The 59,886-nt window shown below is 49.2% G+C and overlaps 2 protein-coding genes across 2 annotated transcripts in view; both read right to left on the bottom strand.

The window, feature by feature from the left end:
- mxra5a (matrix-remodelling associated 5a) overlaps nucleotides 1-4,477 on the bottom strand; it is a gene marked incomplete at both ends in the record, with an annotated part of 11,605 nt that extends 7,128 nt beyond the window's left edge. The window contains 4 exons of the mRNA XM_084454088.1: nucleotides 1-702; nucleotides 2,230-2,620; nucleotides 3,789-3,918; nucleotides 4,293-4,477. The exon at nucleotides 1-702 is cut by the window's left edge and continues 3,429 nt beyond it. Of these exons, the coding sequence (XP_084310214.1) occupies nucleotides 1-702; nucleotides 2,230-2,620; nucleotides 3,789-3,918; nucleotides 4,293-4,477 (1,408 nt within the window). The remainder of the gene's footprint in view (nucleotides 703-2,229; nucleotides 2,621-3,788; nucleotides 3,919-4,292) is intronic.
- A 17,275-nt stretch (nucleotides 4,478-21,752) lies between these two features.
- On the bottom strand, nucleotides 21,753-36,884 carry prkx (protein kinase X-linked). The gene is made up of 8 exons (XM_084453373.1): nucleotides 36,515-36,884; nucleotides 32,299-32,467; nucleotides 31,520-31,783; nucleotides 29,569-29,688; nucleotides 26,082-26,177; nucleotides 24,573-24,630; nucleotides 23,341-23,418; nucleotides 21,753-23,201 (listed from the first exon to the last, which is right to left on the bottom strand). Exons 1-8 carry the CDS (start codon nucleotides 36,657-36,659, stop codon nucleotides 23,076-23,078), a joined length of 1,056 nt encoding a protein of 351 aa, XP_084309499.1. The 5' UTR covers nucleotides 36,660-36,884; the 3' UTR covers nucleotides 21,753-23,075.
- Nucleotides 36,885-59,886: the final 23,002 nt, after the last annotated feature.

Genomic DNA, 59,886 nt, shown 5'->3' with positions numbered 1-59,886 from the left:
CGACCAAGACCCACGGCCTCGCCTCCCGCCGCACTACCTCCGCCTCCACCGTCTGCGCCAGGCGCGTGCTGAGGACCAGCTTCACGCTCTTCCCCGTGGACTGCGGCCGGTTGAGCCGGAGGTCGACGTTGCTCTGCATCAGCCAGGCCGGCCTCGCTGCCACGGCGGCCCTCACCCCGGTGTAGTACAGCGCGTCCCGCTCCGCGTCCTGCCGGTACCGGTAGCTCGCCGCCGGCTCCTTGGTCAGCATCAGCTCCCTCTGCAGGTGGGCGGGGACGTCGCTGTAGTAGGCGATTAACCGCCACAGGCGCTCGTAGTTGTCCCGGTCGATGGGGCAGTCGAGGTCCACCGAGAGGCTGAGGTTGGCGGACAGCTGCAGCGGGTTGTCCTGGCGCCAGCTCACCCTGGCCGTCTCCCGGGGCTCGCCCACCGCGCACTCCAGGTCCACCTTGTTGCCGTGCTCGTCCGACAGGCCCAGGGACACGTTCCCGAACGGCTCCCTGAACTCCTCCGGGGTCATGACCTCGCTCTCGGTGTCCTCGGCGGCGGCGGCGGGTCGCTGGGCGGAGACGATGACGGGGCGGCTGCAGGCGAGGCCGTCCAGACCCAGCACCTCCTTCCCCTGCAGGTGGCGAGGGGCGGAGCATGCCGGACACAGCTGGCCCCCGGCGTACGACCGGTCCTTCTTACACTTCAACACGCCTGGGACAAAACAGAGAGGAGGAGGAACGTTATGATCACGCCAGAAACAGCCTGATCACACCAGAAACAGCCTGACCACGCCAGAAACAGCCTGATCACACCAGAAACAGCCTGATCACGCCAGAAACAGCCTGACCACGCCAGAAACAGCCTGATCACACCAGAAACAGCCTGATCACGCCAGAAACAGCCTGATCACGCCAGAAACAGCCTGATCACGCCAGAAACAGCCTGATCACGCCAGAAACAGCCTGATCACGCCAGAAACAGCCTGATCACGCCAGAAACAGCCTGATCACACCAGAAACAGCCTGATCACACCAGAAACAGCCTGATCACGCCAGAAACAGCCTGATCACAGCCTGATCACGCCAGAAACAGCCTGATCACGCCAGAAACAGCCTGATCACGCCAGAAACAGCCTGATCATGCCAGAAACAGCCTGATCACACCAGAAACAGCCTGACCACGCCAGAAACAGCCTGACCACTCCAGAAACAGCCTGATCACGCCAAAAACAAACAGTCTGATCACACCAGAAACAGCCTGATCACACCAGAAACAGCCTGATCACGCCAGAAACAGCCTGATCACGCCAGAAACAGCCTGATCACGCCAGAAACAGCCTGATCACACCAGAAACAGCCTGATCACACCAGAAACAGCCTGATCACGCCAGAAACAGCCTGATCACACCAGAAACAGCCTGATCACGCCAGAAACAGCCTGATCACAGCCTGATCACGCCAGAAACAGCCTGATCACGCCAGAAACAGCCTGATCACGCCAGAAACAGCCTGATCATGCCAGAAACAGCCTGATCACACCAGAAACAGCCTGATCACGCCAGAAACAGCCCGATCACACCAGAAACAGCCTGATCACACCAGAAACAGCCTGATCACACCAGAAACAGCCTGATCACACCAGAAACAGTCTGATCACGCCAGAAACAACCTGATCACACCAGAAACAAACAGCCTGATCACGCCAGAAACAGCCTGATCACACCAGAAACAGCCTGATCACGCCAGAAACAGCCTGATCACACCAGAAACAGTCTGATCACGCCAGAAACAGCCTGATCACACCAGAAACAAACAGCCTGATCACACCAGAAACAAACAGTCTGATCACACCAGAAACAAACAGCCTGATCACGCCAGAAACAAACAGCCTGATCATGCCAGAAACAGTCTGATCACGCCAGAAACAGCCTGACCACGCCAGAAACAGCCTGATCACGCCAGAAACAGCCTGATCACGCCACAAACAGTCTGATCACGCCAGAAGCATACAGCCTGAGATGACCGGAGTACTTTGCACCTGCCGTCCACAGAGATACCAAGCAGCCAAATGTAATATTACATTTCTTCATGAACAGAGGATGAACAATACACAGAGCAATTACTGTAATCATCCTAATAGCCGCGGAGCCATATTATTTAATACCTCAGATGCCGTCTCGGGGGGGACGCTAAAGTGTTTTAAATCCCAGTCTTAGTGTAAGTAGTATAAATGCATAACCTGGTGAGTTCTTGTCCCAGTCCAGGAACCACGTCATCCTGCAGTCGCACGTCCAGGGGTTCCCCTGCAGGTACAGGCTCTCCAGCTGGGGCATCCCTCCCAGCATGCCACGGGGCAGCGACGTCAGCCCGTTGTCAGACAGGTACAGGTGCCTGAGCGTGGACACGTGGAAGTGGCCCATCACGGAGAAGGTGGTGAAGGTGGCGGGGTGGAGCTGCTGCAGGCGGTTGCCCTCCAGCTGGAGGAGGCGCAGGGAGGTCAGGCCCTGGAAGGCGTCCGGGTGGATGACCTCCAGGCGGTTGTGGTCCAGGTGGAGTCTGGCCAGAGCCCAGAGGCCGTGCAGGCTGTCTCTGTTGATCTCTTTCAGCTTGTTATAGCTCATCTTCAGCATCTGGGGACGGAGGGGAGTCTGAATATGAACACAGATATTTCCAGGCTCTCTACAACATGGTGACTGATGAGATAAGATGGATACTTTATTGAAATATACTTTATGGAAATTGAGCGTCTTAGCGTTGGAATTACAGCAAGGTTGGACAAGAGAGTAGTAGCATAAAAAAGAGGAGGAACAGGGACTATTCAGGTGCATCTCAGAAAATTTGAATATTGTGGAAAACTCATTATTTTCCGTAATTTAATACAAAAAGTGAAACTATAGATTGATTACACATGTAGTGATGTATTTCAAGGCTGATTGCCTCCATGTTGCTCCACGTTGATGCAGTAATTTGTGCAAAAGGAGCCCCGACCAAGTATTGAGTGTATAAATGAACATGCTGAACATATTGTACAAAACAAAAAAGGCTTGAAATATTTCACTGTGTAATGGATCTAGAATATATGAAAGTTTCACTGTTTGAATTAAATTACGGAAAATAATGGACTTTTTCACAATATTCTAATTTTCAAGGCGATGCCAAGTGAGGATGAGTAGCTGTGGGGGTTGGTGAGCGGGAGGATGAGGGGCTGTGGGGGTTGGTGAGCGGGAGGATGAGGGGCTGTGGGGGTTGGTGAGTGGGAGGATGAGGAGGATGAGGGATTGTGGGGGTTGGTGAGTGGGAGGATGAGGAGGATGAGGGATTGTGGGGGTTGGTGAGTGGGAGGATGAGGAGGATGAGTAGTTGTGGGGGTTGGTGAGAGGGAGGATGAGGAGGATGAGGGGCTGTGGGGGTTGGTGAGTGGGAGGATGAGGAGGATGAGGGATTGTGGGGGTTGGTGAGTGGGAGGATGAGGAGGATGAGTAGTTGTGGGGGTTGGTGAGAGGGAGGATGAGGAGGATGTGGGGGTTGGTGAGTGGGAGGATGAGGAGGATGAGGGGGTTGGTGAGTGGGAGGATGAGTAGTTGTGGGGGTGGGTGAGTGGGAGGATGAGTAGTTGTGGGGGTGGGTGAGCGGGAGGATGAGTAGTTGTGGGGGTTGGTGAGAGGGAGGATGAGTAGTTGTGTTTATGGGGGTTGGTGAGAGGGAGGATGAGGAGGATGAGTAGTTGTGGGGGTGGATGAGCGGGAGGATGAGTAGTTGTGTTTATGGGGGTGGATGAGCAGCGTGCCCCCAGCGCACCTGTAGAGAGCCCAGGTCCCGGAAGGCCCTGCTGGGGAGGCTGTGGATGTCGTTCCCATGCAGCATCAGCAGCTCCAGCCTGAGCAGCCCAGCCAGGGAGCTCTCTGGGATCTGGTTGATGCTGTTGAACCTGCGAACAACAAGCCGTTAATCCCATCACCTCCATCGAGGAGTCGGTCAAACAACAGTGATTCCATCCGATTAGAATTGACTTTGTTTGGAGGTGGGGGGGGGGGGGGGGGGGGGTTTACTAGTGTGGGCTGTAGACCTTCAAACTAGGCGAGGACCTTTCACAGGCGGATAACCTGCTTAGAGAGGGATGCCCCATGCCATTGCAACCCATCTGTTCCGGCCTGCCTAGGGTGGATTAGAACCCGGGTTCGGGAGGCGGAGGCGCTGACGGTTGCGCCAATATGGCCGTCCCTCCTGTGAGCGGTGAGTTTCACCAGCTACTCCACATGTTTTTTTTGCACTCGGCTGCGGCGTCGGCGGCGCCCGTCTTACCCCAGGTTGATGCGCTCCACCTGCCGGTGCACGCCGGCCGGCACGGAGAGGAGCGAGCGGAAGGTGCAGTGCAGCTCGGTGGGCTGGGGGCAGGAGCAGGGCCGTGGGCAGGGCAGCGGGGCAACAGGCGGGGGCAGCACCACCAGCCCCACCAGGACGAGGAGGAGGAGGGCGGGGAGCGCCATCTTCGGCTGGGGGCGGGGCCTGTGGTGCCACAGACTCTCTGCTCCTCTGATCACAGTGACTGGGACAGAGGGGTCAGGATTACACACTCACTAGTTCAAACCACCGTCCAGGAGCCGCCCTGTGAGTCGGATCAAACAGGCTCACATAAGGCAGAGGTGCAGCAGTGAATGCCAGATGAACTAAATCAGTTCAGCTGTCTAATCTATCAGGACCCAGCAGGTTACCTGAGGACCTATAACATTCTTCACTCATTTCCTGTAGAAAACTTAGGAAACAAATGTTGCATGGAGACCCCATTTCCTGTTAGCTAGACTGTGATATAATCTACAGTAGGCCTAGTTTAATTGAATAAGGCACAGGCTGCTATATAATTCTAAAACCGCAAAACTAAATTGAATATACATATTTTAAACGTTACCATTTAGTGCATTGGTTGGTTATTAAAATAGTTCAACGCGCATTTATCCCGCGTCTACGATATGTCCGCGTGTTTTATCCTTTAATGAATGAACCCGTTACGCACGCATGAACTAATTAGGTAGTGCGCTCGGCTGCAGCCTACCCTACTGTTCTTACATCTTACCCTACTGTTCTTACATCTTACCCTACTGTTCTGAGATCTTACCTCAAAATCCTGAAGGCTTTTCTTCTGACCGAGACTCTCTGTGTCCCATTCCAACATGGCTCTGCGGTGCCCAGGGGTGCAGACGGGCTAGAGGCGCATTCTCTCCAAAGTTCAACTAAACCAGTAGAATGTCCGAAACCGGGGAAAAGAGGATAAAAGTTCCTAAGTATTAAAAAAAAATCCAAACGGCAGTGTTATTATTCCAATAAAAACGGGATAATTGTGCATATGGTGATAATTGTGCTTCTACATCTGGGCAGGAAAAAACATATTCCCCAAAACGACGCCGTGATGCGCTCCCGACCGACAGCACCGAGTGACGGGCTACACAGACCAGCACTGAGGGAGGAGGAGGCGAGGAGGGAGAGGAGGCGAGGAGGGAGAGGAGACGAGGAGGGAGAGGACTCGAGGAGGGAGAGGAGGCGAGGAGGGAGAGGAGGCGAGGAGGGAGAGGAGTCGGCGAGGAGGGGCAACAGAAGTTGCTGAGGTGAGAAACTTCAGTGCAAGCTTCAATATACACGCTTATAGTTCTTTTCCATCGCGCTATTCAGTATTTACACTTCATTTCAGCGCACTGTATCACGTTTTCAGTGAAATCCAGTCATTTTATTAAAAAAAAGTTATGATTGAAGCACATTTACATGTAATAGTTTGCTATTTAGGTCATAAACAAAACAGCAAATTGCCAGATGGATCTTGTCCAGCTGATGTAACATTCATGGACTGACAAAGCAAGCTACTATTAGGTGCAGAGTTGCGTGAGGGAGAGAGGGCAGCCGTAGGTAAAGGTTATGTTGGTTTTAAAGCCCTGTCATTTACACACACGCACACTGTCAGCAGAGGCTGCACGCATTCCAGTCATTGAAGTTAGTCAGCTTGGGCCCTGGTGTAAACTGCCGCTGCTCTTGATGTCGGAGCTCTCTAGGAACCTCCTCCACCTTCGTCCGGCAGGTCAGGCCAGAGGCCTCGGGACCAGGGGGGCTCACGCACGCCAGCTGTGAGGAAGTCCAGTCGGGCGAGTTGAGAGGTGACGGCGGGTCAAAGAGCCGAGAGGCCTGCGTCTGGGTTCTGATTGGTCGACACAGAGGTCACATCCATCACCGTGTCACTTCAACGCCAGTAGCACACCTGCACCAAAACCTCACAGAGGTGAGGCCAGGAGAGAACCAGGCTACAATATACTGCATTATTTATACAGTAGTACAGTATGGTGCAGTACCAAGAACCATGAATCAACTGTTCCTACTCCAGTAATAACTCACAGCCAGCCTAATTCAGTGCTAGATGCAGTTTTGTCAGGACAGCTTACACAGATGACAAAACAAATCTTGGAAAGTGATCAATTGCCATGAGAACTGTCTGAAAATACTGTTGCCAAGTGTTAAATATCACAGTGAGTTATGGCTATGAACTAGCATTGCCATTTTGTGAATTACAGAACTGTTTTGCCTTGATCACCATCCAGTATTAGTTTTGGCCTTTATAGTGCAAGTGGATAGATTAAAAACATAAGTCAGGTGTGACGTGTAATCCAATGATAGGGCACATAGGAAAGGGTGAGAGAGGGCTCTCTATCTACAGACATCAGCTGGAGAGGTCCTGGCTTGTGTTATTACAAAATTATTTGTTTTTGTTTTAGTGATTGAAGGATGTAATCATTGTTTTGTAATGAAATCATGTTTTTGTAATAGTGTTTTCTGCATTTAATCTTATAATAAGATTGTTCCTTGAGCTCTCTGTCTCTGTTGATGAGAACTTCAACCACTGGCATCTTAAATGTAAACAAAACAAAGTGAGAGCGAAAATCTATAAACTTCTAAGTAAAGTTTTAGAGAAGGCAATTATAAAGCAACATTTAATTTTGGTGGGTGGAAATCTATATCTTTGACAAGAAAAAAACCCCAGCAAACACATTAATCTAGTGTCTCTGCCTCGCTCAGACAACCCTGTGTGCAGAGCTGCCTGATGAAACCAGGCTCACTTCCTTCCACCTAAATGAATAGAAATGGATTCTGGTGATACAGTACAGTCCAAACCGATCTTCTCTCTTCACCTCTGTCTACATATCAGCTCAGCCAGCTGGTGAGGAAGGCCAGCTCTGTTGTGGGGCAACAACTGGACAGTCTGGAGTCTATGGTGGAGAGGAGGATGAGGGACAAACTGAATCCTGTCCATCCTGGACAACCCCTCTCATCCCCTCTATGATGAGCTGAAGAGGGGAGATGGGAGCACCTTCAGCCACAGGCTCCTCCCACCCACAGGCTCCTCCCACCCAGCTGCACTACGGAGCGGTTCAGACGTTCCTTTGTCTCAGCGGACTTCATAACAGCACCCCCTCCTTCCTTTTTATCAGACTTAGACCCCCCAGTTTTTATACTTTTATAGACAATAAGACTATTTATAGCTTTGTATCATGTATCATTTGTCGTGTGTCATATATATGGTATGTTTATGGTATCTATCTATCTATCTATCTATCTATCTATCTATCTATCTATCTATCTATCTATCTATCTATCTATCTATCTATCTATCTATCTATCTATCTATCTATCTATCTATCTATCTATCTATCACAGAGATGATGGTTGAAAAACTCAACCCCCATGAAAAAGAGGGGATTGTTTCCTTACCAGCAGTACTGTGCAAACACACCAGGGGTCACCTGCCGGTCCCCGTCGGGGTGTAGGGGTCACCTGAGGGGTCCGTCGGGGTGTAGGGGTCACCTGGGGGGTCCGTCGGGGTGTAGGGGTCACCTGGGGGGTCGTCGGGATGTAGGGGTCACCTACCGGGCCCCGTCGGGGTGTAGGGGTCACCTACCGGGCCCCAGACGTAAAGCATAACTGTGTGTTAATGTGCTCTGAATATACTCCTCACGGCGTCTGGATGTGTTCTGGGTACCGACGGACTTGAACGGAGCAGAACCGTGAGGAATCCTCCCAGCGCGGCTGGATGAGCACAACCCACTGAGACAGGGAATGAAGCAGGCGCACTGTGCCCGACCAGGCACCATGACGCCCCAGAAAATAAACCAGGCCGCAGCCAAGCGTCCCTCTACCGAGACACGGGGCCCTCGTATGTGGCCGCCTTTCTGTAGCTGCGCTGTACACTCCATACTCAGGGAAGCTCGGTGGGCTCGCCTTCTGGGTGCATGGAAAAGGCCTGATAAGTACCGTTGCAGCAGAAGTGCAATTCTGGACTGTATCTGAGTATTACATAAATACCAGGGGAGAGGGGAAATGCTTGGAAAGCTCGCTGAAATCCTGAACATCTGCTCATACCTTTTGTTCCAATGCAAAGACGTCGACAAGGAAAGAGAGGAAACAGATCTGTGGGCTAACTGTCTTTTTTCTCTCTCAAAGTAATATAATGCAAGGTGAAACAAGGTCCCCGCTGATTTAAAGACATTCTTCAGATACAGGTACCTGACTCAACCCGTCATCGGGGTACAGGAGGAAGGAAAAAGAAGTTTGCAGGATGATTGATGAATTTTTCCCGGGATACATCCAGATCGGCAGAGAGGTAGAAACCTTGGTTAACCTGCCGTGTCGTGCCCAGCAGACAAGACAAGCCATCCAATCGAAACTGCTGAGCAGACTGTATTGCTTATAGGAGTAGTAAAGGGAAAATGCATGTTGAGCCCTATTTTAAGGTTACTTATGATCATATACAATGGTTCAGATAAAAACGTTGACAAAACTAGCACTTTTGAGAAAGTCTGATAATTGCTCTACCACCATTTAGGTCATACAATGGATGTGGGTGGGCACTGTGAAAAATCATTCAAAAAACATGTTAAACTCTCATTTTCAATAACCTTAAAACGGGGCTAAACATGCATTTTCCCTTTACTACTCCTTTAATGGAAAATTGATGGCGACCTCTTCACCTTTCCTGACGTTCACCTGGCTAACTGGTCTTACCTCACCCAGCAGCACTGCAGAACAGATCTGACCCCCCCCCCCCCCATGACACCTTCCTGTCTGGAGGTTGTGACCCCATGTAGGGAACTGAACCCTGGCAAACTGTTTTCAGGTGTATTTGGGTTTGAGGCGTGTCAGTCAAGATTTAGACAGACTGGGAGGTTTGTGTAACCTGCCAGTTGTAAAAACCTGACAGCATAATTCATCTTAAAGCCTATCCTTGGAACCTGCAGGGGAATTTCAACAGCTTATTCCAGATGACTCATTTAATGGATAGTTAGTCATACATTTTTAAAAGCATATGGGACTTCAAATAAAGTGTTACCTTGTCATATGCTTTCCAAATCTACCCAATGAAGTTTAGGCTAATTTGTTTCGCATTACAATACATAATGATTCTTCCCAGCTGATTTATGGTATTCATTTTGGTGTTTTGAAGCCCTTCAATGTGTTCCTCGTTTGTCCCTCCAGAGATAGTAAAGCTCCCAGCAGCCTTACTGTCTCTGAGATGTAGCCCAGACTATAGAGCCTCTTCAGTTTAACACAACAGAGCTCTACCCCCCCAAGACACACATCTGCTCATAAGACCCCCCCCCCCTCTCTCCACACACACACACACACACACACACACACACACACACACACACACACACACACACACACACACACACACACACACCAACCAGACTAATAATAAAGCCTCTCTCTCTCTCTCTCTCTCTCTCTCACTCAGAGATAACCATATCCACTGTATCTATTCATCTTTTACTTATGGGCTATATTATGGCAATTATGATGATTTAATAACGCATGTGTCTCACATGAGAAAATGTGATGAGTGCTACGATATCACATAGCGCCATGAAAGCACTCGTACTCAGAAGAGGACACACATCTGCTCGACCTCCGTCTAGTCGACAGGTTTGTAGGTCAGTCCCGTCCCCCGAAGCTAGACGAGTACTCCTCCCTTGTCTTCTCCTGCTGGCCCGGAGCCGCGCGCATGCGTCCTCCCCGGGACCGAGCTCGCGCACGGCGGAGCGTAAACAGCCTCCCTTCCCGCCTGCTGCGCGCCAGCTGTGGCTCGAGACGGCGCGAGGAAAAAAACACACACAAAAAACACAACCCACCGTCCCGCCATAAACATAGAACCAACCGTCACCTGAGGCCTCGACGCCTCCCTCCCCCCAACCGCCACCTGAGGCCTCGACGCCTCCCAAAAACGCACACAAAAAACAACCCACCGTCCCGCCATAAAGACTAGAACCAACCGCCACCTGAGGCCTCGACGCCTCCCAAAAACACACACAAAAAACACAACCCACCGTCCCGCCATAAAGCCTACCCACTGAGCAAAGACACGTCTAAAAGACGTCTTTTAGACGTATTTTTTGACTTTTTCGGACGTCCAAAGACATCCAATTAGGAGCCAGAATGAATGTTTTTTTTTAACGTTCAGATATTGGACCCGTTTTGCACGTCCACAGACGTCTTAGAGGGGTCCAAGCTAGACGTGTGAATATTGAGGGGTCCAGCAGACGTACAAATGGGGTTCTGGATCGACGGACGTTATTAAGACATGATCTGAACGTCTCCCTGACGTTGCGTGTTTGCTGGGTAGAACCAACCGCCACCTGAGGCCTCGATGCCTCCCTCCCCCCAACCGCCACCTGAGGCCTCGACGCCTAGAACCAACCGCCACCTGAGGCCTCAACGCCTAGAACCAACCGCCACCTGAGGCCTCGACGCCTAGAACCAACCGCCACCTGAGGCCTCGACGCCTGCCTCCCCCCACCGCCACCAGGACGGTATGAATCATCTGCAAATCAGCCCCCATGACCGACGTTTTATACAACGCGATGAGAAGTGCTAGAGAGCTTAGGGGTGGGTTTCAGTCGAGGCTATTTAATCATTTTAGAGGCGTGTGAACCGGAAAATTACTTGATCCGTTTCATTGAATAGGCTACCTTAGGCATGTCTCCCCTGGTCAAACTGTTTTAATAGGCTAGTTGCAATTCAAACTTAAGTTTTGAAGTAAAACTGCGTGTTTTCTCTCTCCTCTAATAGAAGACCTTTCCTGTAAATGTCATTGAATGTGTGAAATTACATTTCCAATTTTCTCATCAAACATTGTCTCTGATTGTCTCCTGTATCCTCCCAATTCGACCATTGCTCTTGCGTAGCCCAGGTGATCACTCTAGCTGTGAATTATACCAAGCTGTTAATTTACTCAGTTGAATAAAGGTTTTGAATACATTTGAATAGGTTGTTGGTAGCGTACATGCACGTATGACAACAGCCACTAGGCTACTCTCCAATATCGTGATAGGCCCTGTGCACCAGCTCCACTACTTCCTGAAAGTCACTTGGCATCTTTATTTCCTGTCCTATATGATTGGATTAAGTGATTAATCAGGTGTGCGGCAGACCCAGCGCACACCTGATTAATCACTTAATCCAATCATATAGGACAGGAAATCTAGATGCCAAGTGACTTTAGGGAAGTAGTGGAGCTGGTGCACAGAGCCTATTGCCCAGCAAACACACAACGTCAGGGAGACGTTCAGATCATGTCTTAATAACGTCCGTGGGTCCTGAACCCCGTGTGTTCGTCTGCTGGACCCCTCAATATTCACACGTCTGGCTTGGACCCCTCTAAGACGTCTGTGGACGTGCAGAACGGGTTCAATATCTGAACGACTAAAAGAAACATTCATTCTGGCTCCTAATTGGATGTCTTTGAACGTCCGAAAAAGACAGAAAAGACATCTAAAAGACGTATTTTAGACGTGTCTTTGCTCAGTGGGTGGCAAATGGCGGTTGGTATTTGAATGTGTTTCCCCCTATCGGGAGTAGGTGGGGGAGGGGCAGAGACGTGGGGAGACGGGGGTAACTCGTTTCGACATGGAAAAATAAGATTTTGTGAAAATTGAGTGTGAAACAGTGCTACCTCACTCGCACTACGTCTATCAAACCTGTTGGACAAAGTCGGGGGAAGTTCTAATATATTATTGAGTGCAGACCAAGTTCGTTGCAAGTTGTTAGCGAACGAGGGGACTTATACTAGCTAACTCTGGGAAGTTGTTCAGGCTGCTGGTAGGTTACTGGAGCTAACGGCTCGTACCCACTGAGCAAAGACACGTCTTTTAGATGTCTTTTCTGTCTTTTTCGGACGTCCAAAGACATCCAATTAGGAGCCAGAATGAATGTTTCTTTTAGTCGTTCAGATATTGAACCCGTTCTGCACGTCCACAGACGTCTTAGAGGGGTCCAAGCCAGACGTGTGAATATTGAGGGGTCCAGCAGACGAACACACGGGGTTCAGGACCCACGGACGTTATTAAGACATGATCTGAACGTCTCCCTGACGTGGCGTGTTTGCTGGGAAGGTCAGATAGACCCCCACGGTGACCAGGAAGTGTCGTGTAGGTGCTCTGACGAAGGCTAGTTTTGGGACTACAGCCCAGAGCAAGGTCAGATAGACCCTGGGGTGCCCGGGACATGCCGCCAGGGTCCTCTGATGAAGCACCCGTCGTGATGGGGAGGATCAGGGTCCTCTGATGAAGCCCCCGTCGTGATGGGGAGGATCAGGGTCCTCTGATGAAGCCCCCGTCGTGATGGGGAGGATCAGGGTCCTCTGATGAAGCCCCCGTCGTGATGGGGAGGATCAGGGTCCTCTGATGAAGCCCCCGTCGTGATGGGGAGGATCAGGGTCCTCCGATGAAGCACCCGTCGTGATGGGGAGGATCATCCGGGGATGTGTCTGGATATCAGCGGCTGCTCGCTTGGTCTGACTGACACCAGAGAACTGTAAGTAGGTCTTTGTTTTTGGTTACTCATTTCGAGTGAAGAGCAATTTGATTTCTACCACACTGGACACGAGCATCGTCCAGGCCTGCACCGTGTTTGTTGGTTGATGTGTGTGTGTGTGTGTGTGTGCGTGTGTGTGCGTGTGTGTGTGTGTGTGTGTGTGTTTGGGCCCACATGAGGTTGGAGATACAGTATTGATCTTTAGCCGAGGTTTAGTTTGTGTATCCAAAGTGATTATCCACTATATTGTTAAGAGACGTGCTATATATAACGTTACCCATGGGTTAGAACTTTTGTTTTCTTTTGAAATCATTTTTGGGTATTTTCATTTTATTTTAAATATATGGTGCTCTATGGTTTTATCCTTAAATATAATTGCTACAGAGGAAAAGAGTAACAAATACACAACTACTGGTAGGCTAGCCAGGTTTTTTCTGGCTCAGAATGGGTCTTTGGGGGGTTTTGCACACAGAATTGGGGGGGGGGGACCTCAGTTTTATGCCGAGTATCTTACCAGCATATAAAGGCCTATATTCTTCGCTGTCCTTCTGACTGAGCTCACTTTTCAATATCACAGGAAATCTCCTGACACGACACAAAATGGATATGAAGCCAAAAAAGTTTAAGATACTGATAACCTGTGTATTAATGATCTTGATTACTAGTGGTCCAAACCATGGAAAATGCAAGAAAGAGGGATTGGCTGCACTTGAAACAAGCTATCAAGCACATTTGGAGAGGATTTGAGTCACTATTTTTATTCTCAATTTTTAGCATTTTGGCACTAGTGATTTTCCTTTGGCTCTGGCTAAAATATCTTTGGGGGGCACCAAAAATCCCTCTATGCAGGAAAAACCCTGGTTACTATAAAATAAATGGTCTGGTTTGGTCATTCAATACACGATGAAGAGTTATTGGACTATCCTAGAATACGAACCCATAGCCTCACCTGCCTAGTCTATTCCCTGTCACGGAGTCCATAGACAGAGTCGGGGTGAGCGCTACACGTAGCCTATCAAAGTGGTGATCCCGTCTGCGCTGCTACTGAACCGACGCCCGTCCCGTGTGTAGAAGGCCCCACAAAGAACCCGTTCCCATGAGCCTCTCCTGGGGGCCGTTCGTCATGAAGTGATGCATGTCTCCCCCCCGAGTCATACTCAACGCTCTGTCACAGTTCTGGCTGAGACACAAAACACTCCAGCAAAAACAACAACCTCATGTTGCTGTGTTGGCTGTTTGTCCAGAAGGCCGTCTCATGACTCATCGATACATCTGGAGGTCTTCAAGCGAGAACTGCACGCTGTGGGAAGTTAACAACGGTCCTGAGGCGCAGGTGCACTTGTGCTGCGCCTTGTAGTGTTATACAGTCTGGTCGTCTACGCCCTCAGCATCAGCGGCTGACTGGATCAAGACCCGGGCCTGTGGGAAGGGTTTTTATTCAACTATCGTTGCTGGTTCTGAGGTATAAGGGATAACCAGATTGCGTTCCCCCCTGGAGGAGCTGGTTCTCCTAGTGAGGAACATGTGGCAGCATGGCGATCATTTTTCACCGCTAATGAACCAACAGGGGCGTTGGAGGCGGGAGCCACACCTGAGCAAATGAATAACAAAGCTGATGAAGACCATCTGCCGGCGCATAACTCTCCTTCCTGCTCTCTTCAAACCTGAAGAGAGGAGGGGGGGGGGGTCGTACAGGGACCTCATTAATAAAGACTCTGACCCAAAAAAAGGCAGGAGAGATCAGCTTTCCAAAGAAAACAGGAGGATTGCTACGAAGATCACACACGAGGAAGCGGAGTTATGAGCGGAGTTTGAAGAGGCTGTCTACGCAGCGTCCCCGGAGGAACCGGACGCCACAGCGCAGGGGGAGGAAACGCGCACCATAACAATCTGGTCGAAAGCTGTTAGATACAGACGCATCAGCACTTAAAACACAATACAGTCAGTCGTAAATAAAATCACAAGATGGCCAACTGACAAGTCAGGGATAATCAATCAGCATTATACGGTTTGGATGCACGACGCGGCGGCGGATAACAACCCGACGCAAAGCGGATTTGCAGATGATTCTAAGCGTATAATGCACAGCTCCGAGTTGATTATCCCGCTTATACCATGGTCATTTTGCCCTAAACAACATGTGCCATTTACTCATTTTCTACATTAAAATATAGAGAAATACACAATTTATGCCTCAGTTTGTTGCCACAGTTTGTCCCTCGATCTGAACTAGAATGTGTTGCTATGGACGCCTTGGATGAATCTGCATCTTCCTAGGTTGCATTGCGAGCTAGCCATGAACTAATGCTAACGGTGAATGTGATTGGACAGTAGGCCCATGTTTGGCAAAAGGCTGTTTTGTAAACAGGCACCTCAATCCCAGAATCAATAACCTCCATTTCCATGTTATATGCGTTGTAACGTTAGCTGGCTTATCATTGCCACTTGCCAGACAGCCCGAAGTTAATAACGTTAGTCGGCAGTTGATAGCTTGTAACCAATCACCATAGAAACAGCAAAGAGCTCAGCAAACAGCCATTTGCTATAGATCCAGCGGTGGATGAATCTAGTTGGGCTACTACATCTGAGACACTACGGGAACCGACAAAGCTATGACATATTTTCAATCAGGCTTTATTTTGATAAACAGACCAAATATTGGGAATCTACACATTTACTTTGGCTGGTGAAAAAAGATAATTAAGACTTGATAAACTGACGGCCAGTCCTAAAATTGACATTAAAAGGCTGTTATATTGGAATGTTGAAACGGCGAAACATGTTATGTAACATCCCATAGTTAACATGGGTTTAATGGTGCAATGATTTAGAATGGTGATTAAACTGCAGCTGAGGTGTGCATTATAAGGTGTGCAATATACGGTTTGAACCACCACCCCTCCAGCCAATCAGAATGGAGTATTCACCCAGACCGTGGTATAAAGGGACATAGTACATCACAGTACAAACGCATGCCAATGGGGGACAATGGGAGAGTCTAGCAGTGGGATATTACGTAATGGGTATTTTAACGTGTTTAGGCGTAACAGACAGTGATGGCCCAGGCCTAATTAACTGTCCAGCTGGACAGGAGAGAGCCTGATCATCCAGATATTCTACTGAGCCTCAAGCGCCCTGCTGCTAAAGATATTATAAGCCGGCCAACGTGCAGATTACTGTGTGAGCTAGCCAGGCTTCACAGCACGGTAATGGGATGTTTAAGTTAATAAACAATTGCGCAATCGGTAAAGAATGGGGTTTGGAGTTGTTTTTCTCCCGTGTGAGATAGAGACCAACGGAGGACACGCACTTACGTAACAGCCTGGGTGGATGCAGGTACTCCATCATGTGGAACTGTGAGATTCCTCCAGGAGGCAGATGGAAGAGTAGCCCGGGGCATTGGGGATTTCAGCGGATGCATCTTCTAAAAGGAACCACATGGATATATACCTTTCGAAGAACACACCGAAGGGCAGATGACCATATGGAAAGAGTATTGTGAGACCACCGCCAGAGAGAGAGAGAGAGAGAGGAGAGGCCTTTGGCATTGCTACGCGGAGTCTCCTGCTCAGAGAGCTATGGCAGTATTGAATTCTTACTTCTCATACTCATGATATGTGTCCCGATAAGCACATCTGGGATATTTACACTCCGCTGAACAAGGCTGTGGTGAGGGGTTCTGAAACTTGTAAAATTGCAACGTTTTCTTGTTCGAATGCAATATGCCCTCAAATTGGCTTTACATATACAGTAGTCTACATCAAGTCAGCCCAGAACCACCCAAAACTTTCCCCCTCCTCCAAACTCAATCAGAGCCGATAAGATATCTCCAGACACACTTCAAAGGCGCGCGGCGTGACACAACATCTAACGGCATATAAACTAGACGGCTGTGAAACAGCCAGCCAGTAATAAGCAGGTGGTGACTGATATGAGGCCCTTGCTCTGAGGAATCAGATCCGTGCTCCCCAGCCCACCCTCAACAATGACAGTTCACAGTTCCCATGCGGCGTATAACCTCCGAATTGGCTGATTTCCAGGATAACATTTGTGTCTTTTCTTCGATGTCTGGTGGCGTATTTTCATATTGTATTCCTGACGCATTCCACTCCCACTACTGGGGTGGGAAGGCGGAAGCGATGATTCCCAGGATGATTCTCACGCCTAAAGTGATTGCATTCACCGGAAGGGGATGGAGAGACGATGAGATGGAGAGTGACAATTCGGTCACAATTTGGTCCCTGATTTGGACGCCCTATGGAATAATCCCACAAGACTCGTACAAATGTGCAAGAGCATGAGTCAAGATCTAGGAAAATCCTGCGGTAAGCAATGCTTGATTGACAGAGCGAGAGAGAAAGAGAGCGTGTGGCCAAGGATAGGCCTAGCTGTGTTTGGGCCTGTTCTCCCAGACGGCTGATATATTCCTCTCTTGTCTTACAGACATCAGCTTGTGTTTAATGTTTCCTTCCCCCGGTGCCAAAGACTTGTCTTCAGGAGAGGATCTCAAATCATTCTGCACAGACCCATCTGTGACAGGCCCAAAGCGTCAGCACAATGTGGATTCAGCGTGTGAGTAACAGGCTAATGGGTTAAATGTACTTGCAGCGTTCATGTCAAAACAAGTAAACAACGTTCAACAGTGCCGCCTTGAGGCAAGCTAATGAAAATAATCAATCAACGGTATGAGAAGACATTTGTGAGGACGGCTTCGCCGCATGTGGGAAATCTTCCAGCGCACATGCGAGGTACTCGGGGACGGGAATGATGGACTTCCCGATGAAGAGCTCCAGTATGGGCCCTCACCAGAGAGGGCCGACTCGCAGCTCAGGGACTGGGCTTTCTGAAACGCTCGATCACATCCAGCTGTTCGGCCGCTGTGTTGATGGATGGCTTGTGTGAGGCACATGTATCCATTTACCAGAGGAAGAGTCGGAGCAAAATAGTTCAAACTTACACATACTGCATGTGCTCTCTCTCTCTCTCTCCATCTCTCTCTTCACCTCTTTCTCTCTCACTCACACATTCAAGGAAAACGCGAATGCGATTGAATACTGTTTATTGTCACATTTCAAACTTACTAGAGCAACAAACAAAGCATACGTTTGGATGAACATATTACTTTAAGCATACCTGTACCATTACAAGCATATGTGGAGAATTCCACCTTGGCAAACGGTGACACGACTTGGGCGGTCAGGCGGAAACGGACCTCCTGAAATTTCAGCGCGACCCCTCCCTTCCCCTCAGGCTGTTAACCCCGCTGGTGAGCGGCCCGCCCGGCCCAGACCGACGCTGACCCTCAAATCAAAGCGACCCGTGCTTTATGCCGGCGCTAAGTCGCCTCTAATTACCCTCATTAGCTAGATTAGTCACCAGCAGTTACCTCCCCTGACCCAGGTATTCCTCCAGACAGGCCATGCAAACACCCAGCCTTTAATGCTACCGAGCCCTGGTAAAGGTATGTAAAGAAATAACTAAGTTAAATGTATTTGCGTATATGTATATTACATTGCTTATGTGTATATACCGAGCTATATACATTGGAATTTTTTTGTCACACGAGCAAGTGAAAAGAGGAAGAATAGTACTATAAAACAAAATAAAAAGCGAAATAAAATTTTACAGTGAATGCAACATGGTGAAGTAAGTAGCTTACTGTAAGTAAAATCCAGATAAAATGCATCTATTGTCAGTGGAGAGGTCTGTGAGATGTGTTTGGTACCATAAGCACAGTTAGCTGAGGTGAGGTGGGCAGGCTAGATTGGGTTAGCGCCCCCCCCCCCCCCCCCCCCCTCAGTAGAGGTGTGGTAGGTACAGCCTAACCCCCCCCCCTCCCCCCAGTAGAGGTGTGGTACATCCCAACCCCCCCCCCCCCCCCCTCAGTAGAGGTGTGGTAGGTACAGCCTAACCCCCCCCCCTCCCCTCAGTAGAGGTGTGGTACAGCTTAACCCCCCCCCCCCCCCTCAGTAGAGGTGTGGTACAGCCTAACCCCCCCCCCCTCCCCCCAGTAGAGGTGTGGTACAGCCTAACCCCCCCCCCCCTCCCCCCAGTAGAGGTGTGGTACAGCCTAACCCCCCCCCCCCCCCAGTAGAGGTGTGGTACATCCCAACCCCCGCCCTCCCCCCAGTAGAGGTGTGGTACAGCTTAACCCCCCCCCCTCCCCCCAGTAGAGGTGTGGTAGGTACAGCCTACCCCCCCCCCCTCCCCCCAGTAGAGGTGTGGTACATCCCAACCCCCCCCCCCCCTCAGTAGAGGTGTGGTACATCCCAACCCCCCCCCCCTCCCCCAGTACTCCGGACTGATGACAGACATCATCTCCTATCTGTGCTCTGAAGACGCCTGAGCTTGTCATTAAGAGGATTTATCAAAGGGCTGGCTCAACAGAGATACCTTGTTGTTTTGGTCTGAGGTGGGGCGCTTGTGTTTACAAAGGGGATGAAGGGTTAACTGTGAATCCTAGTGTGTTCGTAACAGAGAGGAGATATTTCACAATATACCCTCTGACTCCTCCAACGCCAACGGCTGAAAAACTGCATGTTTCCATAGAAAAGCGATGGGGGTCAGTGGACATACACTGGCTGTGTTGGCCTGCGGGCGGTAATGGATGTGAATGTGATGTTGAAGTGCGGAGGCTGGCTTTGTTCATCTCTCTGTTGATTGAATCTGCACCGTTCTGAAGTGTAATTATTGTCTGGAGACAGGGGTCGGCGTGAGTTCAGGCTTTTCAATCTCTCCTGGGTATCTGTGGGAGCTGAACGAGCGAGGGCGTTTTCAGTAGTCCGAGTCGTGGTCCGTTAGTCACACACTGTGCACATCACGCAGGTATAATATGCAGTGAAATGTTGTTGAACTGAAGGAGCGAGCCTGTTTTGTGTTTAATTCCCCATCTGCACTAAACTCCCAATAGCCATGTTTCCATCCACACGTTTTATGCGAATTAAGTTATGTCGAATTAAAAATGCCTTATGGAAACAGTAAAATTCGATTAAAAGTCATGAAAATCGACAAAATGTTTGTACTGTCGATCTCGTCAGATTTCCTCGTTCGATAAAAGGCTTTTGTGATAAATGCTTTTCCGATTTAAAGCTCTAGATGGAAACGCATGTTCACCGGCTTTATTCACATTCATATTTTTAGTGATCCTCACATAATTGGATTGATAAGTGGATGGAAACATGGCTACAGTCGCACACTTCTCTCTCACTCCCATCACTTGCTTCAGGAGAAGAGGACCACGCATGTGCACAAGCCTTTCCCCTAGGGCTGCACAATTAATCGTGAATTAATCGAAATCGCGATTATGACCTCCGCAATTAACTAATCGCAAAAGGCTTCAATTAATGTGATAAAAAATTTTGCTTTGAATTGAGTGTGCTAGGACTACACGGACCTTATGCTGTCTGACCAATCACATGCGTTAATCGCAATTACCATTTTGAAGCAAATAATCACAATTATTATCTTTTGTCATAATCGTGCAGCCCTACTTTCCACACACCCAGACACCCAGGCCACAGCACACAGGGCAGGCAGTGATAGTCAGAGGAGGAGCAGGGTACACAGCTGACTCAGACACAGCCCCACACCAGCAGGGCTGCGTTCCTGCCCCAGGGAGAGCAGGCGGACAGCGGCCCGTAGGAGACGGATCATAAGGGATTCATTAGCTCCCACTATTAGGGCCACGCTGTTCCCCGTCTCAGAATGGCCCTGGATGTCAGCGCCCAGCGGGATCACAGGCAGGAGTTCTCGGCAAAAACATGAGTCACTTTCCACTCTAAACACTAAAGGCTCACTCTCCAAACAGGCCGCATTAATGGTACCTCCGTACGACCAAATTATACGTTTCACATTCATTTGGGACTTAAATTCTTTGAGAGGAAATTAAGCCCTGAAAGCAATGATTACCTCACCAGCGGGCCACTGAAGACAAATTATCAACACAGACAAAACACCACAAGTTGTTTGAGGTTGGCAGATACTTCTTACAGAAATATCAGTTATAAATAGTTTTGAACTCGGAAGTGTTTGGCTACAGAGGCCTGCTTGCATGTTGTCCACACATAAAACCAACAAAAAGCGACAAATACCAAGAGAAAATGCTCATAGTCAGCTGAAAAGGGAAAGTGTTTATTTCTGGTTGTTTGCATTTCTGTAACAGTGCTGCCAAATGTAAATACAGCACCAGTAAATAGTGATATACTTTTTTTAAACATTTCGTAATTAAGTTAACAAATGGGGCTTGTAAAGGCATTCTGGATGGGTAGAAAACACTGCAGGATCATATCCACAATAACTTGATGATAAAATTATTAAAACAAGACTTTAAAAGCATAGGCTGAGAATTATAAAACAGATTGACCGGACAAACACAACACAGAAAGAAAGGTGACACAAGTAACAGACCACATACCTGCAGTAACAGACCATGTACCTGTAGTAACAGACCAGATACCTGCAGTAACAGACCATGTACCTGCAGTAACAGACCATGTACCTGTAGTAACAGACCAGATACCTGCAGTAACAGACCATGTACCTGCAGTAACAGACCAGATACCTGCAGTAACAGACCAGTAACAGACCAGATACCTGCAGTAACAGACCAGTAACAGACCAGCTACCTGCAGTAACAGACCAGTAACAGACCAGATACCTGCAGTAACAGACCAGTAACAGACCAGATACCTGCAGTAACAGACCAGTAACAGACCAGATACCTGCAGTAACAGACCAGTAACAGACCAGATACCTGCAGTAACAGACCAGTTACAGACCAGATACCTGCAGTAACAGACCAGTTACAGACCAGATACCTGCAGTAACAGACCAGTTACAGACCATATACTGCAGTAACAGATCATGCACGCAGGAAGAAACTCACACTGAATGTCATCCCATCATTTTTCTTTTTCCCCTCCCACAGCCCCTACAATACTAGAACATGAAGATAGTCAAGGCATTGCAAAAGAATAGTGTTCTTTGAATCCTCCACTACTAGAAACTAAGCTACGTGTGAAGCTACAGATAGAGTTGGTACATGAGGAGTAGAGTTGGTACATGAGGGCTAGAGTTGGTACATAGTAGTATGTAGAAAATGTTAATTGTTTGTTGTTGTGACGAGCCATCTCCTGCTCAGAGAGGAAGGCGTCTTACTGGGGTGTTGGGAGTTGCCTGGTCGTCAGACTACTGACCGCTGGGCAGCTACACGCTAACCAGATTAATGCATTCCAGCAGTTTATACTGTACAGGGGCTAATAAGACTGTCAGTCCTACTAATGCACACACAAGTGACCTTCTGGATACTGGACTGTGATCTATGACAGAGACGGAAGGGAAGACAAGAGAGGAGGCACCTGATAGCATGTTCAGCGGCTAGCTGGCTAGCTACATCTCCTCTACACCACTATTTCACACACTAACAGTCGATGTTTCAACATCACGGCGATTGGTATGAACAGCTGAGAAAGCTATTGTTTAAATTACAGAATAAAAGGACACCATATTCGTCAAAACCTTATTGTAAGGCACCTTTTTACAAGTGCTCCAGGCCCTGTGAGATAGTATTAGCCCGTGGCTGGTTGATAAGATACAGCTAATCCTGACTGGCCGGTCGATAATTACAAAGCCTTGGCGTGACACGGTGGTACGTTCATGAACAAATATCCTGCTATATCTAGTAAGGATATAGTCACATAATTACATCTATATACATTTAAATATTGATAAGTTATCGTTTTTTGGATCATAAGCATTGTTCTGTTTTAGTCTCACAAGTTCCAAATACAAGAGGAGCATGTTTGACTCAACAGAACATAGAAACCATAATGCAGTTTAAAAAAACAAAGCGACCTGACTTGGTCTAGGTATCATCTTCAGTAACAGTGCCCTTTGGGCAGGAAAAGGACCATCATTTTTTGCATAATCTGAGTCGGCTCAGAGAAACAGAGAAACAAAAAACAAATCACAACTGAGGTCCTGGATCGGGACAGATTCAAAGCAGGCAAACGGAAATAATGAGATGAGAGTTCGCACTTCACGACGTAACATTTGTGATCGACGCATCAAATGTTTTCGAGTTCCTTTCAGGTACGCCTTCTTCCCAGGTGAACCACACTTCGGGGCTAAACACCGCTACTCGTACTAGATCGGGTTCAGGAACCAACTCTCGCCGTCCTGCTGCCTCCTAGGTGGTGATGTTCTCAAGGCCGTTTCACACCTCTGTCTCTCTGGAACCGGCAGTTAGAAGTTCTTGAAGATCTCCAGGTCCTTCTCGGGAACAGGCGGGTCTTTCTTCCACTCCTCTTCGGGGTAGGCGTCGAAGTTGGAGGTGTCGCCATCATGGGACACCTTGGGGACGATGGGAGGCTGGGACGGACAGAAGAACGCATCATCAGCCGAGGTGTCAGTCATTCAAACAGGCCAATCAAAACCAAGGAAAAAAAACCCAACAGATTAATGGCTGATGCAGCTTTAAGACTGCGATTCCCGTTCGACAGCGACCCACCTTGAGCTTCCTCAGGGGAACGCCATCCCAGTCGACCGTCTTGAACCACCTGTGCTTCTTCACGTCGTCAGCTCCATTCTGAACACACACACACACACACACACAATATTTTCACCTTCATCGGGGCTGGTTCTCCTCATTATTTAAGAGAGAGATCTACTGCTGGCGCGCTCCCCACAGACAGGACCGCTGGGCTGGGTGCTGTGAATGATCGACTTCAAACGGGTGCCCTCAGAGAAGAACAACAGTAGGCCCAAATCAGCGGCAGCATGTGCAGGATTATGACAATTTAATCACTCTGCTGAGCTCAGCACAAGACGTCTCACTGGAAAAAAAGGCCTTTTGTTCTCTGGCTCCGAGCTTTGAGTGGAGTGATTCTAAACACTTGATTTGGCGATTTGAAGATCAGCGCTGCTGCCGGTTGATGAGTAATAACATAGCCATCTGTACAAGTCTAAAAGTGTTGAACGCTGCTTTCTCTCTCTGCGTTTCTCCGTACGTTTCTCTCTGTACGTTTCTGTATCGCTGGAAAACTCCCGCCTGCTGTCGTGACGCTGAGGCGGCGCCACACACGCCGGTGCTCAGACGCCGTCCGAATAACTCTGCTCCGCCTTCAAACCGCTCGCATCGCGGTCCCTTTCTTTTTTCTTGTGCATGTTTCTTATAAAACTTGTGGAAGCGTTTGGTGCCGGTATGCGAGACCAGACCACAGCGGTTTGTCTCTCCATCCCTCCGACGGTCACCGGGAGCCGGCCGTAAAGACGAGCGGCGTTTGCTTCTGAGAAACGGTATTATTACCAATGTGTTCTTACTTTGTGGAGAGACAAAGCAGCTTTGTCCTGTTCTCTCTCCACACGCTCAGCGTGCGTACAGCCTCGTATGTGTAATTGCTAACTGAAGGGGTATTTTCATAAGCACAGCACTCCCACTCTCATATTAGCCCGGTCCTAAGTCACGATGAAGTGACAGGACCCAGCATACTAAGTCTACATGATTAACTGCTAGAATGACTAACAGAGCCACCCCCAGGGTCTAAACTACCTCCACATCAGCTTGCCTTATGTGTTCTACTAATTGGAAACAAATGCAGACATCCAGTCACTCCCTAGGCCCTTTCCTGTCTCCTGTCTCACTTCTCAGACTGTGACGTCAAACCGACAGCCGCAACCTGCTGACTGCCTCTAAAAACAACTGGGGGGGGGGGGGGGTGGACTTGGAGATTATCAACTCACCTTCATGTTGCCCAGCCGCCTGGCCTTGTCGATGACGAGGAACTTCTTGATGAGATCCCTGGGAAGGAAAAAGGAATAAGAAGGGACACAAGCATGTAGATAAAAGATGCAGCGAGCTCTCCGGCGGCCGGCTGGACCTCGCCAGGGCCAGGAGGTCCGTCCAGAAACCGCCAGGGGGGACGAACGACCTCCGCCTGCGCGTCCGAGTGCCGGCTAGGCCGACCCCAGCGGGCCTCGGGAACGGCCGTGCTCCGTCACCTAACCGCTCAGCCCGTTCAGAAGAGGGGGAAGAACTTCCTCCCCCAACACGCTGTGAAGGTTCTACAGCACCGGGGCGCGGGGCAGAACCGGAGGGCGGAGATTCACTGAGCCGTTAAAATGACAGAGGGTACGTCCTCGGATGAAATGTGACAGCGTCCTGAAGGAGAGAAAGCTTTCAATAAAGGTGCCACATCTCACCGGCGGTACGAGCCAGGGGCCCCGCCTAATAAATACAGCTGTCCCCATACTGACACTGGACATTTTTCTCATGTTCACTTAGTGTCTAAATTCCTCCCCCTGGCCATCGGTGTCCCCACCTGACTGAAATGCGCAGAAATTATATCCCCCTCCCCCCCCGCCCCTCCCCCGACGTGCGTCATCCCGGGACGCTGTCTCGGACGGGCGGGCTAGCCACCGCACACCCTCAGTCGGTCTTGTTGCCGGCGTGTGTTCACGGCGCCCACGTTACCGCCTGGGACAGGCCCCCACCCGCCAGCGCTCGTGTCTGGTGATGGATGGCATTCGGCGGTGACAGTGATGTAGGTGCTGGAAATATTAAAAAACCTTCTGTCGGCCCGAGCCCAAGATCGATGGCTAGAGGAGTGAGCGAGGCTCTGTTCACGGTGAGTAGAGCAGCAGGGGTAGCAGCAGTGTGTGTGTGTGTGTGTGTGTGTGTGTGTGTGTGTGTGTGTGTGTGTGTGTGAGTGTGTGTGTCCCTGCTCTTGGGCCACAGTGTCTGGTCTGATTGAGTGCACACAGGGCCTCCTCTAAGCCTGTAATCTCCACATTCCCGTCCCCTCCAGCTGTTGTGGGGGCCGGGGGGCCGCTGGGGGGACAGGTACTAATCAGCCGGGGGGGTCCTTTCTGACCACACGTCCCCTGCGACGCAGCTACGGGAGCTAATTGACTTCACAGTTTGAAAGGACACGGGGTCAGCCTGCACTTACATGCTTACCGGCAACACACCACACACACACACACACACACACGCACACACAAACAGATGCATGCAAACGCGTTACAGTGAGACAGATGAGCTCACAACACACCCACGCAACGCCAGGCCTTGTGCCACAGGGTCTGAGGCACAAACATAAACACACACACACACACACACACACACACACACACACACACACACACACACAGTATACACACCACCTGCTCTAGTGAGAAATGCATGACAGCATTTGCGCTTCATGGCTAGAATATCTCTCTCCCCGTTCTATGCCCACTTCCCAAGCTTACTTGACATAGAAATCAAGATGGCGTGGGAACTCCAGCTTCCCGGCCAGGATCTTCTGGTAGATGCCAAATGGGTTGTCGTCAAAGAAAGGCGGGTACCTAAAAAGGGAAAAAAAGAAAAAAAAAGTTGAATAAAAATATCAATGGCCTGGATTAACTCCAACTATCAATGACCTGGATTAAACTCCTGGCCTGGATTAAACTCCAACTATCAATGACCTGGATTAAACTCCTGACCTGGATTAAACTCCAACTATCAATGACCTGGATTAAACTCCAACTACCAATGACCTGGATTAAACTCCAACTACCAATGCCCTGGATTAAACTCCAACTACCAATGCCCTGGATTAAACTCCAACTACCAATGACCTGGATTAAACTCCAACTATCAATGTCCTGGATTAAACTCCAACTACCAATGGCCTGGATTAAACTCCAACTATCAATGTCCTGGATTAAACTCCAACTACCAATGGCCTGGATTAAACTCCAACTACCAATGACCTGGATTAAACTCCAACTATCAATGGCCTGGATTAAACTCCTGGCCTGGATTTAACTCCAACTATCAATGGCCTGGATTAAACTCCTGGCCTGGATTGAACTCCAACTATCAATGCCCTGGATTAAACTCCAATTTCCACACGCCTGGTTCACCTGAAGATCTCCCAGGAAGGAGGCTGACACCAGGGAGCTGTACAGAACACCGGTTCTCCAGAGACCCAAACCCAAACACCTGCCCCCCCCCTGGGGTTCACTTCCTCTCGCCAGCGACCCGGGCGTGTTCTGGTGGACCGTGCGTGCGCGTGTCTGTGTGTGCTTTAAGACCCTGGAGGGCGGGCTGTCGACTCTCTGGGTCCGGCTGAATGCTTCCCCAGCTCTGCCCCCCCCACGCCCCCAACCTCCCCCAGCCTGGACAAACCATTACCCACCCCGTTACATAATGGACCAGCCTAAATGCATTACACATGGAGCAGACAGGCGGTTAATAGCAACAGTTTGTCACAGAAGCTGCCAGTGTGCTGAGCCAGTCAAAATGGAGTCTGGGACTTCCTTCTGTGGGAGAGAAGTCTGGGGCTTGGGCGTGTACCAGAGATACGTGTGTGTGTGTGTGTGTGTGTGGGGGGGGGAAATGTGTCATGGCTCCACCGCTGGGGTCGAGCCGGGATAATTTTTCAGACACCGACAGACAAGTAAAGATCACCCCCTCCTCTTTTTCGGACACCGACAGACAAGTAAAGATCACCCCCTCCTCCTCCTCCTCCTCAGTGGGAGGCGGCCCGCTCCATGGCGGTAGCACCGGTCGATCCTGCGAAAGGACCCGGCCGTCACCCGGCGAGGACAGGAACACCGCCCCGACCCGCCACAGAGGAGCGACGCCAAAACAGAGCACAACCCGTGTCCCTCGGTGACATGTAATGGCTTCAGCAGACCGGGTCGGGCGGAGGGGAGGAGGGGATCAGGCCTGGAGCGGGAGAGAGGAGCCTCGGGTCTGGCCTGGGAAGACGGGGGGATTAGAGAGCACAGCCAAGCGATGATTCAGCAGTCAACTGTCCTGCTGGAGCCCACTGGGTCTGGTGAGGCTAGCCAGAGAGGGAGGGAGGGAGGGAGGGAGGGATGGAGGGAGGGATGTCCTACTGGAACCCACTAGGCCTGGTGAGGCTAGCCAGGGAGGGAGGGAGGGATGGATGGATGGAGGGATGTCCTAAAGACATGTAGTGGCTGATCCCCAGTGATGGAGGGAGGGGGAGGGATAGAGAGAGAGAGATGGAGGGAGAGAGGGGGAGGGAGAGAGACGGTGAGAGAAAGAGGGGAGAGAGAGGGGAGGGAGACAGAAGATGAGAGAGAAAGAGGGAGAGACAGAGAGAAAGAGGGAGAGAGTGAGTACCGTCCGCTCCTCACTTACGTAACTGGAACCAGGAGATTTATGGAACTACCTGAGGTGTCGCCAAGATTCCACCAGGGAGGAGGAGGAGGAGGAGGAGGAGATGAAGGAGTGCGGGAAAGTAGAGCACACTTAATTAACTACCAGGCTGAGCAGCGGCCATGTCCATGAAGATGAACACGCTAGGCTGCTACTGCAGATTGCGCTAAGCCCGTGCCAGTCAGCCAGTAGTTCAGGCCGTGCAGGCCAAGGCAGATGTTCTGGCTTGACAGTGAGCTTATGGGAACTAGGGACAGACACACACACACACACACACACACACACACACACACACACAGATGCACACACACACACATAGGGTATTCATTATCGCGTGAAGAGATCCCCCTCTTCCAGAAAAGGGCTTATCTGCAGGATAAGCGTGCAGCTCGCAGGTGACCCCGTCACGGCACCCCGTCCCAGGAGTCAGGGGTCAAGGGTCGGGGCCCCAGGGCGGATGTGTTTCCACCCCTCCACTTTGCCGAGGTGGGGTGGAGGGAGGGCAAAAGCACAAAACTTTCGTTAGCCCCCGCCACATTCTTGAGGCGCGGAAGCTGCCGGACCTTTGACAGAAACAGGCCGGCGACAGTAAACCTCTCGCTGCTCCTCGACCCTGAAGGAAGCTTTTGTCTGGCGGGCGGCGGAGGCAGAGGAGCCCCCCCCTGCCCCCCAACCCCGTGTCAGCAGTCCGCCGCGCTTCAAAGGCCGACGAAGGCTGGCGAAGGTCACATTTTTCCCCACTTAAAACGTTTCGGCGAGGAGGAGAGGGGTCCGGAGGAGAGAGAGGGATCATGGGATACTTCCTCTGAAGAGTCCCGCTCTACTGTGCTTTGTCATATTCGTACAATTTCACCAAAATGAAAGTATTCTGAAAACAAAATACGCTAACTGAATGTAAAGGGGGTGGGGGGGCAGTGCTTTGACACCAGCACGCTAACTGTGAAGCTAACGCTGAGAGAACACCCCCTGAGCACCGTGGGAGTTGACTTCAAATACCTCACAAACCTCCAACGGCAAACGCAAGATTGCCCGCCTCGTGAATCTAACGAGGTCCTGCCCTCTGCGGGTGACTGATACACCTAGAGGACGTTAAAGACCGGAGGACTGTTGATAAATGGGCAGCGGATCACTCACCGGAGCGCCCTGGGCTTTCCTCTGTGGAGTGAGCAGCTTAGCAGAGCGCAGTATATAGTCTGTCATGGAGCTGACCTCACAGAGCAAACCACCACCAACCAACCTGCCAGGTCGCGGTAATAGCTCTCTGAAACCCTGCTGTCATCGCTCAGGCCTCCAGCCACCGCGCACGGAAAAAAACCTGCATTACATCAGCTCTTGACTGGCGGCCATAGCAACACACCCTCCTGAAAACACTGTCCGATTGTTCTTAAGACACTTCCTTCTTCTCCTGAACCCTAACCGTTGTCAATAAACAGCACGCACGCCCCCATCTTTAAAGGCCCTATAGCCCTCAAGTCGGTCCCGTGGAGGATAGTGCCCCCTGGTGGGCCAGCCCTGGTAGTGGACGCCCCGACCGACCAGACAAACGGATGGAGACACACTCACCCGGCCAGCATTTCAAAGATGAGGATGCCCAGGGCCCACCAGTCCACCGCCCGGCCGTGACCTTTGCTCTGGATGACCTCTGGAGCCAGGTACTCTGGGGTGCCACACAGAGTCCACGTCCTGGGGGGGTGGGAGAGAGAGAGAGAGAGAGACAAACAGAGTGAGTATTTACTTTGGAATCCCTTGTGTCAGCAGGACAAACAGCTCCTCAGTGTTTTCTTTCATTGTGTCATGCAGCAGGCCTAGTTTGAACAGGTTATAACAGCTGTTGACATTCTAAACCGTGGACGTCTGCCTGGTACGCGGGTCTCAGGACCACACCGGACGCACCCCCGGACAGAGGAGATGACAGAAGCTAGGCCTGGGCGCAAACGATACCTACACCACCATCAGTGTGGCCGTGTGCGACATCCAACATTCCCACACACACAACTCAGCCTGTGTCTCTTGGCCGGGGCTGGTGGTGTGACCAGCGGTGTGTCTATATGCACAGACTCTAGCGTCATCCACATTCCTCCTGGCGGGCCCTGCTCCCAGAGGAGAGGCTCTAGTTACACGGGGGACAACACCGCCTCGGGTAAAGTCATCTCCCCCGGCCGTCTGTCACAGCACCAGCTGGGTCGCAGCAGGAAGTTGTAGTAACAGTACCGGCTTGGCAGGCGGGTAGATAGGAAATTACCAGCACTCTCATCTTTCGTAATTTGATACCACCACCGTAGCGAGTGATCACGCTCAGCCAGAAAAAAGATGATCTCTCTTCAGCCTGACCCAAACAAGTTGCAATAACAACAACAACAACATCCTTGGCAGCCATCAGTGGCCGGTGTGTGGTCACCGATGGTGAAGTGCTCTCGACTCTTGAGAGGGTGGTTTCTGTCGACTGCCCGCCGTGACAACCCCGGCGGTCAGTTGCCTAGGAGACGGACATTTATATGTAGATGAGTGTCCGTGTAAAAGGCGGGTGCTCGAGATCCCGGGGATCCATCTCCCCAGATTTTTAAATAGCGAGTCGTCGGCGGAGGAGGACAGAACAATGCCCCCCCCCCCACACCTGCCATGAGGAAGACGCCGGCCTCGTTACGATCTCTCCGTGGCGTGACGTGCGTCTGTCTCTCTCTTGAGCGGATGTGGTCTCTCAGCTGGCGACCCGGACAGGACCGGGAGGCGAGCAGGCGATGTCAGCCACTAGGGGGCACTGTGGCCGCGCTCCGCCTACGCTGCGTTAACTAGGGCAGCGGCCTGGCGGCTGTCGTCTCCTCGCCACATTCAGCAGGAAGTCCTATTGCCCTCCATTTACACAAGTGGGTCACTCTGGCACATCAGATATCTACTCCAAATCTATTTTCTCCCTCTCCCCAGCTCAGCGAAAAATGTAATCTTTGTCCATTATGTTTACATGTCAGCGGGTTCAGCACTCTGCTCGGAGAACTCGCCGTGAAAAACACTGCACTGCAGATACACAAACCACTTTAGACTCAAGCACAGCTTTTCCAATCCCGCTGAGGTCACCTTAGACTCGCTTCAAGCCATTCGAATTCAAAACTTACAAAGGGGGGGAGGGGGGACAGCAATCTGATATGTGATTTTATTTATTTTCATTTTTTTTTTGCAATGGAGATCCGATTTTAGGATTTTCTCCTGACGGAGGATTCCCCATATGCGTTCCTCCAGGATACGATGTGATATGAGCCTTTCAAGGATGCCTGAACTGTCTGTGATTCGGCAGACGGGGGGGAGAGAGAGAGACGGTACAAACTCTCATTATCTTGTCTCTCTCTGAGAGCAACGTTATTATTCTTTCCACTCCCTCACGTCAGCGACGAACAAGCAAACGGCGCTAATGACTGAACGGAAGAAATCCCCGACCGCTGTGGAACCACGACGGACAACGGGAGGGACAGGAAGTGGCGTTTGGCGGACAGGAAGTAGCGGCGGACGGGCAGGTCGGCACCTGTCGGAGAGCTTCTTGGCGAAGCCGAAGTCGGTGAGGCGGATGTGTCCCTCGGCGTCCAGCAGGATGTTCTCGGGCTTCAGGTCGCGGTAGACGACCTCCCTGGAGTGGAGGTACTCGATGGCGCAGACGATCTCGCTGGTGTAGAACATGCCGGCGGAGTTGCTGAAGCGTCCGCGGCCTCGCAGGTAGCTGAACAGCTCGCCACCTGGGACGTAGTCCATCAGCATGTAGAGGAACCGCTCGTCATGGTGGGTCCAGAACCTGGGGGACAGGGCAAAACGATGAATGGACTGCACTTGTGTAGGAACTTTTATCCAAAGCGCTTTACAATGAAGGCCTCTCATTCACCCATTCATACACATTCACTTGCCAGCTGCCATACAAGGTGCTAGCCTGCTCATTGGGACCAATTTGTGGTTCAGTCAGACACTTCAACATGTCAGGAGGATCCGGGATTCGAACCGACGACCCACTCTACCTCCTGAGCCACAGCCACCCAAAGAAACACACACAAACGCACACCACAGCTCTCGGTCGCATTTTCAACAAGGGGGTGACTGTTCCAATTAAAGACACAAATGTTTGCCGGGAAGCGGCGCTGACACGTTCCGACACGGACAGGAGCGCATGGTGTTTACCCAGCTCTGTGCGCGACGTTTACCCAGCTCTCTGTGCGGCACCGACAGCGTCTATAGACCGCCGCGGGTACCAACGGTCAAGCACACAGACCTAACGCATGGCAACGGCCCGGGATTGAGTCACACTAGGCCACTCACAGCCTGATCAGGAACGGGTGGTTGACCTCCGAGAGGACCTCCTTCTCATTGTGGACGTGCTGCTCCTGCTTCAGCCGGATCACATCCGGGATCTTCATCTGCTTGAGCGCGTAGAAGGCCCGGCTCTTCTTGTCCTTGACCAGGAACACGCGGCCGAAGGTCCCGGTGCCTGAGGGGAGGACGAGGGAGGGGGAGGTGGGGGGGGGTGGGCGTGGGAGAGAGATGGGGAGGTGTGGGAGAGACAAACGAGGTGGAGGAGACCTTTACCAGCGTGCCGGGTCAGCGTGCAGCTGGGTTATGTGATGATGGGCAATCAGACTAATTAAAAAATGGCTGCTGGCCATTCCTCACGAACCCCGACCGAGGGAACAGGCTAGAGTCCAGGTTCATTCTGCAAACAAGCAGCCCAGGAGAGTCTTGGAAGACGGAGAAGAATGAGTAGCCTCATTGTTCAAAGATTTAAAGAGGGTAGGCTTAAAGAGGGTAGGCTGTAATTTTCCATATTCTCCGTACGTAGAAAAAGGATTTCCACACACTTCAGATCACTGAGCATTCGGCAGTTAAAGGTGAAGGGCTGCAGTGATCTGAAGTGTGTGGAAATCTATCTGACCTTCATCAGGGAGAACAGACATTTCATATTCTCTGTGTGAACATTTGATTTCTCAGGGATTTTGTTCCCGTTGTTAATCAACCATCCAGTGTTAATGCCTTCTATCTGTGCGTGTTTGCTTCTACAGTCATAGAGCAGAGTGTTCACGGTGAATGATACCACATGATCTACTTTATTGTCCGCTTCTGGAAATGTGTCTTGGACTCAGTGCTGCACAGAGATGGCCTCTCAAGTCAGCCTGGTCATAGATGGCCTCTCAAGTCAGCCTGGTCATAGATGGCCTCTCAAGTCAGCCTGGTCACGGCTCTGATGGAGCAACACCGTCTGGAGGAATGTACTGTTTGCTCTCTTCCTCAACACAGACAAGGAGCCTTTGTTTCAGCCTCCTCGGTGTCTCCATGCTACTGGCAAGCGCAAATAAAGCCTGTCGCTGTCTATTATTACACGTTGAGAGGAAGAGGGCCTGACAGGTATGAGCTCCACTCCACACCTAGGACATGGCTGCTGTGCTGGGGGTTATTATGGGCTGTATTTCCGCGAGGCAGACACACACCTCCCCTCCTCCCCCTGAAAGTCCTGCTCATCCTGTATTTCTCAACAACGCTTAAAAAGATATGAGGTCATTAAATATAGCTTAACCAATTAATCTGGGCATTTTAACTCAGAGCTTGTACAGACACAAGATTATGCCCAGAAATGTCTGACTGATTTCATTTGGGTGACGGGAGATTTTACCTCTGTTAAGTGGGTCATTCCCTGTTTACCTTGATCTGCTATCTAGGTCCACAGAATTGCCTGAAAATGTCGCATCTCTTTCCAATTCCAGGTTGTGCCTGTCATCATCCACTCTTTGGCTGGGATCACCAAAGCCCTCGAGCTCCCAGTGAGCAGCACAACACCGGCCAGCTACCCCGAGAACGGCTGGGTTCTGTCTGGCTAACCGGCACCAAATCTGATCAAAGCCTAGATTCCGTAGGACGGGAGCAGTCAGGATTGAATTTGGCATTTGGCCTAGACAGCTACCTGACTTTTCTTTGATCCTAATTTATATCCAAAAATAGGCAATTTCATGCAAATATCAAAAGAGCCTGTGTTTCCTAATGGTTTCAGTGACTCTTAAACAACCCCAGAGGGAAGATAAGAGCTTTAACTGATATGGCAGAAAATCTGTCTCATCATCAGACAAAAGGATTCCATAATTGGATTTTTGTGCCGGGGCTGTTGAGCTTCATGCTCTCCACAACAGCATGATGGCATAAAAATGGCATCGTACATCCACAACGCACACAGGCTACTATTCCCCAGTACTAGTTCTAGCCCACTGGGACATGCTATTCCTCAGTACTAGGCCTAGCCCACTGGGACATGCTATTCCTCAGTACTAGGCCTAGCCCACTGGGACATGCTATTCCTCAGTACTAGTTCTAGCCCACTGGGACATGCTATTCCTCAGTACTAGGCCTAGCCCACTGGGACATGCTATTCCTCAGTACTAGCACTAGCCCACTGGGACAACTTAACTTGTTATTCCTCAGGACTAGCCCACTGGGACAACTTACTGTAACTTGCTATTCCTCAGTACTAGGCCTAGCACACTGGGACAACTTAGCTTGCTATTCCTCAGTACTAGCCCACTGGGACATGCTATTCCCCAGTACTAGGCCTAGCCCACTGGGACATGCTATTCCCCAGTACTAGCCCTAGCCCACTGACACAACTGTCGCCTGTTTATAAATGGGTTTGTTGTCCTCGTGTCTAACACGGCACACTTCGAGACATGTCAGATTATTGGGTTATAGAAAAAAGCTGATAGTCCGTTTCAAAGACTAAGCACTCTTTAAATGGCGGCTTCATGAGTGCTCTGTCAGCTGTTCCCAGAGCTGTTGCTATTTCCCTTAGCATGTTGTCGTCATGACACATCTGTCTGGAAGGCTGCTCCTAGCCAGCACACTCAGACACCACAGACCGGACTCCACCCCTGCCATGAAAACAACAGAGCTCACCCCACACAGAGCTGCACAACAAGCTCATACAAGTGTGTGTGTGTGTGTGTGTGTAGACAGTACAAAAACAGGTACTTCACGTTCCACAGGAGACCATAACAACAGGTGCATCATTGTTACACAACGTGGATAGCGGTACAACTGTTTGGAAGAACACTCAATCCAAAATTTGACATGATAAAGAACTAGATCCTACAGGGACTAGGACTACCGTTTGCCAACTCCATCTCAAAACTCCAGCCAGCCAGCTACGGCCTGGGGACACATCCATCTCCAACTCGCATCTCATCTGGGCTGCTGCTCCACATTCCTGTGTGCTATCACCCTCCAGCACATCAGAGCACGGGTAAACATTTAAACCCATACACCCTCAATCTCTCTGTCTCCACCAGACACGCTGGAGACTGCAGCCTTGATAAATAAGGCTTATAAATAAGGCAACGTAAGCAAAGTGGAAGTTTCCTCTCGTACTCTTGAGACTGGTGAGTCAGGTTGTTCCTCATTGCTGAGAATGGATGGGTTCCTTAAATCATTGATAGTGAAAGTAGTGGGTGTGTGTGAACTAGGGTTGCAAATTTCAAGGAATTTCATTAATCGATAACTATTAACCTTAACGAACAATAGTCGATTAATTGATAAGAACGCCCCGAGCTGGACTGCAACATTTTTGTGTCGTCTTCCGCTGTGTCGTTGAAATTTCCCGGCATCCCAATTAGCCTTCGCTACATGACGGGGCGCCCTCATGTGCAGTCAGACCATAAATCATGATTACATTTCACGCAACTCCCGTTGATAACGTTCGTTCAAAAAAAAAAAAGTTCCATTCCATTACAAAGCAGTTAATCGAGTATCCAGATCTTACTCGAGTAAATATAGTCGATTAACTGCTAACATCCCTAGTGTGAACTGTTATGAACTCTTCAGGGGCAAGTCACGTCAATAAGGCCCCATATACAGTAGGCTAATCCTCAATGGCAGAGCATAGGATGAGGTTACTGGTGTAGACAGGGCCATTCTCAAGCTTCGATCATCTCGAAAACAGGAAAGTGAAGGAATAGTTCTGAGCTTCAAGAGTGTTGTAGGTCCACCAGAACTAGGGTCAACTTAACAGCATCAGAAAATGCACTATTGCAAATTATTGTATGAACTTTGACCCCGACCCTCAATCTGTCTCTGAAATTTTAAACTCACAATTTTACAATGGGGTTTGGAAGAATCAGAATCCGTTTTATTGTAAGGTTGGTTTTTACACATACTAGGAATTTGTTCTAGTCAGTTGGTGCATAGTAGTGATGGAGACAACATTAGGCAGGGTGCAAGGAGACAACATCAGGCAGGGTGCAAGGAGACAACATTAGGCAGGGTGCAAGGAGACAACGTTAGGCAGGGTGCAAGGAGACAACATTAGGCAGGGTGCAAGGAGACAACATTAGGCAGGGTGCAAGGAGACAACATCAGGCAGGGTGCAAGGAGACAACATCAGGCAGGGTGCAAGGAGACAACATTAGGCAGGGTGCAAGGAGACAACATTAGGCAGGGTGCAAGGAGACAACATTAGGCAGGGTGCAAGGACCAGACGGGACAGTGATAATACCAGGCTTACCGACTGTGGAGATGGTGTCCAGGTCCTCCAGGCAGTAGGTCCTCTGGTTCAGGGACAGGGATGCTGCCCCCATCAGTAAGGGACTGGCCCCCTCCCTAGAGATGCTCTCACTGTTCAACCCAACCTTGGCCTTTAAAGATGCCATGTCTCTCTCGGCATTGAGTTCACAAGTCGCAAACAACTAATCTAGCAGAACTATTTGAGGATTGTCGTGTTCAACCAGGTCATGTTATGGAGGAGTAATAGGCTATAATGTTATCCTCTCCTTTGTTTGGAAAAGGAGCCGATAAGAAGTGGGATGCTGCATAGCTAGCAGGTGTTAGCCGGTTAGCATCTGTATCTAGCTAGCTGGACTCTTCTGATGGTTCATTGTTGCTCCATTATGTCCAAAAAACGAGGTTTCTGTAGGAAATGAGCCAAAAGCGAGCTAGTCTTAGCTGGTGATGCCAGTTTCACTAGACTAAATATGCTGGCGAGCTAAGATAGCTACCTGAACATCCCTAGCACAGTAATGCCACGTCTAGCTAGCCTAGCCTAGCACCGCCTAGCCTAGCCTAGCCTAGCACCACCGAGCAGGAGGATAGCCTAGCCTAGCTTAGCCTAGCTTAGCCTAGCTTAGCCTAGCCTAGCACCACCGAGCAGGAGGATAGCCTAGCCTAGCCTAGCTTAGCCTAGCCTAGCCTAGCCTAGCACCACCGAGTAGGAGGAGAATGAATGAAGAATTGCTCTAGCTTCATACGCGGAGACCCAGCTGGGCCTGTCTGGACGACCAGGCATGAACTAGTGAGACAAGCCAGGGGTCAAACACCCAGATCAGTGAGCCAGAAACCTGGGGAGGAATAAAGAGTCATGGTTTTATTATTGTTCCCGAGACGAGCCTCACCCTGCCTGCCTGCTCTCACCAACCAGGAAGACGTGCTGCTGTTGACAAAAACACACCAATCACAACCAACCTGTTCCAGAAGGCCAACCAATGGTTGATAAGGGGGCGGAGTTATATTTGACAGGGGAAACTTATCCTCATACTATAATAATGTCACCCATCCCCCTCCTCTCCCACACACACACACACACACTTATCCTCACACCATAATAATGTCAAGACCCCCCCCTAGCCCTCCAGCGGTATATACATTTATAGATCATCGCCCCCCCCCACCCACTACTCTCTGTTGTACAACAGTGCCAATGGCATGGGACACGAAGTAGAAAGCCTTATTGAAAAGATGCCCTGAAAGCCAGTCCCATTATAGGAAACCTAATGCGTTGCTTTGGCGGCTCTGTTGTTGAGTGACTCCCATTATGTAAGGAGTTTGAATCTGCTCCATAGGGCTGTGAATTTAATTAGCTTTTCTGTGTTCTCCCTGTTTTTTTTAATTCTATTTTCCTACTGTGGTTCACCGTTAGGCTATGCACAATCGCCCCCTACCCCCAATATATCAGTGTCAAAGTGTGTAATGTAGGTTGCAAATGGGAATCCACATTCTGCATATTATTAAACTAGAGTGGGTCATCCATGAGTAGAGTCTATATCTTGGGACCCTTGGATATTTTACTATATGAAACTTAAAAAGCATAGACTTTAGTTAAAATAACCATGTTCCATGTCCATGTGGTATTCCTTAAAAACTGCAAATAACAAAACTATGCAAGACCAAAAGTGTCTTTGAGAGTCCAGTAGTATGACGCAGTTGAGTGAGTGGGAGTACTGTAGATCCGTACTGTAGAAGGGGTCAGTGAGAGCGTTCTCAATTGCAAAGGGAAACCTAAGACAAGTGTGCCAGATAATAAGCTCCAGGCTCTCAGAATACCCTCCCACGCCAGAGCAGCTGTGTCCGGCCGTCACATGACTTCCCACGGGCGCGGCCGAGGCTCCGTGCGTGGAGAGAGATGCCAGGGGAGGACCGAGGGGATACGGCAAGCCCCCAGGAATCGAAATCTAAAGTGAAGGCCTATTGAACCGCGCCATCTTGGCTAGATTTGTAGTCACTTGGCTATTTCCGGTTACTTTTGACTTGCAGAGTTGAGCTTCTCTGGCCGACGCGCGTCCACGCACGTTCCCGGCTCTCCCCGCTTTGATTTAGCAATGAAAACCGGCTTGCATATTAACCTGTTTTTGTCAAATATATCAATTGGAGAAATTATTTTTTGATCCTGGCATCTTAGTTTTAACAGGTTAAATATAATTGAACATGTTTTGTTTGCTAGTAGATGGTATTCATTCCGTTCGCGATAACGTTATTGCAGCCAGGCTAAATTCCTCCAGGGAGCCAGTGACCGGCGAGTTGAAGAGCTTCACTCCCCGCCAGCAGGAGCTCTGGCCGCGGCTACCGCATCTCGGAAAACCCGCTGAGTTCATGGCTGCTATTTCACACTCGCCCTTGATCAATCCCAATACCGATCCATGGTAATAATGAATCAATCGTTCAGATCAGATCGGCAGTGCTGCATGCATGTTACAACATCATTGTTAGCTTTATTAACATAACCATAGCCTACATTTATCTCTCTAACGTTAGGCTATCCATCTTACACCAGTCGGCCATTCGATAGCTGGAAGCGGTCAACGCCAACGTTGACTGAAAACACCCAAACTCAGTGTATCGTTTCATCTTCATGCTACACATCAACCAGCCGGGAACGCGCGTCTACATTTCAGAGAAATGTGAACTTTTTCGTGGACGCGCGTCGGCCAGAGAAGCTCAACTGCGCAAGTCAAAAGTAACCGGAAGGCCAGAAAAGCACAACTGCGCAAGTCAAAAGTAACCGGAAATAGTCAAATGACTACAAATTTTGCCAAGATGGCGCGGTTCAATAGGGCTTCATTGTTGATAGCGGCCAGTGAATGGAGTGGCTGTATCCAGTTTATATAATACATCCATGGGATACGGTGACGGGTATCACCAGGGAGCGGACGCGGGGCACGCTTATGACTGGAGAATGAATTGAATTGAACACCTCCCAGCTCTGGCACCAGTTAAATGTATTTTAAATGGCGCATAACACAATTTAATGTTCAAAAACAAAGAAATTGTAATGTTCTTTTCAACGTTCTGAAAACCTGCCAATTTGGAGATTGTTTTTTATCTGACAGCGACAAAATATTTATCCGAAGTTTGCAGCCTAATAATGAGAGAGTGGGTATAATCACCAGATCTAATAATGAGAGAGTGGGTATAATCACCAGATCTAATAATGAGAGAGTGGGTATAATCACCAGATCTAATAATGAGAGAGTGGGTATAATCACCAGATCTAATAATGAGAGAGTGGGTATAATCACCAGATCTAATAATGAGAGAGTGGGTATAATCACCAGAGCTGTTATTATATAATTTATATATAATATGTTATTATAATTGAAACACAAAGCAGTGTTTCAGAGATAGTCTAAAGGCATGAAAACAATTGATATTCACTCAGAACAGCTTGTTGTACTGCATCATATTATTATTTTAACATTATTTGGTTATTCTTTTTGGTTTTCACACCATTTTTGCATCTGAAATATCAAGTTGATCTCACTTTAGCATATAAGCATAGGACCGGCAGGCAATTTGCATTAATGTGCTGTTCACCTTCGCGGGGAAAGTCTGTTGCCTGAGTGGAATAGAAATGATGCCTCCATTTTAACCTGAGGTGTGCCGTCCGCTGGGAGGGGATGAATCTGACATTTGCACTCGCAGGTCCTCCATGCTGGGAGATAATCTGGCGTAGCGCCATCCCAAGGCCTGTTATGATCCAGAGAGAGCAGGCATGAAGAACTGCTAATGTGCTCCTGGCTACTCAGATGGATTGTATTGGATGCATATTTAACGGAGCATTTTTAGTAACCTGTGTATCAGTTTACTTGGTAGCCAATTCTGTATGCACAATTATTGATTCATCCTATTTGTGGAAACCTTATTTTTTACGTTGATAACTGTACTTTTACACATGCTCAGACTAGGGCTGGGTATCGATTCGAATTTCAAGAATCGATTCGATTCCGATTCACAAGGTTCAGAATCGATTATCTCGATTGGATTTGATTCAATATCCATTCGGTTAGTGTTACTAAAACCAGTTTTTTTTTTTTGCTGTAACCTTAATTACATGACTGCCAAGTTATGCAACTCATCAACAGGCCTACTATGGCTGGGTATCGATACTGATTTCCAAAAATGAATGAATGAATAAATCATTGAATGAATTAATGAACTATTCAATCCTTAATTTATTCATTCATTCATTAAATAAAATATCGAATTTGGGATTCATGAATCGATTAATTTTTTTTTTTTAACCCAGCCCTAGCACAGACAGATTTCATCAGTAAATGTACAGTAATCATTTTATTTCCAGACATTAAATAATTTGTCACCTTTGTATACCTAAGATAGATCTTTTCTTTTTTCCCATCAAAGATACAATTTGTGATGTGAAATGGGTCTTGGAAAATATAAAGCCAGTGTAAAATAATGACCTTGGGTGAGATTAAGACTGGAGAATGATCTAGTGAACTGTCATGGGCTGTGGTTACAAAACGCCTTCAGCAAGAGGAAGCACAGGAAACCATTTCGCCCCATAACTCAATTGTTGGAGCTTCGCTGTGTTGACTGACCATGACCTCATATCTGTGGTAAAGTGCTAGGGTGTATGTAGACTGGTATCTGTGGTAAAGTGCTAGGGTGTATGAAGACTGGTATCTGTGGTAAAGTGCTAGGGTGTATGTAGACTGGTATATGTGGTAAAGTGCTAGGGTGTATGTTGACTGGTATCTGTGGTAAAGTGCTAGGGTGTATGTAGACCAGATCTGTGGTAAAGTGCTAGGGTGTATGTAGACTGCTATCTGTGGTAAAGTGCTAGGGTGTATGTAGACTGGTATCTGTGGTAAAGTGCTAGGGTGTATGTTGACTGGTAAATGTGGTAAAGTGCTAGGGTGTATGTAGACTGGTATCTGTGGTAAAGTGCTAGGGTGTATGTAGACTGGTATATGTGGTAAAGTGCTAGGGTGTATGTAGACTGGTATCTGTGGTAAAGTGCTAGGGTGTATGTTGACTGGTATCTGTGGTAAAGTGCTAGGGTGTATGTTGACTGGTATCTGTGGTAAAGTGCTAGGGTGTATTTCGACTGGTATCTGTGGTAAAGTGCTAGGGTGTATGTAGACTGGTATCTGTGGTAAAGTGCTAGGGTGTATGTAGACTGGTATCTGTGGTAAAGTGCTAGGGTGTATGTTGACTGGTAAATGTGGTAAAGTGCTAGGGTGTATTTCGACTGGTATCTGTGGTAAAGTGCTAGGGTGTATGTAGACTGGTATATGTGGTAAAGTGCTAGGGTGTATGTAGACTGGTATCTGTGGTAAAGTGCTAGGGTGTATGTAGACTGGTATCTGTGGTAAAGTGCTAGGGTGTATGTAGACTGGTATCTGTGGTAAAGTGCTAGGGTGTATGTTGACTGGTATCTGTGGTAAAGTGCTAGGGTGTATGTTGACTGGTATCTGTGGTAAAGTGCTAGGGTGTATGTAGACTGGTATCTGTGGTAAAGTGCTAGTGTGTATGTAGACTGGTATCTGGTAAAGTGCTAGGGTGTATGTTGACTGGTATCTGTGGTCAAGTGCTAGGGTGTATGTAGACTGGTATCTGTGGTAAAGTGCTAGGGTGTATGTAGACTGGTATCTGTGGTAAAGTGCTAGGGTGTATGTAGACTGGAATCTGTGGTAAAGTGCTAGGGTGTATGTAGACTGGTATCTGTGTTAAAGTGCTAGGGTGTATGTAGACTGGTGTCTGTGGTAAAGTGCTAGGGTGTATGTAGACATATCTATGGTAAAGTGCTAGTGTTGACTGGTATCTGTGGTAAAGTGCTAGGGTGTATGTAGACTGGTATCTGTGGTAAAGTGCTAGGGTGTATGTAGACTGGTATCTGTGGTAAAGTGCTAGGGTGTATGTAGACTGCTACACTATAATAACAAATGTTTGGAGGGAGAATATGCCCCTGATATTTCTCAACATGCTCTGCATCACAATCTGATTGACTATATTCCCAGGTGAATTTTAGGACAGCCAGCCGTCCAAAGTATAGCAATTACCCCAGCTCTCTCAAATCCCTCTCCCATCTGCTGAAGGCCCACCACAACACAGCCAGCTGACTGTGTAATTTGCGTCCTCAAACTCTTTTATGGGTGGCGGTCCAGATTCCTGTTGCTGGTGTCTTTGGAAGAAGACATCTGCTGTGTTGGTGCTGTTGCCCCCTTACGGGTGGTCCGCTTATCAAATTATTTTGTGACCCCCCTCCCCCCAACATGGTTTAGGCCTGCTGGTCTTGGTGAAAATAGCCTTCTAGATTTATATTTTTATCAGTATTATTCTGTCTTTATATTTCCTATCGTCTAAGCTGATTCGGCTTTCACAAGTAGGCTACTATAGGCTAATAGGGTACTATAGGCTAATAGGACACTATAGGCTAATAGGGTACTATAGACTAATAGGCTACTATAGGCTAATAGGGTACTATAGGCTAATATGGTACTATAGACTAATAGGCTACTATAGGCTAATAGGGTACTATAGGCTAATAGGGTACTATAGGCTAATAGGGTACTATAGGCTAATAGGGTACTATAGGCTAATAGGGTACTATAGGCTAATAGGGTACTATAGGCTAATAGGGTACTATAGGCTAATAGGGTACTATAGACTAATAGGCTACTATAGGCTAATAGGGTACTATAGGCTAATATGGTACTATAGACTAATAGGCTACTATAGGCTAATAGGGTACTATAGGCTAATAGGGTACTATAGGCTAATAGGGTACTATAGGCTAATAGGGTACTATAGGCTAATAGGGTACTATAGGCTAATAGGGTACTATAGGCTAATAGGGTACTATAGGCTAATAGGGTACTATAGGCTAATAGGGTACTATAGGCTAATAGGGTACTATAGACTAATAGGGTACTATAGGCTAATAGGGTACTATAGGCTAATAGGGTACTATAGGCTAATAGGGTACTATAGGCTAATAGGGTACTATAGGCTAATAGGATACTATAGGCTAATAGGGTACTATAGGCTAATAGGGTACTATAGGCTAATAGGATACTATAGGCTAATAGGGTACTATAGGCTAATAGGGTACTATAGGCTAATAGGGTACTATAGGCTAATAGGGTACTATAGGCTAATAGGATACTATAGGCTAATAGGGTACTATAGACTAATAGGGTACTATAGGCTAATAGGGTACTATAGGCTACTATAGGCTAATAGGATATTATAGGCTAATAGGATACTATAGGCTAACAGGGTACTATAGGCTAATAGGGTACTATAGGCTAATAGGATACTATAGGCTAATAGGATACTATAGGCTAATAGGGTACTATAGGCTAATAGGATACTATAGGCTAATAGGATACTATAGGTGATTCAGATTCAGAGTTTATTCGTCACATAATACAACGTAGTGAAATGTAACCGTCGGCTCCATAGTAGAGATACACACACAACAAATCTGGCACAACAACAGACAAAAGCAATAACAGACAGAAACAATAACACATTCATGATGTCAGAGGGTTATTTCAGTTAAAAAATATAGCCTATATATAAAGTGCTGTCACTCAGAGAACTGAAAGTGCTTAGTCAGTGCCATTCAGGATGGCCTGGGGCCTGGTGACGTCACTGGAAAAGTATTGGCATTCACCTCTGCTTACAGTACATAATGTACAATTGTATGCGTATCCAGGGCTGAAAATGAACACCTGTCACCGGCCAAATGCAAGTAAAATTTCCAATTGGCGACTAGATTTGGGAAGGCTATCTGGAAAAAAAAAAAACTTTGCCGGTAGATTTTTTTCATCTACAGTCCCCTTGGCAGGTGACTCACCGTGAGCCAAAAAGTTAATTTTACCCTCTGTGCGTATCACTTTAGACGTTAGTCCATTGGAAGCGTCAACATGCTTCATCCTGCTCCTTCATATCTCACATCAAATTAGCAGAACAACTTAATTACGCGTTGTTAATACAGTCATGAAATGATGGGAGGATTACGTTAACGGATCCTCCGGGAGGGACGTTAACTTAAATCTCAACGGGCTATCTATCTGTCTAACATTACTAAGTGGTTATGGTTGTATGGTCTTGCCCTGTAGGCCTATATCTGCCGTCCAACCCCCGGGCTGCATGGAAACGACTGCAAAGCACCAATCATGACCACAATGACGGGAATTACTAGTTTTCATAATATCTACTCACTCACAGCACAAACGCCCACTTGCTTAGCTGTCATTCTTATCGACAGGCGAATCACGAGTGTTTAAAAAAAAAATGTCACAAATTAAAATGTCTGCATTTGCCATCACATCCTGCATGCTATTTTTATTTGCATTATTTTCTACTAGATCTACAATAAAGATGATTATGATATAATTAAAATATGTAATGGCAGTGCATTTGGAGGGATGTAGGCTATTATGCCTGGAAATAGCCTAGTCAGCCATGTGTGACCCCCGGATGACCAATGTGAAACCAGGCTGTGGTGCAGAAGAGGTTGGGGGCCGCTGATTTAGACACTAAACCATCCTCTTGCACTGCAGGCCTATGGGACCGTCAACATGCTCTGTCCCCTCTTGATTTAATCAGGTTCGAGAGCGGGAACCTGAGAAAGCAACAGTAGGCGCTGACAGTGTGCCAAGCGGCAATCAAGTCCAGCGTGTTGAGGCTTACAGTATATTGTAGTGGTGCCGAACTGCCCTGTCATTTGATCTGCTTGTGCCAGCTTAAATATTGTATTCTTAATCAAGGTTTGTTCCTCTGACAGTATTACTCTCCTTCTCTCCATGCGTCAACTCTCCCTTCGTGACTCCTGTTATTTTTATTTCAAAGTTGATATTAACTAGGATATAGTATCCACTAAGATAGGCCTACTATATAGCTCAAACTCATAAATCACCAGTTTCATTGTTATAATGTGAAGTGAACACAGCGTTACAGTGTAGGCCTATTCCTATATTGTTTTTGTCAAAAGCCTCCGGATCCTTCCGTTACACTAGAATGCAGCTCTGGATTTCTAGCGCCAGAATGTTGTGTCCCAAGGACTCTGGGCTGGAGGTTCTGTTTGGCTGGGATAGTGTAACTGCTCAAGGGCCCTTCTGGTGCATAGAAACCCCCCGTCAGGGCATGCAACACATTAGCCATAGAAGCGGCTGGCTCTGGGCTACCAGGACCCACCTGACTGCCACTGCTCCTACCCCTACATCTTCCAGTTCACCCGGGGGCCGGAAAAGTGAGCTGTAAAAATTATTCCCTGACCTCTCTCAACGAGATGATCAAGCAAGCTCCTGGAAAATGTTTGTCTATTGGCTAAGAACATTTACAGAGCAATAAACATGGGCTAAATACTTCATAATAAGAAACATGACTATCAGTAGAGTAGATAAAAGTAAGATGAATAGTACAGAAGAGTTGCCTACATGGTAGGCCATTATGCGTTAGCTATCCCTGTAGTCCATAACAGGATTTAAGTGAATCATATAACAAAGCACAATAAGCACTTACTGTAGCAGACAGGCTCTTAAAGAATGTAGAGTAAACTAGATATAGAGTAAACTAGATATAGCCCTAAGCAGGAATGGGAAGACAAAAAGCAGAGAGCCAAGAGCAAAAGAAGGGGGTGACTTGATAAGGACAGCCAGCCTGACTGCTCATTCTGAATAATGAACAGTCCCAAAGAGACGCTAATATTCACATTAGATCCAATCAGTTATTATTAGTGAGGATAAAGGTCTCCGACTAAAGATCCACGTTTAGGCCTGATCATTGCTCAGACGTTAAGGTCACTTTCTGTATTTGAAGGTTAAAGTCTGTTTACTTGAATTTAACTTTTGATATTTCACACGTTGGAAAGGTCTGATTAAACGCGTGGTAATTTATATTCTGCTATCGAGCGCGTCATTGTTGAGAGAGCAGCTGACGGGGGGCCATATCAGTCACTCTTATCACAAAACCAATACAATCGCTGGGATTTGGACTCCTATCTGGGCTCGCACATGTTTCCACAGCCCCCCCCCTCCTCCTCCCCACTCCTCCCTCATATCGCTGTGTGTGTGTGCGTGAACGTGTGCACGTGTGTGTGTGTGTGCGTGGACATGTGTGCGTGCACGTGTGTGCGTGTGCGCGTGTGTGGGCGGGCAGAAGCGGCGTGCGCTCTCAGAAGGGAGGGGTGTGCAGTGACAGACGCGTCCACGGCGCTGTGGTGCATACCTGGGCGCTGACAGCACCTCCACTCTAATTACAGCCTGGCAAACAATGAGCCCTCTGCACACTACTGAACATCAACACTTCCAACACACAATGAGCCCTCTGCACACTACTGAACATCAACACCCCCAACACACAATGAGCCCTCTGCACACTACTGAACATCAACACTTCCAACACACAATGAGCCCTCTGCACACTACTGAACATCAACACCCCCAACACACAATGAGCCCTCTGCACACTACTGAACATCAACACCCCCAACACACAATGAGCCCTCTGAACATCTCCACCCCCAACACACACTACTGAACATCTCCACCTCCAACACACAATGAGCCCTGATGATGGCATCAGGACCACATCATCTGCAAACAACTGCGACGCGATCCCCAGCTCACCAAACTGCAAACCCACCTCCCCATGGCTATGCTTCGATATCCTGTCCATGAAAATCACAAACAGGATTGGTGACAAAGCGCAGCCCCGGCGGAGGCCAACCCCACCGGAAAGGAAACTGACTTACTGCTGAGGACACGGACACAGCTCTCACTCTGGGTGTACAGGGATTGGATGGCCCTAAGTAGGGCCCCCCTCACCCCATACTCCCGCATAACCGCATAAGCAAAATAAAAAGACCTCTTGAGGGACCCGGTCATAAGCCTTCTCCAAATCCACAAAGCACATGTAGACAGGTTGGGCAAACTCCCAAGCCCCCTCCAAGATCCTTGCGAGGGTGAAGAGCTGGTCGGTGGTTCCAAGACTAGGACGGAATCCACATTGTTCCTCTTCAATCTGAGGTTTGACTATCGGCCGGACCCTCCTTTCCAGCACCTTGGAGTACACTTTCCCTGGGTGGCTGAATAATGTGATGCCTTTATAATTGGCACACACCCTCTGGTCCCCTTTTTTGAATATTGGGACCACCACCCCAGTCTGACACTCCTTTTGCACTGACCCGGACTTCCACGCAATGTTAAAGACGCGTGTCAACCAAGACAGCCCCTCAACACCCAGCGCCTTCAGCATTTCTGGACGGATCTCATCAGTCCCTGGGCCCATCCTTGCTGTATACAGCTTGGATGTTTCCCCGCTTTCCCTTCCTGAGGTGTCGGATGGTCTTCCAGAAAAACACTTTGGTGCCGACTGAAAGTCCTTCTCCATGGTTTCTCCGAACTCCTCCCACACCCGCTGCTTTGCCTTGGTCACGGCCGAGGCCGCAGCCCTCCGGTCCCGTCGATACCCTGCAACTGCTTCTGGGGTCTCCCGGGTTAACATGTCCCAGAAGGCCTCCTTCTTCAGTCGGATGGCATCCCTTACCATCGCTGTCAACCACGGTGTCCGAGGGTTACTGCCCTTTGAGGTACCTATGGCCCTCAGGCCACAGCTTCAGCAATGGAGGACCACTCATGTTCGATGTCCCCAACCTCCACAGGGATTCCTTAGAAGCTCCGCCAGTTGAAATCTCTCCGGACAGGCTCTTCCTCCAGGCATTCCCAGTTCACCCTCACTACACGCTTGGGTTTTCCAGGTCTGTCCAGAGGCTTAATAATATAACAACATCCTGACTAAACCCTAGATATATAATATAACAACATCCTGACTAAACCCTGGATATATAATATAACATCCTGACTAAACCCTGGATATATAATATAACATCCTGACTAAACCCTGGATATATAATATAACATCCTGAATAAACCCTGGATATACTTTTGGACGTCTCAGAGAGCCGTGTGCAATCTTCAGGTAGAGCAAATGTGTTTTAATAAAGAAAATCAGAGATGTGTCAATAACCAGCAGAGTAGCAAAGCTTTGTTGGGTCGGTGTGTCGGCGGTGTTCCTCAGAGCGTGGGCTGCCCGGCGCAGACAGCCTCCTGAGACTGGCATCGCTGATAAGCCCGAGTGTTTGATGGGAAAAACAGTCTCCCTGCCTTTATCAATCTCAAACAGAGAGCATTTTCGCTCCATTATTTTGCCATTCGGACTGATAAGACGCAGCGCGGCCCAGAGCGCCGTGACAGGCATTCCACTGCCCTCCGTCGCAGAGAGAGGCCTCGGAGGAGGCTAGAACAGGAAATGCACGCTCCGGCGCGTTCCTCTGCGGAACTTCCTGGCCATTAAGCATCGCTCCTCAGCTCAAAACCTTTTTAGAGACGTCTGCTGTGAGTAATGGTGATGATGCATCGGGCGTTATCATCAGACACAGGCGCCGCTAACGGTACATCAGCGAGATGACACCGACAGACGCCGCGTGTCTTAGTTAAAAATCAATATATATCCAGTTCCATCAGCCTCCATCACCCCTTTGATCCTTTTCTTCGTGAGGGAGCCATTTAGTTGTGTAACAGAAGGAGCTCGTTCTCTCCTAACTGAAGGCGAAGTCTCCAGATTGCCCGAGCCGTAATCAGCCTCTCTCTGCTCTCGTTAGCTCAGCTCCCGCAGACTCGAGGTGCTCCAACCTTGATTCACAGTGTTTTCCAACAGCACATGACAACAACGCGAGGCCTCTGGAGGATCTTTCTCATGGAGCCAGGTGATTATTCAGCTCACGCTGGCAGTCCCCCGGCCCTCTCGTACCTCCATACAGAGAAGAGCGACGGAAAGCTGGGTTCTGGTGATGACAGGGGACGATAAAGATACGCGTTCTCTGAGAAAAGAGGGGGGGGTGACGAGCTAATCCAGCAGAACGTGGCTTGGCGCGGAGGAAGCTGTCAGAAGACGAGTGAGATATGCAGCGGCTCTGAGGTGTGTGCTGATCCTCCGTTCTGTCACATGGAGACAATAACAGCCGTCTGTCTGCCCCAGCTCAGCCCTCCTCAGCACTCGGCGGTTAGGATAGGATAGCGCCACTGCGTGAACGTGCTAGCTTGGTTCACTGTGATAAAGGAAAGGTATCAAGGTATTGTAAATGAAAGTAGTGGAAAAGGGTTTGAGCTCCCCAGAAAATACCACAGCTGGCTTCTCACATCGTGTAGGCAAGGTTCAGTCTCATAAGACTAACAACAGCCTCCAGTCCACACAGCGGGAGAGACCTCTCCATGGATGGTCTCTCTCCCCCCCTCCTCTCTCTCTCTCTCTCTCTCTCTCTCTCTCTCTCTCTCTCGCTCTCTCTCTCTCTCTCTCGCTCTCTCTCTCTCTCTCTCTCTCTCTCTCTCGCTCTCTCTCTCTCCCCCCCTCCTCTGTCTCTTTCTCTCGCTCTCTCTCTCTCTCTCTCTCTCTCTCTCTCTTGCTCTCGCTCGCTCTCGCTCTCTCTCTCCCCCCCCTCCTCTTTCTCTCTCTCTCTCTCTCTCTCGCTCTCTCTCTCTCTCTCTCTCTCTCGCTCTCTCTCTCTCTCTCCCCCCCCCTCCTCTTTCTCTCTCTCTCTCTCTCTCTCTCTCTCTCTCTCTCTCTCTCTCTCTCTCTCTCTCTCTCTCTCTTTCCCCCCAGCTGTTCATGACATGTTCATGCTAGTCGATGTCCACGGGGGTAGAGTTGTGAGGGTCAGAGAGTATGGTTACATAACATGAAGCCTCTATACAGCCTCTATACAGCCCATTATAGCTTCTGCAGAAAAAAAAACAACAACCCTTCAGCGATGGTTGAACTGTCCGTCTTCTTTCTAAACCTCCTTCCTTTGTGAGGCGCTCTGCAAGTCCAACACGACCCCCAACTCCCCAGGTGGGGGCGCTGTGGAGCTTCCGCTGCTTCAGGCATCATCACCCTGTGTTGATTTTCCTCTGTGGTGATGATTTAAATTAAACATGGAATAAGGAATGGAGAGGGTGTGTGTGTGTGTGTGTGTGTGTGTGTGTGTGTGAAAGAGTAAGCAATGGGAGGAGAGAGAAGAAAGAGAGAGAGAGTTCTGTGTATTTTCCCTCCATAAGCTGGATCTGACACCCCGTTGATTCACCGCTCGTGTGAAGTGCTCTGATTCTCAGTGAATGGGCTTTTTTGACACGTACGGTCTGTCCATAGACCCTTTCCTGACATTTACACTACATACAGTAGGCTACAGTGCTTGCGCTGTTATAGAATGTCAGATTCTTCACGTCCACATAATAAAAAAATAAATCCAACCTCAAGAAACGCAGTAGATGTAATGGAGATGTCTGGAGAGTCAACACTATCGTTTTTTCTTCTGTGAACTATAAACACGTACGTGTTTGACGGAGTCCGCCCGTGAGAGCGCCAGGCGCAGCGCGTTTGAATGGCAGATGTGAGGTGATGGAATGTCGCAGGGAAATGTGAGCAGAATGAGAGGCTTACCACGCAGCCCGGAGCCACGGCGCCGTTTCCCCCGTCGTGACCTTGTCGACTGCCTGCCAGTCCGCCCGGCCTGCGGAGCTGGTTCTGACTCCGTAGCCTTGGGCCAGGCTGTGTAGTCCCGGCTCTGTGTCCGTCGGAACCAAATACCGCCTCCCGCCATCCTCAGGAGAGCACGCAGCTCGCCTCGCTTCACAGAGGGAAACGGTCTGGGGTCAGATTCCTGGCAAAGAAGGACAATTTAGGTGTTCATGTCACACATCTGCGAGGGGAGATAAGATACCATATTCTATAACCTTATGAAAGACTTTTCATGACCTAGGAAATCCATTGGAGTGGAGACGTTTAGAGGACTAAAGAGACATGTACGTCCACAGTAAAAGGTTTTTCTTTTCCATGTTCCAGCACACAAGATAGATGTAATGCCTGCACACTTGACAGGAGCCTCCAATTAAGTTCAGTTAGAGAGAAATATATGACCTTGCTTCAATTACTTAACGACTTGGACCTCTTAAAAACTGTCTCTCTTTGATGCCTTTAAAGCAGCCTCCACAATCCAGACCATTTGTTCAGCATAAGGACTAACCTCTTCTTTGAAGCGGAGCAAAGTGTGTTGGTTATTAAAAACCATTTGCATAGTTATTCAGGTTGTAATCACCCAGAAACTGGAATCGGCAAGAGAGTTTACATTTGAGTTTGATTTGAGATCCGTGCGCTGCCTCCCTAATACATGACTGCGTGCCCTGGAGCAAATCACATTGATTACTGTGTTCCTCAACTTCCCCCGGAGGAGAATAGATCTGTCTCCTCAGACGTTCCTGTAGATATGCCTGGTCTGGGCTGGGGACATGGTCCTGAGACGTTCCTGTAGATATGCCTGGTCTGGGCTGGGGACATGGTCCTCAGACGTTCCTGTAGATATGCCTGGTCTGGGCTGGGGTCATGGGAAGTATAGCTTTCCTTCCCGCCATGCTTCACATATTCCACCAAATGCTAACTTGTTTGAGCGCAAACATTTTCTGCTCACTAAAAGCACCACCTTGTCCACATGTCCGCTCGCAGATGTCCTAAAGATGTCAGGAGTCGGTCCTAGAGTGGTAGCCGTGCTGTGAGTGACACTATAGTACTGCTTGTTGTTGATATACTGTAGATATAATGACCCGAGTCTCGGTCCACACCACCAGAATACATTCTGTATCGGGGATTTGCAGTCCAGATGCGTCTCTCAGGTCGACTTTATCAGGCCAATGAGGCCTCAAGTGGCTGACCATGATGGACGAGTCGCTGGCAAAACAGCGTCTCCAGTGCACCGGCAATTACTTTCTAAGCACAGGCTTGTTAACTGGCCTCGGGCGTGACAGACTGCAGCCCGTGATGATTGTTTTAGCATCCCAGCGTTGGCAGATACAAACAGTTGGTCAGGAGTTCGGTGCGAAAAAAAAGTGGTGAAACGCTGGGTTCCTTTAGGACGGCGTGACGGAGGAGAGGCAGGAACGCTGACGTGCGGAGGGAAGTGGAGGTGACACAGTCATCCATTCAGCCTTTTCTCCCTCTGTCATCGCAGGTTGTTTATGTAGCTCATATTAATGGCGACACTTTTCCTCACTCCAGTGGGTTACCCATAAACCCTTTAGTGCCTTGAACAACAACACCCACCTGCCAGCCAGAGGAAGCGGGTACGGTGAGAGGGCCTTTCAACAGAGTGAGCTCCAGGCGATGGCTAATATCAGATGATCCTGCAGTCGGGATGCTGATTAGCAAGGCTCTGCAGTGCTGCGACGCTCCTCATGGCTGCATTCTGCTCACGAGGGGTGTGATGTTGCGAGGCGTCTTTGTTTGAGTGTCCTGAAGGATTTTGTGTCTCGTTTTCCTCCATTACATATCCTGGGCTTGCAGGGGGGAAGCTGGCAAGTCAACGTGACGCCAGACAACGGCTGTGAACAGATTGGGCTCATTCCATCTGCAGAGAATCATTCAATCATTATTACGTTATGTTCAGTGGTTCTCCCCACGTTCCATTGGTGCTGGGTACAATTCCACTACTGATAGATGTTTCAGTCGGAAGCTTATCGGCATCAAGTCAGGGTTTGATGGTGGTGATTTTACCAAAGCGGTCTTAAGTTAGTACTGGGATGCCAGGAGATAGAGAGACACACAGTACAGTGATGCATCATCACATCTTATCATGGCGGCATTCTGTACCGTTGCTAAAAGGCACTTAATATCTCTCTCCACGGCCCAGTAACCTGTGATGGCTGTTTTCATTTGCACTACGTTTGGTGTTTGGAACGGATAACTCCTTTATCCATCATTTCTGATTATAGCTAACTGAGATTAATTGCAAGGCTCCCTTTCCCGCTCATCAAACCGCACTGCTTGAATGACGGCAATCATTCAGCTATACGTACGGAAAACCAGCCAGAGGAGCTCCAGACTGACCCTGCCCCCCCCCCAACCCCCCCACGGCAGGTAGCTGGGGGCTCGCTGGGCGCCGCAGTCATCAGGCTGTGTGCTACTGTGCAGGGACTTACATCAACAGAGGGGGGGGGAGAGAGAGAGAGAGAGAGAGAGAGAGAGAAACAGAGAGAAACAGAGAGAGAGAGAGAGAGAGAAACAGAGAGAGAGAGAAACAGAGAGAGAGAGAGAGAGAAACAGAGAGAAACAGAGAGAGAGAGAAACAGAGAGAGAGAGAAACAGAGAGAGAGAGAGAGAGAGAGAAACAGAGAGAGAGAGAAACAGAGAGAGAGAGAGAGAAAGAGAGAAAGAGAGAGAAAGAGAGAGAGAGAAAAACAGAGAGAAAGACAGATTGAGAGAGATGTTCCTTTAATTATTGATTGCAGCCATTACCAAATCTCTGCTGGGTTATTTTTGAACCAACATGGATAAACGACTTGCAGGGTCACCCACGACTGGCTTGTTGTTTCACTCAGACATTAGCATGGTGGATGTTACCCCCGGGACCAGCCACACCTGTCTGCTAGATGCATTAACACCTTTAAACAACATTTTTTCTCCAGATAACTAAACTGTAATGGCGTTCGCCCCGGAGGCGCGGCGGGGAGGCGGCCTCACCGTTCCTTCATCTGTTTAATTTGGGCGCAGTAATTATGCATGCGCTCCGGCACACACACACACACACACACACACACACACACACACACACACACACACACACACAGCTCAGCCCAGCCATTGCTCCCGCCCATCCCTGGATGCAAACGCTCGGCCTCATCTGCACCGCCTCCCCGAAGACATTCTGGACAATAGGCATGCGTTTCTGAAATAAGCACCTCTTCCGCTCTGCTGTATTACCTCCCTGGCTTGGTTAGTATTTATGGCTTGTTTTTTTTTCCAGGACCAGCCGTTGTCTGGGGCCTATTTGTAACCCAGATACAGATTAAAATTCTCCTGTTGCCTGTTTTTAGAGGAAGTGTGAAACCCGGCTGATCCATTTCTCACTGGTGTGGCCTGATCCTGGCCAATGAGGAGCTGTCACCGGGGTTTATCTGCCTAATGCACAGCACCGAGAGGACGCTTCCCACTCCACACGACAGAGACCAATTGTAATATGCCACTGGTCAATTGGAGTTAAGTGGTTTAGTGAAAGGCAGGCTGCATGCTACAAGGCTCTGAGGAGAGAGAGAGAGAGAGAGGGAGGGGAGAGAGAAAGAGCGAGAGTTAGAAAGAGAGGTAGGAGAGAGAAAGAAAATTGAGTTAGAGAGAGAAAGAGAGGAACCGATAGAGAGAGAGATGGAGGAGGTGGTTTTGGTCGGAAGATCGTTGCATTACAGAAGAAATGTTTTAGGAACATGTTCAGGAGGAGAACTCTCTCCACACACACACACACACACACACACACACACACACACACACACACACACACACACACACGGTAACAATAGCATTGGAGCCCTGAAGTGGAGGACCGCCCCGCTGATCGGCTTCCTGTCTGTAGACAACACGGAGGGCGAACTCATGCTGTCGTCCGACGCTGGTATTTACTGGACATTGTTATCTCCCTCCCCCCGCTCTGCCCCCCTCCCCCCGCTCTGCCCCGCTCTGCCCCCCTCCCCCTCCCCCCGCTCTGCCCCCGCCCCCCGCTCTGCCCCCCTCACCCTCCCCCTGCTCTGCCCCACTCTGCCCCCCTCCCCCTGCCCCGCTCTGCCCCCCTCCCCCTGCTCTGCCCCACTCTGCCCCCCTCCCCCTCCCCCTGCTCTGCCCCACTCTGCCCCCCTCCCCCTCCCCCCGCTCTGCCCCCCTCCCCCTGCTCTGCCCCACTCTGCCCCCCTCCCCCTACCCCTGCTCTGCCCCACTCTGCCCCCCTCCCCCCGCTCTGCCCCCCTCCCCCTGCTCTGCCCCACTCTGCCCCCCTCCCCCTACCCCTGCTCTGCCCTGCTCTCTTCCAGCCACAGCGCCTAGCGTGATCCCAGCAGTCCACCTGGCCAGACCATACCACAGCACGCCATTAAAACGCCACCGGAGCGACACGATGCCCCCGAAGAAGAGAAGGTCACCCCCCCCCCCCCCCAACGCTCTCCACACACCTTTAAATAATTGATACCGTCAGGATCATCAAAGGAAATGAAGCCGGCATGTCTTTCAGGGAGGAATACGGTCTTTGGGATGTAACTGAATGAATAACCTGGTCCCTTTTTCACCACGTATCGCCGCTAACAGCCGTACCGAGAAGGAAATGACAAAAACATGTATTTCCGTCTTAACGGATGAAATCACACCATAATTTGGGACTCGCTCGGTGCGTCCGTCCCCTCGTTCTGAATGTCTAGAACAGTTCAGCGCCTCCGGTCATGAGATGGGCGCTCTCTACGGGGGACGCCCAGTGACAGAGTTTGTGGTTGAATGTGTCTCTCCTCCTCCCCCTCCTCCCCCAACGGAAAGTAATTTCTCTGAGCCATTACCCCCCCCCTCCCTGGTGTCTGAGCCATTACCCCCCCCCTCCCTGGTGTCTGCTCGGACCTGACGTGAGACGATGGGGGCTTAATCTGCTGGATGGGAGACATTAACTCCGCTACATCCCAGAGGACCTGAGATCCGCTCACCCCTAACCCAGGAAACACAAGTAAACGCTGCTTCTTACAGCACGCCGCCGGCCTGAGGCAGTGTGTGTGTGTGTGCGTGCGTGTGCGTGCGTGCGCGTGTGTGTGTGTAGCCTTCTCATACGCGTGTCTGTATGATTTCATACAGTATGCGATTTGATTTGATTTGATTTGGCACATTATAAAATAAAACACAAAAACAATAACAATGATACAAATTATACATTCCACAGAACTCTTAAATGATGAAAGACATGCCAGGGAAACCCCCAAAAACCCTCAAGGGGCTTTGATCTGCAGGATCAAAATCCATCAATTCAATCATTTAAAGTAGTAGTTTGGTAATTAGCATCATAAGCCCTATATGGTTATTTATATCATAATAAACGGTCCATGTTTACATTTTGACTTTGCATTCTTGAGATAGTAATGCTCATTGCTCATATCACAGCACACAATGGATCTCTATGGGCATGTTCAGTATACAGTAAGCCCCTATATGGTCAGCTGATTCTCTGAGCGTATATAAGCCCCTATATGGTCAGCTGATTCTCTGAGCGTATATAAGCCCCTATATGGTCAGCTGATTCTCTGAGCGTATATAAACCCCTATATGGTCAGCTGATTCTCTGAGCATATATAAGCCCCTATATGGTCAGCTGATTCTCTGAGCGTATATAAGCCCCTATATGGTCAGCTGATTCTCTGAGCGTATATAAGCCCCTATATGGTCAGCTGATTCTCTGAGCGTATATAAGCCCCTATATGGTCAGCTGATTCTCTGAGCGTATATAAGCCCCTATATGGTCAGCTGATTCTCTGAGCGTATATAAACCCCTATATGGTCAGCTGATTCTCTGAGAGTATATAAGCGGTCAGCTGATTCTCTGAGTATATATAAACCCATAGAGATCCAGAGTGCTACTTGGCTGTGAGTGACGTGAGCAATGATCACTCACATCCCTCTCTTTTATATGGACCGCTGTTTATGATCGTAAATAACCCTATAACAGGGCTGATGGTAGTACATACCAAACTAATCTTTTAAGCTGCAATAACAATTCTATCACTGAAATCAGCCACGTTATTCCAGATGAAAGCAGGGTGTTTTGTGAATCGATACATTTTTAGATGTTGGCATTTTAATTGAGCCTCTCTGTCCTCCTGAGTGACGGAGATCAAACGGAATGACTCACAGCCCAGTGTGCTGTCTGCAAGTGCACTGCACCAGCGTGTGTGTGTGTGTGGGTGTGTGTATGGGTGTGTGTGTGTGTGTGTGTAGGTGTGTGTCTGCTGCGTGCGTGTGCTTGCGTGTTTGTGTGTATAGGTGTGGGTGTGTGTGCGTGTGTGTGTGTGTGTATGGTTGTGTGTGTGTGTGTGTGTGTGTGTATGGTTGTGTGTGTATGGTTGTGTGTGTGTATGGTTGTGTGTGTGTGTGTGTGTGTGTGTGTATGGTTGTGTGTGTATGGTTGTGTGTGTGTGTGTGTGTGTGTATGGTTGTGTATGTGCGTGTGTGTGTGTATATGGTTGTGTGTGTGTGTGTATGGTTGTGTGTGTGTGTGTGTATGGTTGTGTGTGTGTGTGTATGGTTGTGTGTGTGTGTGTGTGTGTGTGTGTGTATGGTTGTGTGTGTGTGCGTGTGTGTGTGTGTGTATGGTTGTGTGTGTGTGTGTGTATGGTTGTGTGTGTGTGTATATGGTTGTGTGTGTATGGTTGTGTGTGCGTGTGTGTATATGGTTGTGTGTGAGTGTATATGGTTGTGTGTGTGTGTATATGGTTGTGTGTATGGTTGTGTGTGTGTGTGTGTATGGTTGTGTGTGTGTGTGTGTATGGTTGTGTGTGTGTGTGTGTGTATGGTGTGTGTGTGTGTGTGTATGGTTGTGTGTATGGTTGTGTGTGTGTGTACCCTGGGGAGTGTGGGGACAGAGGAGGGTATTCCATTATGAGCAGCAGGCCTCACGTTACCCTACACTTCTGGTCACGGACGCTGATCACACCTGACAGCTGCCTCCAGCCTGCCGTTGTTAACGGGCCGAGCGAACAGAGCGAGAAAATAGACTCCTGACCTTCGACCTCGTCTAAAGACCGGACGCGCCACCGGTTCACAACTTAGGAGACGGAGCTGCCTGGAAAAAGTTAGCAGATGAACTCCTCTACCTTCTGCAGATCCCAGGTCCGCCATGCGGGGCTCTCCTGCTCCCTCCATTCTCTCGCTGTGCTAAAGGGCTGGGCTTTGATGTGTGTGTGTGTGTGTGTGTGTGTGTACACACTCCTCTCTCCTCATTCACTCTGTGTTAAATATTTGATGGGTAATTCCTGGCTCTGTTTGCGGTGCTTGTGGAGAGCCAGGTGTACGGCCGGACTGACGGAGCGTGTGGGGTGATTAGCCTGGATAGCTGGGGTGATTATCCTGGATAGCTGGGGTGATTAGCCTGGATAGCTGGGGTGATGGGGGGGGTGATTAGCCTGGATAGCTGGGGTGATGGTGGGGTGGGGTGATGGTGGGGTGATTATCCTGGATAGCTGGGGTGATTAGCCTGGATAGCTGGGGTGATGGTGGGGTGATTAGCCTGGATAGCTGGGGTGATGGTGGGGTGGGGTGATGGGGGGGTGATTAGCCTGGATAGCTGGGGTGATGGTGGGGTGGGGTGATGGTGGGGTGATTAGCCTGGATAGCTGGGGTGATGGTGGGGTGGGGTGATGGTGGGGTGATTATCCTGGATAGCTGGGGTGATGGGGGGGGTGATTAGCCTGGATAGCTGGGGTGATGGTGGGGTGGGGTGATGGTGGGGTGATTATCCTGGATAGCTGGGGTGATGGTGGGGTGATTATCCTGGATAGCTGGGGTGATGGGGGGGTGATTATCCTGGATAGCTGGGGTGATGGTGGGGTGATTAGCCTGGATTTGGACATGTGCTCCCGAAGGTACCCAGAATGCACTGTGACATATTTTTTGTTTTCACTGATGTCATTGAAACAAAACAAGCATTTATGGCAAAGACACCAATTTCTTTTTAAGTATATATATATATATATATATATATATATATATATATATGTATATATATATGTATATATATATATATATATACTGTATATATATATATATGTACTTTAAAAAGAAATTGGTGTCTTTGCCATAAAGTATATATATAGCATAAAGTTTCAAAGTTTCAAGTTCAAAAGAAATTGGTGTCTTTGCCATAAAGGCTTGTTTTGTTTTCTATATTAGTTTTAAAGGAGACTGTATCACTGTGGAGCAGAGGAGCTGTCCATGGTCCTGGAAGCAGGTCTGTCTGTATATGGTTACACACGAGCGGTCCCATTAATACTGAGTGGTCAATCTTCAGCCTAAGAGGGCGGACGCCTCCCTGGTTTGCTCGGCGGCCGGGGCTATTTGAGGATCTAGCCACAACAAAACAGTTGGACGAGTTTGAACGGGTCCACGGTGTCGCCGGCGCTGTCATATCGACTGCCTGCTGTGAGCTGCGAGCGTGGGGTGGGGGCCGCAGCGTGGGGTGGGGGCGGCCCTCCCCCCCCCGCCAAAGAAAACGTGAGAAGTGTGGAGTTTTGCTTGGAAGCAAAGGAATCTAAATGTCGTAAGAGGCTTTGGAGAGAGTCTCCGTCCCCCCCCCCCCCACCCTCCACCCCCCACCCCCCGCTTACTCCCCCCCACCCCCCGCTTACTCCCCCCCAGCTCCCCCTGATGACAGGATGATGAGGCAATAACATCCACTGGCTCTCAAATCACGTTTGTGAGTAAAGCCCCCCCCCTGTCCCCTCTCCCCCCACCAACGTCGTGTCATTCCTCTGTCCTTGTTCA

Source organism: Borostomias antarcticus (assembly GCF_949987555.1).
Source record: "Borostomias antarcticus genome assembly, chromosome: 19".
Taxonomy (NCBI): Eukaryota; Metazoa; Chordata; class Actinopteri; order Stomiiformes; family Stomiidae; genus Borostomias; species Borostomias antarcticus.
This window is presented reverse-complemented; position numbering and strand designations above follow the sequence as displayed.

Bases quoted from the DNA above. Each gene is read 5' to 3' on its own strand.
- prkx (XM_084453373.1), bottom strand. From the start codon at position 36,659: ATGGCATCTTTAAAGGCCAAGGTTGGGTTGAACAGTGAGAGCATCTCT. The intron at 29,689-31,519 runs GTGCCGACCTGC...CCACCCCCCCAG, and splicing joins GCCAAGAAGCTCTCCGACAG to GACGTGGACTCTGTGTGGCA. The intron at 23,419-24,572 runs GTGAGTTGATAA...GTGTGTGTTCAG, and splicing joins GGCGGCTGGGCAACATGAAG to AATGGAGCTGACGACGTGAA.